Source organism: Acanthisitta chloris, unplaced genomic scaffold (genome assembly GCF_000695815.1).
Source record: "Acanthisitta chloris isolate BGI_N310 unplaced genomic scaffold, ASM69581v1 scaffold14484, whole genome shotgun sequence".
NCBI classification, from domain to species: Eukaryota; Metazoa; Chordata; class Aves; order Passeriformes; family Acanthisittidae; genus Acanthisitta; species Acanthisitta chloris.
Genome location: NW_008667737.1, coordinates 1,277 through 73,365, shown reverse-complemented (window position 1 = coordinate 73,365; position 72,089 = coordinate 1,277). Strand labels below are relative to the sequence as shown.

The 72,089-nt window shown below is 38.9% G+C and overlaps 1 protein-coding gene across 3 annotated transcripts; it reads right to left on the bottom strand.

Annotated features, from left to right (window-relative positions):
* Positions 1–28,466: 28,466 nt before the first annotated feature.
* PMS1 (PMS1 postmeiotic segregation increased 1 (S. cerevisiae)) lies at positions 28,467–71,519 on the bottom strand. 3 transcript variants are annotated; one of them, XM_009072634.1, is made up of 12 exons: positions 71,368–71,519; positions 66,877–67,059; positions 64,863–64,965; positions 63,870–64,033; positions 52,636–52,752; positions 48,904–49,026; positions 46,890–47,033; positions 44,715–45,601; positions 39,195–39,641; positions 38,534–38,664; positions 31,136–31,296; positions 28,467–28,891 (listed from the first exon to the last, which is right to left on the bottom strand). In XM_009072634.1, the coding sequence occupies exons 1-12, from the start codon at positions 71,497–71,499 to the stop codon at positions 28,700–28,702; spliced, it is 2,784 nt and encodes a 927-aa protein (XP_009070882.1). In that variant the 5' UTR covers positions 71,500–71,519; the 3' UTR covers positions 28,467–28,699. The 3 variants fall into 3 exon arrangements, with proteins under 3 accessions (XP_009070882.1, XP_009070884.1, XP_009070883.1); XM_009072636.1 differs by lacking the exon at positions 39,195–39,641; XM_009072635.1 differs by lacking the exon at positions 52,636–52,752 and having other exon boundaries at positions 71,368–71,499.
* Positions 71,520–72,089: the final 570 nt, after the last annotated feature.

The following is a 72,089-nucleotide window of genomic DNA, read 5'->3' as shown; positions in this document are numbered from 1 at the left end:
CTTGACACAGTGATAGTCCTAACACCTTACTTTTATCAGTGTACTTGTGTGATAAACCAGTGGCTTTTACAAAATATTTCAGAAAGCTGTGGTTGTCCTTCTTTACATCTCCCACTGCATTCACACAAGACCTCTGTGACTAGAGCTACAGTAATTGTTACTAACACATGAGCACATATGGCAATCCTCTTTTTCTGCTTTTGAGCAGATCTCAAAACAAGCTATGTCTGTAGTAGGTACAACACAATCTTTGCTATCCACTGTTTGGATTAGACATGGCTAAACTTCAGATCTTTAGCTGAAAAACAACCAAAAATTGGTTCCACAAATTTCTCTTGACTGTGATTAAGAAGGAGCTTAGTTAGAACAAAATGCAATTACTCAGTTTTGGCCATGCAGCCTTCATGAGGTTTTCCCAGATCTGCTCCCACAGACCCTAATTCTGCTTTGGAAACCAATTGTTCCTTGGCAGCGTTGCCATGGATCTCACTCAGAGATTTAGCAACACATTCTCCACCAGTCTCCAGTTCACCCACAGCTTGTTTATACCACAATTGGTAAGTTATCCATGCTAGATCCTGCCCACTGCAATGACAGGAAGGGTGGAATGCTGTGCCACTTGAGATTGAGCTCTTCTAACTGTACCTGATACTGTACTTTCACAATAAAAAGTTAAAGCTTCTTGTAAGGAAAATATGCAGTTATAGACTGGATGGACATATCTGAGCTAACCATAATTTTCTTGATGCAAGAGCAATTGCCAAGATGCAGCAGCAAAGAGATGATGTATGCCTGCAAGTCAGCTGCCCAGGACTGGGCACTTGAGCTTCTCCTGCTAGAGCTGGTGGGGTTGAATCAGCCTGGGCTCATCTAACCCCTCTCCACAAGCCTCACAGTTTATTCTTTCTACTCACCCACAAAGAGACAAAACCATCCCTGCTGTATCAGGCACATATCCAAGGCCTACATGGTTACTGCTTCAGCAGCAAAGAATCTTCACACCCAAATGTGCCATAAGCAGACAAGACCTGACTTCCTTAGTTCTAGAAGCAACACTGACTCACACATGGTTTATTAAGAAAAGTATTTCATTTAAATACTTAAGGACAACTGTATTTGTAGAAGGCTTACATGGAAGAACAAGGCTCTCTTCTGACAGGAGAAGCAGCAAGAGGAAGAACTGCTATAAACACCCCCTTTGCCATTCAGCAGCTGCTTGTGTGGCTGATTGGAGGCACAGCTTTGGTTCCTGTGATCCAAGGATCCTCATGAGGGTGAGGGCTGCTGGGAAGAGGTGAGATCTACCTGACAAAGTAGCCAAGAGCATCTTTGCCAGCAAGCTTGCAAAACAGTGAGTGGAGTCTTAACTAGGTTATTTGAGGGCTGGAGTCCAAGCCCCTAGTGAGCATGGAAAGAGGGGAAGTAAGCCTGAGCAAGCTGCAAGTCCCTCAGGTCCATCTCCAGTGCCTAAACACCATGTCATACATAGGGCAAAGCATGCAGAAGCCATTAAGATTCTCCAGGCATTTACATCATCAGTGTGAGCCATTGGGATCACACTGATGTCCTCCAAAAAGTCCAAACCCGTATCAGTGCTTAAACCAAAGCATAACTTCATTAATCCTTGTTTTCCTAAAAAAATCTTGTGAAATTATAGCAAAAATCATGGTTGTGTGGGTTGAACATGGAAATCAGAATCAGGCACCTTGAATCACAAATGTTTTCAATTATTACTGCAGTGATGACAGAAAATTAAGTTAATATTCATAAAGTCATGTGGAAAAAAAGTATAATCAATTAATGAGTTAACCAATCTCCATCTTGCAGCTAAAGTTATTGTTTCTCCAAAATCAGGCACATACTGTCTCAAACAGGATGAGCTTTTGGAGAATAATACCCATAACTTGGTAACTTTTCCTCTGGGACTCAAGAAGGTGACATAGTGATGGATCAGCATCTTTTAAAATCTTCTGACATTAATATTCTCTTTGTACTGTAAATTACAGCAAAGAGGTATTAATATTTTCCAAAAGACACCCCTGAAAATAACTTTTCCAGCCCAGATCTTGAGTAAATTGAAACCAGACATTTCAGAGTTAAATCTAGCACACAGGTGCCACTCAAAAGCATCTACATATCTTTGTCAGGATCTACAACTGCTTAAGTCTTGTTATCCCTGACACCAAACCTGTCCTACAAAGGTACAGATACACAATACAAAATTCTTTTGGTCTTTATTTCCTTTTACTTAACTGTATTTTACTGCTGGCTTGGTTAGGTTTTGTGGGTTTGTGTATTTGATTTTTCTTTTGTGTGTGTGTTTGCATTTTTGTTTGTTTGCTTGTTTTTCAGATATGGGGAAGCCTTCTAAATTCTGTACTTCTTTTCTCTTGTATGAATTCATTCTCTAGCTATGGGATAACTCTCCTGATAAAGTACAACTACCTAACGTGGATAAAGAATTGTATATTACTTGGGGTAATGAGAGAATGGTATAGTCTCATTCTCCAGGTAGGAGGAGGAATATTATTTTCATCCTTTGTTCCAGTTAACTTTTAAGTCTTCTCTCACCATTCATTGGTGGTGCAGATCATGAGACTCCTAAATCTGTGAGCTGTGTGGGATTCAGACAATAAAGTTTTGTAATTTTTTTGTTGTAAAAAAAAGTTTGAAGCCCTTCCAGTAAAATTTTTGAAGTCCAACTACATTCTTTAATGATTTTTCAAAATTAAAAAAAAACCCAGCACCTTCAACTTTTCCACTAATGCTTGAATAAGTTGAAGAATTGTTTGCTTTATTATTTAAAAAAAAATCTCACAGATTCTCTCGGGTTTTTTTTTCCTCTCTGCCCAGATGGTCATATTTAAGCAAACAGTAAAAAAAAAAAAGAATAAAACCCCCTTGGACTCCATAACAAAATCCTGGACTGGAATCTGAATTTCATGAGCATTATTTCATAACTGAGACAAAAGCCTTCAATTCCAGATTTCAGTTGTGCTAAAATACTCAACTAATCTTTATTCTATACACGTGGAAAGAATGTAAGAGAATATTACCACTGTGGTGGTTTGCTTTAGCACACTACAGAGATTACTACCAATAGAGGTATTTCATCCCAGGAATTTTGCTGCGAATACTAGGAAAGCTATATGAGCACATGGATGTAAACACACAGACATTCATTTGACCATATTCTGAAACCAGGGGTCTAGATTTCTGGTTTGGGTTCTTTGTGTATGTGTTCTTACCCACTTTTTCCTTTGGCTGTACTTGTTAACAAGTTTCACTCTCACTGTTAGGAAGACAGTGGAATTTGGCTGCTCAAAGTCAAATATTTAGTTGGACATTTTCAATGCTTTTTTATATTTCACATATTTGTCATTAAAGGACAATCTGACCATTCATAACCCTTTAGGTGAGGAAGTGGCTTTAACATAAAGCTTTGACTTCAGCTTTATGCCATAGTCTCATTCCTGCAGGCTATAATTCATAGTAAATTAGACTCAAGAGTACAAAGTTCTGACAGTTTTACTCCTGTGTTGTTCAATGCACTAAGTGACCCTATCATGAGGCTGCTGACCTAGCGCCCGTGGGAAGCACAGCAGATTTTTCTCAGCTAATGCATGGCCTCACTCAGCAGTGCAGCACAACAAACCCACGTTCCTGTTACCATAATGAGTGCTACACAAAGAAATGAGACACACCTTACCAGCTGAAAGAAATATTGTAAGAAAGTTATCACCATTTACATTTGTCCCTCACAACTCACATTTGAACTTAAGCTGTCATATAGCACAATGATTACTCCTTAATGAAAACCATAATTAACTGCATATTTCAAGGATATATTTTTCATATCATTGTGAGCATGAGCTCTGACTGCCACAGACTGGGACACACATGCACTGTAACAAAGGGATACCCTGTTATCTTCTGTGCTACTGCTCAGAAACTCCAGACTGTTGCCAGATACTAAGAGAAGACTTCATGGTTTGTCCTAATAATAGCTGAACCACATTAAGTACCGTACAAAGACAGAGAAATATCATTTAAAAGAAATCACAGAGGATTTAACAACTTTAATGTCTTTATCAGTAGTTAATCTAACAACCTCCCCATTGCAAACAAAATGTATTAGATACATAGATTTTTATTCATATATAGAATACTTGTAAATTAAAAAGTCCTCCCTCTCTAGATGTGTATTGTACACACAAACATGCATCACCATCACAGGATGGCACTAATGAAAACAATGAAAACCTGAAGTGTAAAAGAGTTTCTGTATCCAGCTGAAGATTTCACAATGAAATTATGATAATCCTATACTCATGGTACAGTGACTGAAAGATTTTTCTATTCCTCTGTTCAGGACACCTTGCATGAAATGCTGACATCTGGAAAAGTACCTCTGGCTGTGGTAACTGTTCTTTCTTAACCCCACCAGTAAAGTTATTAAATTTGAAGCAGCAACCTTTGTGTTACTGTAATTCACACTTTGATTCCATGCTGACTTCTAAAACAAAACTATGCAAAATTCTACCTTCAAGATTAAATCATAAAACCACTTGAAATTATCATGACCATAGGATGGTGAAAGGTATGTTAGAAGCTAATACATGCTCCACACTTGATCTTTTGGGGGTGACACTAGGGCGACACAAGCAGCCTCTCCCTGCAGCTTCTGGTAACACACTCAGTGTTTCCCTGAGACAACATGTGATGTCTGCAACATCCATTCTCTGTCTCTGCACTGCTGAGGGGAGGAGGTAGAGAACATCGACAGGGAAGTTGTGTCTAGGAAGAAGAGAGGGCTGGGGGAAGGTATTTTTAGGATTTGTTTTTCTTCTCATTTTCCTACTCTGATTTGATTGGTAAAAAATCAAACTCAATTGCTCAAGTCCAGTCTGTTTTGCCTGTGGTGGTAATGGGTGAGTGATTGTTCCTTATCCTCCTGTGGACCCACAAGCCTTTTGTTGTGTTTTCTCTCCCCTGTGCAGCTGAGCAGGGGAGTGACAGAGAGGCTTTGGTGGGCACCTGGCCTCCAGCCAGGGTCAACTCAAAACAAATTAGCAATATATCTAAATAATACCAGAACATTTTGAAAACTCTAGAGAAACAAAAATTAAATCATTTTTCCTAACTCCTAACATGTACTTAGAGGATATTTAAGATTTGTGAGCTTTGGCTAACCCTTGACTAAATCCTTGACTAAATTAGGCTCCCTACTGAATGCACACTCTCCTATAGCAGAATGCCTTTGAGGGAAGAAAAAAAATCTCTACTGAATGAGAGACTTAGAATATCTTAAGCATTTCAGTGAGGATACACCAATAATGGAAATACAGTGTTTGCTTTGGAAAGTACTATTCCAGAAGGTGAACCGACTCCAAAAGGAGTAGGAAACTGCAATACCCTAAAACCAATTTTTTTTTCCTCCTCCCTCCACCATCAATATAGTTTACAACAGCCCATCTATGTTGTAGGGCCAATGTACCAGTGTGCAATGGGGAAGTCCAATTGCAAACAAGTAATCTGAACTAAATCACAACAGGGTCAAGCCCAATACTGTACCTTGCAGCGATACTTCTACTCCAAGCATACCAGTGCAAAGATTTCCCCAGGATTTTCACTGTCTCCAAACACACCTTTGTGATCTGGATCAAAAGCTGCCAGGGGGTTTTATCTGAGACTTCACCTCACCTCCAAAGAATGCTTTTGACACCTAATTTCATAGCGTATAGTTGCCAAACATTTTACTATCTGTCCTTTATACTGAAGCTCTTTGTCACCAGGTGATCATCATTCTATATTCTACTGGAAATTCAATTTTCGTCCCTAGAGCTAAAAAAATATCAGGTGATAAAAAACCAACCCATTGCTTCAAGAACACTCTTGCCAGTGGCCTACTAATAGCAGAGACTTAGTGCTGCTCATCAAGAAGACAAATGCAAACACTTCAGAGTAACACATTACCAAAGATCTTTTCCAGAAGCTGCATGTAGACACTTGTTTTTAGGACAAAATGCACCTGAATTCTAGAATAATTACTCCCCTCATATGTAACATACCGAAGAAAGGGAAAAATATGCAGAAAACATGAATCATTCCTTGATGGGACAAGCATGGATAACACATCACCATCCCCATGACTTACACAAAGAGCAGGCATGCAACACAAGGTATGGTTTGGTATGGTTTCCAGCTTCTCAGCCTTCCTCCAGGACCTTCATGCAGTTTTTGGTAGTTCTTGCCGTTCCATAAAGACACCTACAATTTGTTTTCTGTTGAGTATCAACAGACACTCAGTGATCTGCTGCTTTTAGCTTTTCTTAATATAATACCTACTGTGGTTGCAGAAATTATTTGAATAGGGTTAACTTGGAAGAAGTTTGCATGGTTTTATCACCACACCCTGTGCATTAAGGAAGAAGTATCAGTAAAAAAACCCTAATAAATCATTAGTTTTTAAATTACCAACCAAAGGAGCAGTCTCCCAAAATAAAATCACTTGAAATAATTCAAGTTTGCTATGTAAGCACAAAACTTAAGTAGAAACAATTTTGCCTCATCTTGCCAGAAGATTGTTGAAAAAAAAGATGTAGAGGAGCAGGAAGCAGAAATTTTTATGATCCTTCAGGCATCCATGTGTCCTTCTGAATCCTATTCCTGTAGTGGGAAGCCTTCCTAGTGAGAGGAGACACCTGCTTTGCTGTAGCACACAGTTCCCCTATGGGCTATGAATAATCTGAGACATTTCAGCCATGTTTTTCATCCTTCTGAATCCAATGGTAATCCCATTTAAAACACAGAATGGATTTTCTAAGGTAATAAATTATAGGTTATTAACTAAAGATTTTTGGACAAATTTGTCTTTACAAAATGAACCAGAGCTAAATACTTGGGTAACTGGTCAGTTGTATTTTGGCAGCCTGCTTTCTCACTATTGACATTATCCTATGCAAGCCAAAACACAACTCAAACAGGGCAAGATAATATAGTGAGTTCTAAAGATGATGTTTACATTTGATACATTCACATTGTTGTATGTTGAACCAAACACCTAGAAACAGATAGGAAATGAAAAACATTTGTGGAAAGCTATAATACATTATATATTTAGCACTTGTACATTCATCTATTTCCCGAGTACAAAAGAAGACTAGAAGAAATATTTGTTATTAAGAACCCCTCCTTACGTAGACTTTTAAAACAAATGGTCTGTTTAAGTTTGTTTATGCTATACTGAATTTAAAATAATAATACTCAGTTAGCCAGTGATGTTTTTGCTTTCTTCCCCTCCTGGCCCCAATAATGTTTTTGCTTTCTTGCTCTCCCTCTGGCCTCAGGAATATTACCACCTTTGCTGTGCAGGTTTTTATAAGACTGAGATGCTAGATGCCTAAAAATAATTGCTCTGAATATAAGGCGGTCCAGCAGAAAAACAAGTCAACATTATGATTGCATCAAAACTGAACACCTATAACACCTATAGCATGAACATAGTGAAGCCAAGAAATGCAGTTTGAAAACAAATTATTGCTAATTTTCTAATTAGTATTGGTCTAGCCACTGTCATTAACTGTCCTAGATTAGGGACAGCAGCTCTGCTGCAAGTTTATGCAGCATCTTCACCAGAGTTCTAGTGCTGTAACAGTAATACTGGAATACAATCATGAGCTGCTATCAGACTGCCCTGGTGAGTGATCCACTTTCAAACACCACTTGGCACATGAGAGAGCAGCAGCAGTGACAAAATTCAAAGGTAAGGCCTTTTATAGTTGCAGCTCAGAGTCTTAAGTAAGCCAGGTTAAAAAAATTACCTGAAAACTCTGTCAGCAGCTCAGAGCTGTTCTGAATGGTTTCCACATGCATACATTTATTTACCAACCAAAAATAATCCAGTTTTGTAAATCTTTTTGCAAAGTCTATTTAATGAGTTTATTTTAGTATTATTTTACATGGCTATGCTCATTTCAGCAGCACAGAATGGATAATGAAAATCATTCACTATCATTGCCTTTCCAGCTGTGGCTCTAGTTGAAATACTAAGCTATCACGTAACAGTGGCAGCTCTCCAGGCAAGGGGGAAAAAAGTGGTTTGCACCTGTTTACAAATGTATTTAGTCATTATTCATCAATACCTTGACTCTGCATCTGATCAAACACATTGATGCATTCACTCCCTTTCCTTTATGCCTGCTTCAATGCCCTCTTACAGTTTTCAGTCTTCACTTTGTAAATGACAGGAAATCCCAAAGGCACTTGCCATTTTTCTTTCCTGCATCAGTGTGGTGGGTTGACCCTGGCTAGACACTAAGTGCCCACCAAAGCTGCTCCGTCACTCCTCTACTTAAGTGAACAGGGGAGAGAAAAAACAGTGAAAGGTTCATGGGTTAGGATAAGGACAGGGAGAGATCAGTTGCCCATTACTGTCATGGGCGCAATGGCCCAGTCTTGGGGAAATGAGGTTAATTTGTTACCAACCAAATTAGAGTAGGATAATGAGAAATAAACGCAAATCTTAACATCTTTCCCCTCAGCCCTCCCTTCTTCCCAAGGCTCAACTTCAACATGCTGCCTCACCATGGGCTGCAGGGGAATCTCTGCTCTGGCACCTGGAGCACCTCCTCCTCCTCCTTCACTGACCTGCTGTCTGCAGAGTTGTTTTTCTCACTCCTTTTCTCTGGCTGCAATTGTGCAGGCTTTTTCCCCCCGTTCTCAAATATGTTATCCCAGAGGTGCTGCCACCACTGCTGATGGGTACAGCCTCAGCCAGCAGCAGGTCCATCTTGGCTTTGTTGGACATCAGGGAAGCTCCCAGCAGCTTCTCACAGAAGCAACCACTGCAGTGCCCCTGCTACCAAAGCCTTGCTACACAAACCCAATCTTCTGTGATTTAAAGAAATCCTTATTTGTGTCCACTCAACATTTCCTTGAAGACACTTGAAGCCACCTCTCTGCTGCCCTACACCAAACATACATAAGCAAAATTCTCTTAGATGCCACTCTCCAACAGAAACCTCATCACTGAACATTGTCTTTTGCTACTGATCTTACTCCTCAGCTTCAGCAACTTACACAAGTATCCTTCCAAGTACAGGTGTGGAGGCAAAGGACAATTTTCAGTTCTGCAAATACTGACCAATCCCTCTTCTCATTTTTAGGATTAGAATTGCTCTAGGAGTTTGAATCTGGCTTTTTTTTTCATAATTACACACCTTGTGAATTGAAATCAAAAGCACAAACCAAACAGGATGACAATATTTAGCTACTTTAGAGCCATAACATGATGTAAGGAACTACTGGAAAAATTTTAAATTGATATAGTTCCTTTGCTAAACTTTGTCTAAGATACTGACATCACTGCTAAAACCAAAAAATATGGGAGGTTATTTGAGGAGCAAATAGGACCATAAGGAAAATGTATGAATTTCACCACATCATTTCACCATTCGGATTAATGCCAGCCACTACTTCTCAGCTATGGTCAAGCTACTTTCCCTTAATTTGGTTGATTGATTGGTTGTTTTGTTTTTAACAAGACTGATGTTCTTTAGACTTCAGAAGTTTTAATCTCTATTTCTTCAGCTAACTGGGATGACAGGGGATGGGAGACAGAAGAGGGAAATATAGACTAATTTAGTTTGAAGGTATATACATGTTTCAGCACAAATGCAATTTATTCCCTTAACAATTGCCCACACAAACTCTCATCTATGGAATTCAAAAGCATTTTACATTAAACTTCAGACAGAAAAGCATTATTTGAAGACTGAGGAGAGCAAACTACTAATCCTTTCTACATTTCTGAATCAATGGGTAAATAAATTAATGCATAAATCTAACTCTAAACAGCAACACCCAAAAAACCCCAAGGAACTGCTGTGGGTTCCTAGGGAAGCAGCATGGACTGCCTGAGCCTCAGGGAACAGGACTTTAGCATGTTCCTTGTTATTTGATAGCTAGTCTTAATATAGTTAGAAGAGTCTGAATCAGATGAAGACTGACTTTATCAAGACAGGATGAGTAAAACCTATTACTTTTATGGAGCAGGCACAAAGACATGGAGGATATGAAAAAGTTCTAGGAAACAATGAAAACAACCCATTTTTCTATACATCAAACCACAAAAATCTTTTCACATAGTGAGTACAAAATTTAGCATGGTTCAGAATAACACATGGGCTTGGAGAGGGAAAATAGAGGATAAATCATGAAAGTCTGAAACTACCTTTTACAGAAACTCGAGAATATGCCTAAATCTTACTGCAACATAGGATACGAGGTATTTTCCACAAGATCCTTTCTGTATCATCTCTTCCAGCTGCAGCAATGGCCATACAGAAGGCTTTACCAATTTAAAATTCCCAGTCCTGGGGAGGTGGTTTCTCAGTGTGGGTCCAATGGCACAACAGACACATGAGGCTCCTTAGAAGCTGCCAGACTCTGATGGAGCTGTGGCTTCCCAGAGGGCAGGCATCAGGGACACAGGATGCTGTGCTGTCAAAGCGTCTGGAAAGGACATGGACAGCAGGGACTCTGTCCTACACCTACACTGATCAGAAGGGGAAAAAAAACACCAAACCACGCTGAATAGAAGATGAGAAGATGTTCAGGGAACATTTCCTTTAGATGCTCTATGGGACAGAGCCAAAAGAGCTAGCAGTGCTAAAAAGGGACCTGGTGCCAGAACAGCCCATGAAGGCAAGAACCAGACCATTAAGGACATGATCAGACCTGAGGGCAAGGCAGCCCATAATATTCTTTCCAGGCTGGAACAGGAAATACTGCAAAAGTGGTTTGGAGGAGGAGATGATGTGGTTGATACTACCTTAGTTCTTCAGGGCAGTCACAGGGCAGGTGGTGGCAGCGTAGTTTGGAATAATCACATCCTACATCTGTAGGACTCACCCCAAAACTGCATTAGCACATGTACTAACATAAGAAATTTCATATTTCCAGAATGAAGCATGCATTACTGTACATTATATCTACAGGTTCACTGTGTATTTTTTACTTATTTCAAATTGTTCAAGAGCATCACAACATACTCTTTTGTCTCACAGACTTTCCACACTGCCTTGAAGCCACATGTAAGCTGGAAGCCCAAGCAGATGCAAGGAACAGGGTGGTATTATCCTTTAAGTACACACCTTGACCACAAACCACTCTTGAGTTTTGGGAACAAAACAGAGAGCAGAGAACACTTCAGCAACCAAGTGATTTACCACATATTTATAACCTATAGCAAAATGAACATTGAGGCACCTAAGAGGTGCAAGTAGAGAATAAATTCCACATTACTGATGCTTTTTAAAAGAAAATTAAGGAAAAAATTAAGGAAAAACATAGATCACTGTGTTATCAGTTAAGGAAAAAAAGTACTTAGAAGGCAGAAGAGTGCTAGAACAATTTTTGAACCAGATAACAAAACAGTATGCAAATTTTACTTGGCATCACTAAGTCTGTGGTAAGTCCTGAGAAGTGTCATTTCCCTCCAAGACAAGACTAAGGATCAGAATTTTAAGGTAACCTACACAAGTAATTTAAACAAGAGAACATTTTGAGGAAATCACATATGCAGCTCATCATCTTTATAAACAATCAAAAGGAAGAAAACAACCAGCCAAATCCAACAGTACTTAGTAGTATGACAATTTAATAGGGAAACAGTAGGAGATAATCCTGAATGCAACTTTCCAGTATCTCAAGGGCCTACAAGGAAGCTGGTGAAGGACTGTGTTAGGAACAATAGTGATAGAACAAGGATTAATGGGTATAAATTGAAAGAGGGGAAATTTAGATGGGATGTTGGGAAGGAATTCTTGGCTGGGAGGGTGGTGAGACACTGGCACAGGTTGCCCAGGGAGGCTGTGGATGCCCCAACCCTGGCAGTGTTCAAAGTCAAGCTGGATAAAGCCTTGAGCAACCTGCTCTGGTGGGAGGTGTCCCTGCCCAGGGCAGGGGCTTGGGACTGGATGGCCTCTAAGGAGCATTCCAACCCCTTAATATACTGTGAAACTATGAACGGCAACATCTCCATATTAGGAATTTTCTTTAGAGAATTTTATGAGCCCAGTAGCTCTGCCAAGACTAACAGGGAAGATGGGAAAACATAACAGAGTTACAGGTGTCTAGTTTAGCACCTGGGCACATACAAGACATATGGCTGTAGCTTACACCCCTGCACAGGTCATATGCTTCATTTGATGTCACAGATTGGCTCCAGGCTGGTAAAGAGGGGGGAAAACCTCCCAAATGTGTTCTGCTGTACATTGGTCAGCACAAGAGGCAGAAGAGCCACTGGGGAGAGAGGGGGACTGCAGGATGGGCTGTGCAGGAAGCCTCGGCCAAGTTGCTGCTCCCAGTTCTGCCCATGAGGGCATGGCCCATGGCTGCTGCTTTCCCTCAGTGGAAAGTTAACACAACAGACTGGGAAGAAACAGGAAGGTTTTGCATTATGCTGTTATTTGCCATGCCAGCACCAGCCAACACAGATTAGTCGGTGTCCAAATTCATGAGCACGCACTGCAGAGCCAGCTTCCCAGTTGTTCACCATTTATCTACTCCTCATCTCTTCCTAAGAGAGTGTTAACTGTTTCAAGCCTTAAGCAAGTCACCCTCAGATTATTTCTCTCAATTTCAGTTCAAGTGAGTATTCCTGGTATGGCTGCTTTCCCCAGGAGCAAAAGGGAATTTCTGTTTAAATACCCACCTGTCCCCACAAGCAAGTTAACATCATACTGGTTAAAAAAAATGGGATTTAGAGTTGTTATTAAAGACAACTTCCCATAACGATGATGACTTTTTGGAGAAGGTACAGATACTACTACAGTTTCACTGCAGTGACTTGCAATAATAATCTGTTCTTCTGGGTAGACTACACAATCTTCTAAATATGAGGAGATTTGGACTCTGAGAAAAACCTCTTCAATGCTTTTTTTGAAATTTCTAAAGTATGCTTCCCACAAAGACTAGGACGCTAGTACTGAAAATTATTTGCCAGAAGAAAAGTTTAATGAACTGAATTTTGGTCATATTTTAGAATATTTAACCATCAGCCTATTAATCCCATATAACCACAGAAGGAAATTTTTCAGTTTGTAGGAGTAAAGAGACAGGTTGAGAAACCAGAAAATGGTACCAAGAGGGGAAAAAAAGAAAAGAAACAGGTAGGAAACTGTGTGAAGTAGGAAATAAACCTTTTTCTTTCAACCTTATATGTGAAACCTTCTACTGAGTCCTATAAAATTGAATTTATAGGGCAACAAAAAGGCACTTCTAATAAAAGTTCATTAGTGCAGAGAGTCCTGTGATGGAAAGAAGCTATAGTGGAGAGTTTAAAAAGAACACTCAGAGAGTTGTGGGTAACAAAAAGAAAGAGCAAGAGACGGTAAGAAAGTTATGAATGAGGAGAAGAAAAGAGCATATTCCTCCTTTCCAGAGGGAGAGGATGCAATAAGCAGGAGCAGCAAACAGAAAGTAAAGGAGAGAAATTGCTGGAGAAGAATAAAGTCTGATAGCTTTGAGGGAAGAAAGCACAAACAGCAGAAACTAATTGCTGAAAGAATAGAAAAACAGGATTAAAAAGAATTCAAACTATAGACTAATTGAACATTTTTGGGGTTATATTAATTTCTGAAACATTTAAAAATATGAATATTTTAATATTTTATTGGTATATTAAATGTTAATTTGAAATTATATTAATTTTTGCATTAATTTCTGGAAAAGAAAATTATTTATTTGATACTTAAATTAATGGAAAACAGATACTTAAAAAGTTACACCACTGTGTGAGGCAAGCAAAAAATATACAGAACAAGAAGAGCTAGAAAGATCACAGATGCACAAAATTATGGTGTATGCATCTCTACAATATCTAGCTATGAATCATCTTCCATTTAAACAAAGCCTTTGCTGCCTTATTCCATCAGATTACCTTTACCTGAAAATCTCATTCAATAAAATTAATGCTCTTCTGGTACTAAAATACATGGATTTTTTTCTGCATAAAAGTTTCCAGGAATTTGTGTCTCATCTTGGCAAGAGAACCTAGTACAAAATGCTCAAACAAATAAAATAATTTAAACACTTCAGGATGCTTAGAAGATAAACTTGCCTGTGACAGTTGATGGCAAGAGAGAGTACACAGCTCTTGTGCCTGTCAGGAGACTATCAGTGCGAGCAAAGCTATACATACTTATTTACATTGAAGCTAATTAAAAATAACAAATTTCCTCCTGTAATAGATTTACAAAACTAAATGTGTTTTTAAAGTGCATTGGTGATAGTAACTGCAAATGACCATAAGAGAAATGCCTCAGAGCACAGCTGTATTTTATGCAAATATTTACTATCACACATTGCAATTAAAGCACATTCTTAAAGGTTACGGTAATAAAACTATACAAATGGCTTGTTTCAATTCCAAATGCAAACTGTTTTTAAGTAAGAACATCTGAGTTGCTCATAGGCAAAAGAACTAAATTTCTTATTCCAAGTTAAAATCCATTAAACCACACAAAATGGGATTAGAGGTATAACTCGTTAGTATCTCGCTACATAGTTAGTCTAGGCTCCTTTCTAAGCAACAAGCAGTAGAGCATGTTGAACTAAATTTGGTGTCAAATATAGAAATTTATTCCACCTTTCATCACAGGTCAGAGAGAAAGATATCTTATGTTTGTGATAGTGTAGCTTTTCATTGAAACACAATGCACACTGAAACACACCTTGCAAGGACATTTTAAGCTTCAGGTTTTCAAACTTACTGTATCATAGTAGACATAAATATTCAAAGTTTTTCTTAATGCAAATAAGAGGGTTTTCAGTTGGTTTATTGGTTGCTTTCACTTTTTGAACCTTCCTCAGAAGCACCAGCAAATTACTGGCTGATGCAGAGGTGATGATGCTTGGAGAGCTGCACTGACTCAGAAGGCAACACAAAGATCCCCTCAGGAGCTCAGGTAAGTGCATCACGTTCACTTGTGTAGGGTCATATATTGATTTTTCCCCATCTGGGACTGGAAATACATTTCTTGTGATATTGGACAAGTCACCTGCAAAAATCTTCAACTTCCCCAGCAGAATGGGGAGTGGCTCACATGCTTAGACCACCTTGAGTGAACTCACTTAATTAGTGAGAACATTATGGCACAGATCAACAGTGATCCGTTGTTCCCACCTGTAGCCTATCGGCTGATGTTCTAGGAGAGAAATATCTAACACAAACAACTGTTTAGGCTTGGCCTGATACCAAGTGAAATGTTATGGCCTGTCATACACAACAGCCTCATGAAATAGGAGTTCAGCTCGGTCAGGCTAGCGTCTGTAAAAGACACTACCTAGTACAATTAGGCATAGTATGAGACACTCCATGAGTGAAGAGAGAAACTAGTGCTAAACTAAACAGAAAGATGTCCCCCAGCATTGTTTTATCCTATTTGCATTGCAGATACATTACAAGCAAACCCCATACTTAGAGAAGGCTGTATTTGAAGTCTCTGTATATTTGGCACATACATTCCCTACTATCTTGTTAAACATTGAATACAAACTATGTATCTGTCTGCTCATAGGCAACATTTAAATTTACATGAGTCTATTTACAATTAGAATGTAGTATCTTTAGTCAAAATTATAATGTCTTTATAATAAAAGGCATTTCTAATAGAAAAATGGTAGAAAAATAATAACTTTTAGAATATGAGTGTTTAGTTGCTGCTCTTAAGGTTACAACAGAATGCCTAAACAGGAGGAATGTTATATATACATATACACACTTCAATTTATACTTCAATTGAGGTAAAAAAATCACATTAGTCTTATTATATAGGTCATATTCTTCCTATTTGGTAATGAACCTTTTAGAAAAGCTTCCTAATTTTTAGTTTGATCTGTTACTTCTATCTAACAAAAAAGCCCTGGGAAGAAGTTCAATCAGGAACAAGAACAGTTGTTGATACTGTCTCATTCCAGGTCTGTGGCACACAGTTCACATGCATTCAGGGCTCAGATTCATTTTAAACAGCATTTTTTAAAAATTAAGCATCATAAATTACATTTCATCCAAAAGGCTCTTAAAATGCTTTATAGACTACACCCAGATCAGTCCATCAGTCACCAAAAGCAAGTACCTCTGGGATGAAATGCAACAACTGTTCCATGGTGCACAGCAGAGGAAAGGAAGTGAGGAATACCAGCACATCGAATTGCAATTGCAGGGGGAATTTAGGTAGGAAGAATGTAATTCCCCTCTTTGGAGCCAAGCCAGACCACGGGGGTTAACATCTTATAAAGAGCCCTGTGAGAATTTTAACAACCCCTAGTGCTCAGAACCTTTAATTTATATTAGCCCTGAGGAGCAAGGCTGACTGCTCCGCTCCACTGGGTTTGTGTGCCACTGCAGGGAGTGGGGAAAAGCAACGGCTGGTTGTCCCCAGCTTCCACCCAACCTCTAAGCAGATTAGTACTACTTAGTCTGCAACATCTGATGAAAATGCAGCCGAAGGCAACATGATTGAAAGCTGCACGAAATCAGAGCAATTCTGACTGATCTTTCAAAAGCCAGAGACGAAGAAAACATTTCTTACTCCAGTGAGTGCTAAGTCCTCATACAGGAAGCCTTTATAGTAATATAAATACTATAAAGATACATAGGAAGAAAGCATCGAAAATACCTATTCCTTCTCCAACACTGTCCTCTGAGGAAGAGCAGAAAACTAAAGCACGTGCATAGATCAGTTAGTTTCATATATGAAGTCAGCAGTTGTCACCAATTACTCTTACTAATATATCTCATCTTACTAGATACAGGCATATACATTTCAATTATTTTTGCTTTAGTAAAAAAAAATTGGAGGCAACAATGAAAATAAGATGACCAGGTAAAAGAAATATAAGCATGCAGCTCATCTTACTTTTTTTTCCACTGTCACCTTTAAGCAATTTAAAATAAAATAAATAAAAAAGTAGACTCGCTTCCAAGTTTCCTTCCTCCAAAATACAGTATCAAGTGAGGCTATAATGGAGCACAGCTTTTCACTCCCACTGAACCAAGAGTATTTGGAGCAAATTCCAAGAGACTGGCAAATACTCTTTGAAATTGTTTACATTATGCATCCATACCCCATAGAAGTGTCTTATTTCTTAAGCTAGGTTACACATAATTTAGAGCCACTTAACTTTTTTATCATGGTCTAATACTACAGATATTGCTACTTCATTGTTTTTTAATTCCTGACTGTCCACAGGGGTGCATTTCATTTGCCTTTGCCTAATTTTTTTTTTGCACATCAGACATGCATAATAATAAAATAAAATTGTTGCATTCTACATTATTTTCTCTTAAAGATCCTTATTTGTTCTGTCTTATAACCAGAAATTGTGAAAGAATAAAAAAGGAAAGGCTTCTCTAAATCAAGCAAAGTAGAGCATTTTGAATTGTAAACACTCCTTTGGCCACAGAAGAGATGCTGTATATCATATGGACAACACTACTGCTGCAGGAACTTTGTGATTTATGCTAATGAGAAAAGCCACCTTGACCAGCAGAAAACAAAGGACAGAATAGTTCAGTGCTGCTGCAGATTTCAAACATTAGGTTTAAGTTTCATAGGAAGTACAGAAGACCAGTGGTTACAGGAATCTCTCAATGCTGGTACCTATCTGGGAGTCCTCACTAGAGAGATGTCAGTCAGAGGCACAAATCATGAGTGATTTGTATCACACAGTTTTATCCCAGGACTTGCCAGCTCTTCTGCATGCTCATACAAATTGCTTTCAAGTTATTTGTGCCTCGCCTTGAATATAGAAAATGCTCTACAAGAAAGTGCTATGCAGGTCAAGACAAAATACAGAACACCCTATGCAAACAACTCCAGGTTGGATTTAGGAGGAGTTCCAATTAGGGTCCTGTGTAGAAGACAGTCAAGTGTTCCTATGAACATGAAATGCATCATTAAAATAAAACTAATTAGAAAATGCAGCAAAACTCACTCTGGCTGAAGGAGCTTAAACTGCAGAATTATCCATGCTATTGTAACACAAGTAAAATGTTTTACAAACAACAACAATAAAATAGAGCACTTGTGTGATTTGCAGGGTCAGCACTGTTAATTTATAGCAAGACCATGGTGCACTGAGTGCCCTTTTTGTATTTCTCTATCACACAGATGCAGCACACTGTGTCACATATGCCCCATAATTAAACATGGACAACTTCATGTTGTTGCTTGTTATGACCTATTAACAAAAAAAACCCCAAAAAACCCAGCAGTTCTTGGGTTTAATACAAGGTGGGGAAAAACAAGGAGTGTATTTTACCCCATTGGTTAAGGCAAACAAAAGTGGCCATGTATCTTAACACCTGGGAAAAGTCAGGGCATGCACAGCTGGCCGCGAGCTGGTCACACATTCCTGAGGTTACAATTACGGCCAGTGTTCTCAACCAGGCTCACTCACTGACAAGCAGATGCAGATGGCCAAAATGCTTATGTATGGAAATAGCTTTACTCGGCAAAAATCTTAGAAAAATAACATGTCAATAGGAACACTTGTGTATGTAGATATTGCACTTTCTCAGTGATGTTTTCTGTGGTTAGCCCTCAGGCCATGTCACAGAAACCAAAAACAGGAAAACTTTTGTGTTGCACATCATATATATCATTTGCTACCAGCATATTGTTTTTGCCACAAGTAGAGTCTCAATGTAGTAAAAGTGTGGAAACACTATCAGGATGTTTGGTTCTGCTCTCAGATTTGCCACAGCCAGCCACATGGCCAGTCCTCTTTTCAGTACACCAGTTTAACAGGAGGACAAAAGGGCATCAAGGACTCGTTTGTGTATACAACTTCATATTGCTGACACTTGGATGAACAGCTATGAGCGCTGTAAAGTATGATTTTACAACCTCTAAGTAACATAGAATCACAGAATTTAAGGGTGAGAATGGACCTTACAGATCATCTAGTCCCAACCCCCCCTGCCCTGGGCAGGGACATCTCCCCACTAGACCTGGTTGCTCAAGGCCTCACCCAGCCTGGCCTTGAACACTGCCAGGGTTGGGGCAGCCACCATGTCCCTGGGCAACATGTTCCAATGTCTCACCACCCTCATGCTAAAAACCTTTTTTCTAATATGTAACCTAAACTTCCCCTCCTTCAATTTGATCATTGCAGTTCCTAACACAGAGTCCCTCTCCAGCTCTTTGTAGGCCCTTCAGATATTGAAAAGCTGCTCTGAGGTCTCCATGCAGTTTTGTTTTCTCCCATCTGAACACCCCCAACTCCCTCAGCCTGTCTTCATAGGGAAGATGCTCCAGTCCTCTTATCACCTTTGTGGCCTCCTCTAGACTTGCTCCAACAGTTCCATGTCCTTCTGATGTTGAGGACACCAGAACTGCATGCAGTATTCCAGGTGATGTCACGAGTGCAGAGTAGAGGGGGAGAATCACCTCTTTTGACCTGCTGGCCACACTCCTTTTGATGCAGCCCAGGACTCGATTGGCTCTCTGGGCTGTAAGCACACATTGCTGGCTCATTGTGAGTTTCTCATCCACTGTCACTCCCAAGTCTTTCTCTTCACTGCTGGTTTCAACTACTTCCCACCCAACCTGTAGCTGTGCCTGGGATTGCCATGGCCCAGATGTAGGACCTTGCACTTCATTTTGTTGAACTTCATGAGGTTTGCATTGTTCCACCTCTCAAGCCTGTCAAGGTCCCTCTGGATGGCACATCCCTTCCCTCCAGCTGTGACTGCCCCACACAGCTTGGTGTCATCAGTGAACTTGCTGAGGGTGCACTCAATGCACTGTCCATGTCACTGATAGATGTTGAACAGTATCAGTCCCAGCACTGACCCTGAGGGACACCAGTCGTCACTGGCCTCCACGTGGACAATGAGCTGCTGACCACAACTCTCTGCATGCAAGAGAGTGAACATGAGATAAAAAAAATGTACTTATGTTTTCTCTCTTCAGTATTGACATTTTAAAACAATACAGCTACATGGAAACTTCTAGGCTCACTGAAACCATCAGAATTTGAACATGGTAAATACTGAAAAATTACCTGGTTAAATACAAGAATAGAAAATTTAGCTTTTAGTTATTTGCAAAACACACTATCACATTATCAGATAGCATTTTTTGTGATGCTGAAATTATGGACACAATATACATGGAATTACAACAGTTATTACTGTGTTAACATACAGGAGGAAAAAGATATTTAAGTGCAACATCTGTTATGCTTTTAATCAATAGTTTTCAAGCTCCTGAGTGTTTGGCAAAACCTATACCAGAAATGATTTCATAAAAATTATCAGATTTCACACCAAACATGGCCAGAGCCAGTGGTCAGGGCAGCAATAACACTGAAATTTGAACTAGGCCACTGATGCCTATTTGCACCACTAAGTATAAACTTTAGCCTAAGAACTGCTATCTTTTCCAAAGCAGAATATTTAGAAATTGCATCAAGGTGTGATTATAAACATCCTAATTGCAAAATTTTTCCAACTAAAAACACAGCAGAAGAACAAATATACAAGAGTATTGCTTGTGCCTGCTATTCCCAGAGCAAGAGCCCTGTGACTGTGATTATTACAGGTCAACAGATGAACATCTTGATGCACTTGATCAGCAAGTCTAAAAGGTCACTATGGTTTTAATTTACTATTTGCTATAAAACTCAGATCTTTAACTAACTTTGCAAACGTTTCTCAGATATCACACATACCTTGAAGTCAACAAATCACAGGTTAGATTACAGATCACTCAGTGTAAATGTCTATCAATATTTTGTCCCAAAAGAACTGAAAGTAGAGAAGACCTGTCCAGAGCTTCTGGCTGTCCATTTTATTGAGCCTTACACTGCCCTCCTTGTGACAGCACAATCTGCCTCTATGAAGATAAGGGAATTTTGCCAGAGCAAAGAGTGCAGGAACAGACCTATTGCACATATAACTCTCTTAAACTATTAACATTTATACACAACACTTAAACTCAGTATTCTAAAGGTTTGTAGATAAAATAATAAATGTGATAGCCAATTTTGTAGGTTCCCACTTGTGAAAATGTCAGTCTCTTTCAAGAGAGTTACTTGTGAGGTAAATCTGAATCTGCATGTTCCCTTCTGTATATTGAGCTTTTCAAAGATTATTTTATTCAGCTTCTAACTACCAGCACAAATGCTGATTCTAAATATATCTGCTGAACTCTAAATGACTTCTGTTTATAGAAATAGGACATAACAACCTATTAAATCTTCCTTACAACAAACTGCTATGCCAAAATACTTGCTCCAGATTTCTGAGCTACAGTTAAAAGATTTAAGACTGGCAACCAGAAGAAAACAGGTAAGATGGTTGCTGCAATATATTTTATCATTTAAGCCTTTCCTTAGAAGGATTTTAGTCTTATTACATATTACATCTACACAGGTTTAAAATAAATTGAAACCTTCATTACTTATGTAATTAAAGAACTCAGCACACCACTTTGTTGCTATACAGCACCTAAATAAACTCAGAAGAAACAGGACAAAACAACAACGAAAAGCTGTGTAACTTCTGATGTCTTGGAGTGAGACCACGTCAAAAATTACACAGTCCTGAGGACTCCACAAGAAGTTTGCAATTAGCCAAGAATAAAACCCATTAACCATTGGGTTCATTCTCATCACAGTAAAATTACAACAGTGTAAGCTGAACCGTAGAGTTTGAGGTTTTTCCTCCCTGTAAACTCTGCATCCAGCTCAAGGCCAATTGAGCTGTTTCTTCAGTTTCCATAACCTACAAGTGGCTGGTGCACTATTAAACATTTTCAGGTTCCAGAGTGAAGCTCCCTAAGAGTATAAAAAACTTAATCTAAAAGGCTAGTACCCATTTTATTGCTGTTATAATTGATGCATAATCACAGTTACTTATTTGCAGACACACACCAAAACTGAAATTTCAAAGCCACATTTTCTAAAGTAGTTGGCAGCTCAAAGGTCATTGTAAATAAAGCATAGAAGGTACAGCTCTCCTAAACAGCAATGGGATCTTTGGCAAGCAGTTTTGGAAAAGGGCATTTTGAAGCTGAATGTTAAGCTTTAAGGAAATGTTCTGCAACAGAGGAATTTACCTTGTAGGAGAAGTAACTGTATGAATTTCTCTGATGAGGGAACAGTTTACTGCAGTTTCACTTTTCTTAGTAACTATTAATAGGTTCCTGTTCTAAATTACACACACCTAAGGTGTCAGGGAACGTCAAGAATGTTAACTGCCTAAGTAACAGTCAAACTGTGCCTGCTTAAGCGAAGAACAGAAATCCAACAGCACATTCCTTTGAAATAATCTATTCACTACTAGTCCGTTTTGGCTGAGTCTGACAAGAATCACACCTAGATTTGTTCCTCACAGCTGAAACTATTTGCCTTTCGACTGCTTTATATGAAAAACTTATTTCAAGACATTTCCTTTCCATTCTCTTGAAGTGAGATGACAGGACTCTCTTAAAGCTACTTAATGAACATATTGGGGAAATAAATTCTCTCACCTTTCATCAGGAACATCTTTCATTTATCTAACATAAGCAGTACCAGGCTAACAAGAACAAAGAGAAACATAACCTCTTTATTGTTTCGTATCATTTTAGATAGTTTTACCTGACCAAGCATCTTTAAAATCCTCCCAAATCAGGTTGCCTGACATTAGAATCAAGACAGACTCTTAGGCCTACTAATGCAGCTTTATTACTGCAATGACCTGACAAGCAAATCCTCACATATAAATGCTTTAGAAAGCATTCCTCTGTCAAATGCTTGCCCCTTGTGAGCACTGTAATTTATCAGGCATTTCAAGTGCTGAAGCAAAAAGCATCAGTGCTCCAAAACATCTAAAAAACGTAATGATTCAATTAATGCTGAGTTACTCCATGCATGAATGAACAATTCGACCTGGGCTTGAATGCAGTGTTTTAATAATGCAGCTGCCATATCCATTGGTCTCTACATTTCCTGAAAATCAATCTGCCAAACAAGCTATACAGTATTAATCTTCTGCGCTTCCGTCCTTGGAGTGTGAGTTAGTAATGCTCCAGGATCACACGTTATCCCACTGAAAAGCTGCATGGTTTAGGACATTTACACATACTGTAATTCTAAAATTAAGATAGACATACTTTTCTATTGAAAAACTACTACTGCCACCTCTGAGCATCTGAGTTTCTAGGAAACTTCAGATCAGTTTAGGCACTAATTTTTAAATATTTTGTAATACTTGTTTTGGGGGTTTTGCCTATTGTATCTGCAGGTTTGAGAGATTTTTTTCAAGAAGCTGTCAGACTCATAGCTGGTCTTTATTTCAAAACCTTGGTAGCACAACACATTTGTTATAAGAAAATAAATGAACTAAAACTATTTTCACAGAAACCAACAAAATTCTGTGCACTAAACCTCTCCTGTACCACCTGATCAATACTTGCAGTACTTGACCTCACTGAGCATGTTCTGGCAAGGCTTCACCTATAACAGCAATCAACTTCATATGGGGTTCATAGGAAATGCATGTTAGCCTGGCCCCCAAGAGCAATTTTTTTCTCCCCTCATGAATATTGTTTCATTTCAGGACTTAATTACAAATACAGAAATAACCTTTGAGCAAAACCGAAGTCAGGGTTGCTTTGACTAAGTAATCCAATGAAATCATCAATAAAAATACTGATGTGCAAAAGGCCTTAGCCAGTGCTGATAAAAAACTACAATAACTTTGGATAAACTTTTACAGCTTCAGATAAAAAATTGATTAAAAAAATAAGTAAGTCTTGTTTAACTGCAGATGACAGCAACATCACAGTTAATATTTAATCACGATATTGTGAGAATGTTCAGTAGTGGAAGACAGGATTAACATATTGCTTTAAAACATTCCATTACTTTCTGCATCTGTTTACTGACAATAAAAGAAACAGCTGTTCTAAATGTAACATTAACAGGTGTAAACCATGCATTGGAGATTTTAAAACAATAATTCTCCTCCATTTCCTCCTCAGCTATTCTGCAGTGACATAGCAAACACTCCTGCTATTAGTTTACACAATTAACCCGTAATTGTTGAACCTCTCCCCATGCCCCCAAAACGTATACATGTGGAGTTAGCTTCCCTCTCCTTTTGGGCAAAAGGCTCTGTTCTTCTGCACTGCACATCCTGAACTAATGCACCAGATGTGTCCCATAAAACGGTTGGTCACACTATTCAGCAGCTTTTCTTTAGCAACTGTTCTATATCAAATTTACTGTAAAAAAGCACTGTAATTATGAAGTAACACTGTATCAAATTCACAAGCCTAATATCTCACTGTGTTCAGTTCAACTATGAATGATAATTGAGCTTGAAATTGTATATTTACTTTAAATAAGTCCTGCAAATCATCTGCAACAATGTGTGCTTAATTTGAAGCCATTAACAAAAGATTTAACATTTCCACATTTATACTCTCCATAATTTCAGATATGATACTCCATACTTACGGTGGGGGGAATAAAAGCAAGTTCTGGTAGCCTTCTATTTGCAAAATTAAGTTTCTTATAATTGCTATAATTCTTATAAATGCTGAGTACGTAAGAAACAAAACTCCCCAGAACCCTGCAAAATTGTTATTGCAGCCAAAAAATACGCTCAGTTTGTTTAACAAAAGAAACTAAACCCCACTACCAAACCAAAACCTGACCTGCTTCATAGAAGATAAACTCAGAAGACTAAATATAATTCTTTCAAAAACCTAAAGAGTTGCTTGTTGATGCTTAGTTTCCTAAAAGCAATACCAGTATGTCTGTAGGAGAAAAAAATAATGAAACCCTTGAGAACAAGGAATGTGTGCTTGTATAACTAAACAGAGTGTTGCTTGGGAGTACTGTTTCTATTCCCAGGTATTTAAAATACACCTGATAAGAATATGGAAATGGAGAAGAATCCATTTTAACAAAACCCAGATTACATCATACAGATTTTAGTGTTGCCAACAACTGCTAAGTGTTCCTGAAGTAAGTGTTGCTCTGGTTTTGCTATTATTCTCCAAACTAGTACTATACATACTCAAGGGGGAAAAAACCCAAATATACTCCAAATCCCTTCACACACACACTTCTTAACTAAGAGGAAACAGAAACTTCATTAAGATTCCTGCTACATTCAGAAAAGAACCACATAAAAGGTGCTCCCTCCATTCCATGTTTATACCCATATTTATATGCAAGAAAAATTAGTTCCTTTTTTCAATGAGATTTTCCTGTATTTATAAAGAAAACTGATGTTCAATGGTTTTCCATTAAAATAACATGCAACTTCTCAGAATTCGGGCAAGGTGAACACCTGAGCTGCAAACACCACCGGAGCTGAACCTGCCCGTACAAACGATGCTCTGAAAAACGCACAGCTATGTACAACCAAAAGGTTCGATAAGGAGAGCATTAGGAGATCCTGGAAAGTTCCCAGTTCTCCCCCGCAGGAGCCTGGTACCCGCACCGAGCAGCGCAAACAGGCACACCGCGAGAGGCACCTAACAGCAGCACCCTGCCCCGCTGGCCACTCGAAGGAAGGACTGATGCTCGTCCATGGTCGGGCCCAGCCCTGCCAGCCCCTGGGTTTAGTGAGAATTGTACAAAGCCGAAGTGCCAGCAGAGGGCAGCGAAATACGGCAAGTGCCCGAGGTGCCCCAGCCTGGCCATTCGCGGGGACAGCGCCGCGGCAGCCACTCCATCCGCTACTGGCACACGCACCCACCACCGCCTGCCCTGCTGCCTTTCCCTCTGACGTTAGGAGTCGAGAGCAACAATAACCAAGTCCACTCAGCATTGCAGAGTTTAGGTTTTCTTCTTTGACAGAGCCCAGGCAGCTGGCACTGACTGACTGCAGGGCCAGGCAGTGCTCCCCAGAGAGCCTCCTGGGGTTCACCCCTAACCAAACAGCCCAGCAGCACCCTGTGCTAGTGCAGTGGAAGGAAGATGACGTGTCTTCCTTTTGGAGAATTGTTACCTCAGGCAACACCCTATGACTTCTTTTAAGATTGTAAACCTAGAACTGAGGTATTTGTACGGTTTAAACAAGGAACATAAAATGGATGCATCACTAGAGGCATCAGTGAGAGCATCTCTGGAAACACAAAACAGCATTTCTTTCTGTCCACACTGGATAAAGCAAGGAGAGACACACTCTACCTGAAGCCTTCTCCCATCAGCACAGGATGAGAGTAACTCACAATACCACAAGTACTGTGGTGAGACACCCAGACATACAGCTCCAAAGCCATGCTACAGCACTCACTGGTGGCACCCAGCCACACCACAATCCACCAGTATTCCACAAGAACAGAAAACAAACTGTATGTACACATACACAAGGAAGAAATCCACACCAGCTCTCTGAGGTGAAGGACAGCAAACATAGCCAGGAAAGGAGGAAGTAGGGAAGACCCAGCTCCCAATTGCCTAACCTGCTGCACCTGCAGTCACTGAAAAACCTGATGCTAATTTGCTTTCATAGCAACTAACCCCCCCACTGTGGCACCTGTGAATACCCATTAACCAATCACTTTTTGTCCTCAATACCTATTACAACTTGTCCTCTGCAATGCTACTAGTATATGAAAGCATTTGAGGTAGATCTTAGTGTTATCAAAGATACTAACAGTTGCTTCAGTATAATTAGGATACAGGTATCTTACCTCTTGGATAAGACCTAGCAATTATTAATCTCATTAAATACTACACATTATATTCCCCACTGACTCAAATGGGTACACATATTAAGTTCCAACAAACTTAGTCTGGAGATAAATTTCTGCTGTCCAGCTTGCCTTTGGCTTTTCTCATGTTAATGGCTACTCTCTAAACTCTCACAGTTTGTATCCCAACAAGAATAAAAATAAACAAACTATAACCTTCTGCATCCACTGCAAGGCTGGGATCCTGTTTCCCCATCAGCGCCAAGAGTCACGTCTCCTTCCTCTGTCTCCATCCACCTTCTCACTTCGATTCTAAAAATTCACATCTTCTGCACTGAGTGACATTTACAGCCAACAAGTGTCCAGTTTGCCAGTGATATTCTCATCTTGTGCCTTGCTCACAATTAAACTCGGAAAGATATCCTGCTTGTGCCCTCTGATTATCCTTGTTCTTTATGCAAAGGATAAACTTACTTTAATGGCATAAAGACATAATCATAAAAACACAGAATAGTTTGAGTTGGACCTTTTAAAGGTTACCTAATTCAACCCCTCTGCAGTAAGCAGGGACATCTTCAACTAGATCAGATTGCTCAGAGCCCCATCCAACCTGACCTTGAATATTTCAAGGGATGAGGCATCTACTACCTCTCTGGGCAGCCTGTTCCAGCATTTTACCACCCTCATTGTAACAGACTTCTTTCTTATGTCTAATCTAAACCGACCCTCCTTCATTTTATAAACCATTACCCCTTGTCCATTGCAACAGGCCCTGTTAAAAAGATTATTACTTTTCAGGTTAGAATTTACATGTTGCCTTCTATTATGACCATCATATCTGTGATGTGATTTCTTAGCTTAGTTCACCAGTTCAGCACTGTTTGACACAGAGCAACAGATTAGTGATTTACACTTTCAGACTGCCTCTTCGCTTGTCTGATCCACAAACTACCTTACACTTGGGCCTTTCAGCAACCTGCAACCACTTACCTAGCAGCCACAGAAACACTACAGAGCCAGATCTTACTACATTTTCATAACAACTGAACAGCTGGGGATGGACAGGGATTTTCAGGTGAGCTTTCTTGAAACTTAAAACATACTCTTCCAGAGACACTCTGCACAGAAGGCATAAGAAATAGCTTTGTGGAAGTAGGCTACTACTTCAAACAGACAAGTAAACACTGTGTTCTGGTCGAAGGAGAATGAACCAGTTTACCACAACCAGTATACAGCAGACTATGCTCTAGTTATGCCACATTCTACCTGAGTGAGGAGAGTTTATGCTTCCCACCCCAAACAGTTTGTGTATAGCACTGCAGCAACACACACCCATGGGCATCTGATTTCAGTGCTAATATGTGCTCCTGTGATCCTTTCAGCTTTCAAGTCATTGGCCAGTTTTTGTTGATCTAAAGTTTTTTAAGTGCACTATACTTTTAAGAATCACACTTTTGTAACTACATCATTTTTGGAGACTGGACAATAGTACTTCAATACTCATTTACATGAGCTTAAATTTCCAATTAGAAATATATCACCATAAAAGTCTAACTGTAATAACTGCATATGGCAATGCCATATTTAAATACTTACAGCTATCTGGCATTCCTTTGAAAATTACCATCTGATGTCCTTAGGACAGTCAATTTTGCCATGCTCTGTTGAAAGCAACTTCTAACCACTTCACAGCTAAGTAATTTTGACATACTGGTATTTCCTAAACCTGCAGCAGTAAGAAAAGGATGAAACCAGTTGAGAACATTTCTTTAATAAATTCTTTTTAAAAATAGTGAATAGTTGTTTGTCTACAATATTTATTTCCAGCTTTCAAACAGTATTTGAATTTAAATAAAAAAAGCCGCTAGGAAGTGAACATATGACAATGAGATGCCATTATACAAAAGCTTTGCACAAAACATACTGAAATTACAGAGTCATGATAAAAATTAAGCAATAGAAGTATGACCGCAAACAAAATGTTCCATTTACTGAATAATTTCTGTGGAGTTGTGCTTGTCAGCCTCTGGAATATCTGTTAAGTGATGAAAAAAAGGACGACCATGAACACAGCCTTTAGTTTCCTTTCCAAGCTGTTGCTTCATCCTGTAAATTGTGTTTTGTACATCTTCTTTTGACAAATGTAAGGGCAGCTGCCGAGATAAACGTACTGCTTCTCCCTGTGGGAAGGGAAAACAACAACAAAACCCCACTAGTTTTAAAGTATCACTTTTTAGCACATCAACCTGGGGCTAGCAGAAAGCAGGAATTAAGTACTCACTGTTTAAAGGTCATTCTTTACTGCTGATAAATATTCCAAATCCTAGAAACCTAAATGCATCTCTAAACATATCTTACTGGTCAGTTCAGGACATTTCTACAATGGAGTCATGCACAGCCAGTCTCCTGGTCAGGTCTGCACTCTTGTTCTTTTAGGGTCCCCTTTTGCAAGATTCTTTGTGTTGGCACCAGCATCAGCTGATCATGCTTACCAGTTCACAAGACACCTTTACACCACAAACTTTGAAACTAACATAAATTAAGTCCGTCAGCCGAACAGAGTTTGAAAAATACTATAGTGAAACCTTAGATTAATGTTACATTTACTCTTGTCTGTTGCATACAGTTATCTCACAATACTAGAAAGCAGAAGGGCCTGCCAAAACACCACCCTCAAAGAACTAAGCAACTTCAAAAAGAAGTTGTCAGGTTTCTTGTTTCCTCCTTCAAGATGAGCCTTCCTGCCATTGCCTTCTCTTCTGTCATGTTGCCTGGACAGACATGGATGTGGCAGATAATATCCTCTCATACTGTACAGCCCTGAAGCAGCATTCATAATGATTTCATCGGAATCTTCTCATTTTGAGATTTTCTCCCACATTTCCAAGTGGGAAAAAGATCACTGTGGACTATTCTGTACCTCAGAAAGATGCTTCTTGAACCATTACCCTATTCTTTCTTCTGCATCTACCAAATGACAGAAAAAGCTGCAGACATGCTGCCTGCTCAAACGTGAAATGTATTATTAAAGTTGAAATTCTGACATGACAGCATTCCCAGAATGGTCAAAAAACTCTGCACTGATTTTTATACTTGTTTTAGTTTTTTTACAAACTATTCCTGTCTCAACACTTATCATTTATTTAAGCTTCTTTCATGAATACATGACAGTGGTTTAATAGTGCATAACAGAATCACTTGCTGCAAAGGCAGCTCATTGCCCCCACATGACAGGGAAAGATTTGTAGAACAAATGTTTAAAAGATAAAACACATATTCTGTGTAAATGCATTTTGAAGTAGCCCAATTCATGAAAGCTGTTATGAATGCTTAAGTAATAAACTTTATGTATATTTTGGTAACTGTTCTCAAGGAAGATCTTAAAAATTTGGATTAAGGAGCATTAGCAAAACAGTTAGACAAGAAGCAATAGATAACTGCTACTGTTAGTTCCTCCAGATTTCACTGGTACCACATCTATGAGTTGTCTCTGAAACTTTACAGCCATTACTGTCTCTGGATAGATGATCTTATTTATTTGCATATCAAATATTAGCAAGAGTCACCCCAGTTCCCACTGTTGCATAATAACTTCTAGAAGAGAACAGATTACAGATTCTGTTAATCAAGTACTGTATTTCTGGCAACTAACAGTGCTGGTTGTCTGTGAAGAAGACATGGTTTCCCCTCTGTTGGTGCACTACAGAACCTGATTACACCGAACAGAGTGGGCTTAGGAGACTGTTGGTTGTCAGTATGTGCTTTTGTTAACCACAGAAGTTATTCATGTTAACTAAATACAAACATTTGCAGAGGCTTACTGCATGTGAGACTTCATTTTTTTGCTTCAGTGTCTTAATTCCAGTGACAGCTTGCTTTTCTGGCAGAAGTAATATCCACTTATCTGTCTCTGCCCTTTGAATGAATCATAGGAAACTTTTTCTCTAGTGGTGCACTTTCCAATATATTTCACAATATACATCTCATTGAGGTTTACATGAGAATTAGGCTTCAGTTAACACCTACTCTTCATAAGCTATTACCCTAAATCATTTTATAAATTCTTCATAGATTTGTTTATATAGGAGCTAATTTTTGATGACTTGTTTTGTATTCAGCTGCCTTCTAGACTTTGTAAAGCAATTCTAACATGGAGAAATGCCTTTCTAGTCTGAAAGCTGCCTGTACAGAAGAAACACTTGGTGAACATCAGCTTTCAGCATGGATTAAATCTCACTGGAGGACTGGTTTTGGCAATGCACAACCCATAAACCTCAGAGAGGATATGACATTCTCCTTTTCAAAACTAACTTATGTTTAGAACACAACAACATGAAGTCAAAAGAAAGCTGAAGAAAGGTTTTCAAGCTGTTTAAGGAATTGCTGTAAGTTTGTCTGCCTGATATTTAAAACTTCTGTCTTACCTCCAAGTAATTTATCACTTTGAGAGGCCTACATTCATAGACTTCCTTTGCATTTCCATTAACCACTGCATTCAGAATTTCTTTCAAGTCAGAAATACCATAATATGGCAGACAATTTGCCATTCCTTCTATTTCCAGATGACTTTCTGTAACTGAAATACCTGAAAACACAAGAACAAAACAGTAATCTATGCACTGCTTTAATTTTTATTCCGGAGCAATTCAGAGAAAATTCAACTCATATAAAGGCACTTATTAAATTAGCCCCTCAAATTCAAGACAATTAGGAAACTATTTTTGGAATTAAAGCATTTATTTGTACAACGTTTCATTATGATGATGTGTACTTCTTCACATCAAAAATGTCTCAGTTCACTTGAATTCAAATCCTAGCTAGTACTGCTTAATGCCTAAAACATTTTGCAGCATTCCCAGCCTTGAGCACAGCTTTCATTAAAGCTTCTGTGACTTTTAATTAAACATACATGAAAATAAAGTAGAAGCTAGCAATAAATTACAATTTAGTGTGAAAAAAATTAAAGCAGAGTGTTGGCACTATTTCCTATGTGATCAGTTTCAACATCTGTAGAGTTCAAATGTTATGACAACAAATTCAGCTTCTAATGAAAAAAACCCCAGTATTTTCTCCCACCACAGGTAAGGAAAAACCCAAACCCATAAAACTAAAGGCTCTATGACTGACTTCATACCATCATTCATGTGATATCACTGCTGCACTAAGTATCACTCTGAGTAAGAATGCTGAATAAAACATTTCAACAGCCTTCCTAACAAAGTATCTATTCAAGCTTTGAGGTCTACAAGATTTCACTTCTTATTCGCATTACTTGCAAAGAAAAAGTAATAAAGTTGCTCCCTAAAAGCTACCTTTTCTTCCACTCCTACTCAGAAGCAAGTTCTCTGCTTCTCATGAAGTCCTTCAGACTACTTTCATTCATGTTGGGTGCACGTACACCTCAAGCCAACCTGCACAGCTACCTTCCCTTTTCCTCCACTAATAATTACAGAATTTCACAAAGAGAGCATGGAAAAATATGATTCATCATGAAAATAAACCCACTCTTGTGTAATGGCTCCAGGCAGGATAAATTACATTCAGCTTGAGTCACAAATGGTTGTTGCAAAGTCAAGGAGCTGGAGACAAATAGATTGCTCCAACGCGGATTAAACTAACAAACTGTGATAAGGGATCATTCCTGTTCCTAATCTAAACAACAATGTGAAATATTGAGAGAAAATATATGATGTGACAAAAGTCACCACAAGGTACTTTCATTAGGCAGCAGAATAAGGGTGTCATCCATGCCCAGACACTGTTTGACAGTCATTAAATAGGAGCATGGATGAAGAGGAAGACTCTGCAGGTTGAAACCTTTTCTAAATATGGGTTTGTCATGAGATAAAGAATATAATAAAGTCTCTTTTTCACCTCCTTCAGCTATTTTCATTTTTGTCCCAATTTTGCTTTAATGAAAGATTTGAGGAACCATTCCAGACCATTTAATTATGCTGATTTCTCTCTAAAATTAGAACTCAGTCTATTTGAGTAATTCAATAATTACCTCTGTATATGATACCAAAGACAGGACACAAAATTTTGTTCAGTTTCAAGTGTTTAGATTTTCAGTTTGAAAACTTCTAGTTCTAGTGCTTCCTTTCAAAAAGTTATGACAATAAGGTTCTGGATTTGCAAAACATTTCCTACACATACACTTCAGTTTCACCAACAGTCATTGTTCCATCTGCAGATTCTGACAATCAGATTTGACTTCACCATTCTGCTCATTAATCTGGAAGTCAAAGAGGGCTTTAAAGAGTTTAACATAAAACCAAACAGTACAAACTAAGGGAAGTTTTCTTCTTCGGTATTTCTGTTTGTGTGCCATTCTGTTGTTCTGCTTACATTCTTTACACTGCACAATAGCCCACTGCATGCTGATTAACAAGTATTTATCTTCATGTCTTTGCAGGAACTATGAGATTGGCAACATGTGATGATAGAAGCAGATGTCCAAGCCTCAGTGTACTTGTAAATTTTTGACAAAATATACATTGAGATTTTTGAGTATTCAAACAGCAGTCTTCAAGCAGTTTCCATGGTAGTTTCTATGAAATACTTTGCAACTTCCAAGGAAAATATTTCCATGAACAAATAAACTATATTTCAAACATCTGAAAATGTGGGTTTCTCATTGCTACAAATTTCCCATTTCTCTTTCCAAACAAAGCATTAACAATCATCTTTGGATAATTCCTTATGGATGGCCAGGAAAAACTGTTCCCTTCCAGCTGTCACCTTGATCAGGTGACACTATAAGACTTGCAGTCTATGGTCAAAACCAAACTGAAATTAAGTAGCGGCATGATTTTCCACTGGTGGGTAACAAGAGCTGAGGCAGCTTGTATTACAAAGAATGATGGGTTATTTACCTATTACTGCTCTTTGAGGCCTTATAAGCACATTCTTTGTATATGCATATGTTGGTTAGGTGAAGACAATTTTAACCTAAAAGGCAATTCTAACCTAAATGCCTGCCTTGGAGCAAGGCCCAAGGCCCATCATTGTTACAGATCCAGGTAAGGCGTGTTCCTTGCCTCAGTTCCTTTCCAGACAAGAATCTACATCTCTCTCTATGACTTTGACAAAGGCAAACAGAGAGGTGTGCAGTGACAAAAACATCTTAAGAACTGGACAGAAAGGAATCCATCTTTGTTCTTGAGACGCTTCTCCACACGTAGGGGTCACTGCGAGCAAACAAATGCCTGGCAGATCCCAGAACACTGAGTATTATGTAATTTTCTTATTAAGTAAATGCAAACACACTGCTCTCCCAAAGGTAGCATCACTTGAAGTCTCAGTAAAGCCAGAACATGAGGGGGTGGGAGGGCAGTGGAAGACAGACTGGAACTCATCATCACAGCTTTGCAAATTACAACAACTGGCACATTCCACAAAGAAAGCATTGATTTTGCCTAATTGGTATACTTACAGCAAGAAGCCTTTTCTAGGCTATTTCACAACATGTTTTTCACTGTCAGCTATCCAGAGAAACATCTAGTTGAAAACTCCCTAGATTGCCAAGCAATTAATGCAAAGAGAAACAGCGAGATGATACAAAAGATCTTAGTCTACCAAAAACATGAAGATGGGGCACTTCCTAAAATCTAGGATATTGGAACAACTTTACCTGTAGTCATACAGAATCTCTGACCAATATGGAGGAAAGGAAAACTACCCTTCTCTCTTATAACAAGAACACATTGAAAGGACAGACTGTCCTCAAATGAAACAACAGGCAAGTAAGGCCTGAAGCTCCCACAGTGCTGTAAAAGTAAGCATCTAAACACTGCATTTGTGCAAAAGGAAAACACTGCCCCAAGTTCAAACAGTTTTCCCTCCAAAAATGACAGAACCAGAACAAAACTCCATGTTGAACTGAGCTCTTGTTAGGAAGAAACCAGATAATCAGACCTTTCAAAAACCTACTAGGAGCAGTGCACCCGGTGCCACATGCTGCCGTGGGGTTCAGAGCAAGGTATGTCCATGCCAGGTCTGTGAGAAGGACTCCTGGTAAATTATTAGACTAACTAAAGCCCAGAACCACCTCACTAGCTAAAATGTCTTGGCCATTAAAGAGTATAGCTGGATTTCTACAAATTATGAGCATTGCGAGGGAGTAAGATTCCATTTCTGAGTATTAATCCCAAGACCTGCCAAATCTGGAGCAAGATTAATGAATTACTATTTTTTCATCCTATGACTGACATTGCCCCTTACAGACAAGTCATCCAAATAAGGAAAAATCAATACTACATGGATGGGGGTTTTTTCAAGTAAGAAACTTTCAGAATGGAAATCTTTATAAAAAGTCCCTGTGCGTCTCAAGTTGCCAAAAGGTAGGAATGTGAACTGCAAAGAAGCATCTTTTACAAAGATCAGTTGAGATGCAAGCCCAATGCAACATGGAATTATCAGTCATCTTCCAAATGAAGGCAGCTGTTCAGATTTTCTTGTTATTAAATAAACAGTTCTGTGAAACACCTGAACAGTGAAAGAAAATAAGGAATAAATCTATGGTCCTATATTTAAGTCATTATACTTATGAAGGAGACTGCCCTGGTGAGGTGCACTATACCAAAGCAAGAGATCCAGTGTTCCAAATTAGTATCTGCATATTATGAGTAGACTTCATATATGGTAATGGGAAACAATACTCTGGGTCCTTCCCTTCTTTGGCAGAATGTGTGTGGAGATTTAAATAAATAATCAGTACAACCTACTAGACTGACAGTTCTCTTCAGAGACAACCATGGGTCAAGGAAAGCCTCTTCTGTGACTAAAACTGCCAAACATCAGATTGAAACAGTTAAGTTTCCTTTGTTCTTGTTTCTGAAGGTATCTTACAGCTACTGATGGCACCACAGACTTACATGGATCAATAAAAAGACTTGTGATTTTGTAAGAAGAAATTACCAGAAATACCACTTTCACATTCAAATTCAAAGCTAAAGAAATAGAACCTTTGCCTGTGACATCAAAGAGGATCTCTCTGTCAGGAAAAAGGAAACTTTCTCCTACAGAAGATAAAACTCTTCACCCAGGAAGAGCATATATACACTTATCTATAAGGATAGTGAAGAATGTTTTATGAGAAAAACCTGCTCTCTCAGAATTGAGAAATCCTACAGAACACTCAGGTCTAAGTGGGACAAATCACTCCTAGTCTGCAGGCCACTTTCTGTAAAGATTATCCAACAAGAATCTATGCATTAAAGAACCTTAAACTGTATACTGAAATTCCCAGAGAGGGACACGTAAGTAGTGTTAAACGTTAATACCTGTGTTTCCAAAAATGAGCTTTAATAAGCTTTGAAGAAGATAGCAGCTCATTTGTAGAAGACAGTGTATTTCAGGGACCAGTTTAAGGAAAAAAAGGAAAAGGAGGGACTGATGAAGTATTAAGTAAAAATCCTTTGGTCAGTTAGAAAAAAGCTGGGAGAAATTCCATTTGTTTGCTGGTATTTCTACCTTCATCTGCAGTGGTATGGTCTTACAATAAAAGAGCCTGTAACTACTCTAATGTCATCAGCAGAAGCTTATAAATATGACTGACAAGACTCAGATGTTACTAATGTTTCACTCAAGTAGTGAAAACAGAAGACTGGGACAAAGATCTGAATTGGATTCCCATTCTTCACTGGGCTATCCATATGGTACTGCTCAAGTCCATGACCACAGTGCATCAACCTGTATAGTGCATACAAAGCACTTTTACTTCCACCAAAAGAGGACAGTTTCCTCACAAGATTTCATTTCCTTAAATTTACATCTTAGCAACACAGGATTGGAAGACAATTACTACTTTCCCAGTTACCATGTCGAGTTCCTTGCTACTACAGTGTACAGTTCTGCTCTTAAACTAATCAACCTGTCTTAAAAGTAGTTTCCTATTTGGGCTGTTTTTGGGTGAGATTGTCAATTTTCTTCACAGTAGGTAGTGTGAGGATGTGCTGGAAACAATGTTGGTAATACAGGGATGGCTTCTTACTGCTGAGCAGTGCTTACAGTGTCAAAGCCTGTTCTGCTCCTCATCTTGTTTTGCTTTGCTTGCACATGTGACTGTTGCTTTACCTGTTAAACTGTCTTTATCTCAACCCACAACTCTGCTCACTTTTACCTTTCCAGTTCTCTCCCCTGTCCCACTGTGGGAAGAGAGAGTGAGTGGCTGTGTGGGGTTAAACCATGCCACATCTTCAGTACCCCAAGATCAGTCATCAACTCTTCTCTGCTGTTGCCTGCAAATTGCTGTCAAATTTTCACGTTCAATTTATTCATGTCCAGTTTACATTCTTTACATTTATAGCAAACTTACAGTATCAGAAAGTAAAAAAACCCAAATAAGCAAAAATGCTAAGTCACAATCCCTTTTTCCCCGTATTTGTCTAGAGACATATCATAGACCTCCTCAGCTTTAGATCTCCTAGACTGAATAAACCATGTAAGAGCAGACCCTTACAATATACACTTTATATCCCTAATCATTCACTCTAATGATGAATAAATAATCATTACCATGAACACCTCTTCTACAAAGGTTTTGTTATTTATGTAGAAACTGAGTCAGTCAGAAAGAGGTTTCCTTGGTTTTGCTGTGCAGGATACAGTAAGGAAAACAGCTTAGGCTCTGTTCTTCCCAAGATCCAGCCTCTGAGTGAAGAAGTTGGTCTCCATCCCTTTTTTGTACCTACCCTTAAAAGATCCCATATGTTACAGTACATCTGTCATCACTGTACATATGTAGGGATCTGTAACACATGAAGCTATAGCATTTCTAACAGCTCTTATGGTGACTCTTTTCTCCAAGCTGTCAGCTAGGTACTACCCCCAATGACATTCACTCTTCTTGGAATTCTAGAGAAAACTGTGATCTGCAGGAAAGACACTGGGTGGGTTGCCCCTGGGATTCCAACAGCATCACTATAGATCATTCCGTCAGAAAAATGAATAAACATTTGAGCTCTCTTGCTAAGGCAAAAGGATCTTATATGAAATACATTTATTCTGTGTCAGTGTAGTGGCATTGAAAAGTTTGCTGCCTCAAAAAAAGTTCAGGTTGAACTCTATCACAAGGTGTGGTGATGCTGTGAGCCTCTCTATGGTGGCCACTTTGGGCTCTGTGTTACAACTCCAGTATGAAAATACATCATGAACCAGATCCAGCTCCTTATTAGACCTCCTCAGCTGCTCAACAGCAGAGGAGTAGTCAGCTAAAGCAAATACTGGCAGAAGCTTCTGCAAGCAACACCGTGGGAGAAGGTGCCAGGACCTTCTAGTTCTGGCTGGTCCTTCTGGAACAGCTCCCCAGGGCAGTGGTCACGGCCCCAAGCCTGACAGAGTTCAAGAAGAGTTACTCTTGGGCACATGCTGTGATTGTTGGGGATGTCCCATGGAAAGCCAAGAGCTGGACTTGATGACCCTCACAGGCACCTTCCAACTCTGAATATTCTGTGATTCTGTGACTAAGGAATTCTCACTGGTTTAATCTAAATTCTGTCAGAATGGCAATTAAGGATATGGACATCCAGCATTTTGAGAGAAGAGAAAATAAAGGTGAGGAAAACATGGATTTCAGAGCATTCTTTGAAATATTATTAAGGTTTTCTGTTCAATTATCAGTTTCAATTACTCCGTGTTCTATGTAGAAGATCACATTCTTTGCCAAGGAATAAAATCATCAGTGCTAAAGAAAGCAGGATGTTAGTGCTTTAAAAGATAAGGTGATGGAGAATAACATGATCTACATTAGCAATCATTTACATCATTAAATCAGAATAAACAAGCCCCAATAGAACTAAAAGATTTTAAACCCATCATACCTTCTATGACTTTTATCTGGAATCCATTTGCTATAAGTCTTGGATCTGACAAATAACCTGATCCATGGGAACTCGGGAAATTCTTCTGCATTTTACACAGAGCAGCCATATACTGAGATCCACCAAGAAGACTGGAAAAAAAAATCCCCAAAGTGTTATAAACCCCAAATCCTTAATGTGAAAATTAAAATTGTGCAAAAAACCCACAGAAAAAAATGTAGTAAGTGATAAAGTGTGCTCAAGACTTTTAAAAGTATTTTAAAAAAGCAATTTGCTTAAGGAACTAGTCACATATCTTAATGAGTGACCAAGCTTAGGCATATAGTAATTATAATTCATCAGCCATTCCCTAATCCTTTGGGCAAAGTCAGTGAAGTTATGAAAATGTGGAGCATTTAGTTTTCTTCTACAGGAAGAAATTTGTCTTTGTTGCACTACCAATGAAACTGGTCAAAAATCAGACTTAGTTCAACTGGAATAGATCGGGTATGCTCAGTACTTTGAGACAAAAGTATACAACACAAAAAATCTGTTCTTACAGATAAAGGAGATGCACAAACAATCACAGAGTTAGCAAACAGGGCCTTGCCAGAGTTTACTGTAAATAATTATCAAATGATGCTTCAAATAACACACACATTTTTGCTCAAATGTACTATACCTGTCTGATAGCACAATTGGCTTGTCCAGTTTCTCTACTGGAAGCTTATGGTTCATCAGTAATCTTTTACATAGCAGGGCTTCTTCCAATCTGTATGGATTCAGCAACTTGAGTTCTTTATCAGTAGCAAATATCCAGACATCAGGAAAACTCTGACGACGGATGAGGAAGAGCTCATGTTCATCTGACGCACTTTTCTCCTGTCTCTGAAGGTGATGTCTACAGCAACTCAGAGAGAAAGGCACTCTCACAGTTTTCACAGGCTGTTCAAGTTTCCCCTTCTTTTCCATCTGATTATGAAATATCTTGTCAAGTTTCTGCTGGTCAGTTGCAGAACTCTGGGGCTTGGGTTTGTGTTTTTCTGCCTGCTTTGTCGGTTGATGCACATTAGCTTTCTTGACCTGTCTGTTGTACCGCTCCAGGTCTTTAGTAGCTTTTACTTCATAACTTAAAAGAGAAAACAAACCAGCAGTATATTCAGATAAAAAGCTCTGAACTCCAACTCCTACCATACTAAACCAGAAGGCAATGTAACCATTTCAACAGCCAAGAACAACGTCCAATGGTCACTCAAGTGACCATACCAATATCCTTTCCTGACAGGGACGGTAAGGTATCAGGGACTGTGCCTGTATTACATTACACTTTGAAGCCAAGTTGGAAATTTTCCTTCATCATGACAGCCAGAAAAACCTGAATTACTGAATGGGGAGGAGTAGACTGTATCATACAAAGATCTTACAGCAAGTTGCTTTTCACCTCAGCCCCGTTTAACTCTAATTTGCAATCAGATATGTAGTTTTGGAAGGAGTTTTGTGTCACAGGCACATCCAGCTCAATTCACAAAGTCATTTAAACTTCTAGAGCTCTGTGGACTTCAAGGGGAGTCCATGCAGCTAGGCAGGGGTACAGAGCTTGAATAATTTCACAAGCCTCAAGTTTCATTTCATAAAAGCATATTTGATTTCAAATAGCCTAAAATTAGCCATGTAAAGCATAAGAAAACAGAATCTATACACTTATCACAGAATTCTGTAACTAATGAACTTAAAGATAAAAGACCTCAACAACAAACTACTCCTAAATGCTGCATAAAGGACTAAAACATTACTATATAAATCTAAACCTCTAAATCTCTACAACCCAAATGGATTCTTAATGAGTTTATAAATGTCAGGGAGATAGCTAACCTTTTCTAGATGCCAGGTTTATGCTTGTCTACTGCACATTAATCTTACTTTTCTGAAAGCAAAAGGTGTGGTTTGCTGAACTCCCTCTTATTGACCTTATTTGATATCATGAATTCTAGAAGGTAATTCAAACCAACCTGATCTTCAGTTTAAAAAGAAAAGTGATACTATCATATGTAAGTATTGGAAATAAGTATTTTTGCTGGTCATATTTATTTATTGCTACTAGCTGAAACAGTTTGATTCAATTATGTGTATGCATGCTGGAAAATTAAGGTCAACAAAAGGGTCACCATTTGCAATTAATTATGATGTGCTAGCATTCACATATGGAACCAATATTTAGTTAACTAAAAAAGTCAGCCTAAATAGTTTCTTGCAATAAATCATGTCCTAGAAAATATGGAGCAAACATTAAGATAAAAAACATCTGCTCCTTTTAAAATGAATGGATGAAATCACTTGAACAGCACTTTTTTTTAAATCCCAAATACATTAATAGCTTTGACCAGATCAATAAATACTTTGTTTAGAACAGACCCAACTGTAACACAGAAGAATACTGAAGTGCAAGAGGACTGACTTTTTCAGTGATACACTGATAATCCAAGAGGAAAGCACTTCCAAACAAACTCTAACTTGCCTGTCATTTCAGGCTATTCAGAAAAATTCTAGCCTAACAAACTTTGACTATGAGTCTTGCAAATTCATACACATCACTGTCTGTGATTTGCTCAGAATCAAAGAAAACTGCAGGATTACAAACTACAAGGGAACACCTTTGCCTTTTGAAAAATTTTCCCACAGAGGCACATGTCATCAACAAGTGCTACAAGAACAGCTTCTTCTCTGCTTTGTGAATGAAGCCTGCAAATTCAGGATCCATTTCTGGAGCTACAAAACCCAAAGCCAAGGAAATGTGTAAAACTGGGTGTAAGGGCGAAGTGGAAGCCTATAATGAAGCCTAATTTCAAAGGCAGCTTTGGTTTAACTAGAAAAATGGAACCACAATATAGTCTTTTCCCTTTGCATCTTCAAATGAAATATTTAGCATATAACAAATCCTTTTTAATATAAAATCTCTCAGCCCTTACAAAACAAATAATCTAAATTTGAGTATTTGAAGCAAACTCTGACTGAAATGACCACTTGTATCCACAATAGACAGGCTTCACATTCTGAATGCAAAACACCTCAGCCTCTCCACACAAGGAAGCCAAACCAACTGAATCTTATCACCACAAGTAAGCATTACGCTCTGCTTCTGCCATCCCTTGCTTTGTGAAGGGGAATATTTAAAAAAAGCTTTTAATTGCCCCTATCAGCTTCTCAGTTTGCTCCTGACATGCCTAGGTTTCAGGTGACTAGCACTGTTTGCAATTTTAAGTGGATAATATGGACCTGCTTTTTTGACTGAAGAGTTGCTGGGGACAAGCAACAGTATGGAAGGACCAATACCAATTATTAATACCATTATTCATGATCCCTATCTGGCAGTATGTGAATGAAGCTGGCTAGAGGTATGATAGATGGCCGATGACCAGACAGTACCACCTAATGACTTCCATGGAAAGAAAAGAGAACATGTTAACTAGAAGGTTAAACTGCAGTAAACCAGAATGTTTCTGGTATCAGAAAAAGAAAAGAAAAAGAACAAAGACTTAACACACACACACACACACACACACACACACACACCAGCCATGAGCAAGTTTACAATTGGAAAGTTCATCAGGCACTAAAAGCTACCACACCTGAACTAGTTACTTTTACCCACTAATAACTGTCTATGTGCACATCCTTATCTGTCAACAGATAGCAAAGACCATTACCTGAAGTAATGTTTCCCCCAAGGTACAAATACAGACACAAAGAATTACTGTAGAGTGCTGACAAGATGATTTGTTAGTCCCATGATAATGTAAGCATAGCTTTGAACCTTTCCTATACCTTGAGGATAACTACTGTCACTGTTATCACACTTGGAGGGATTTCTCCCTGTCTTACCTGAGCCTGACATCCGAGAAACTTTAAGGCCAGAAACATATGCAAGCTGTATTGAGTAAGAGCAGAGTGCAAGAAATTAAATCCTGGCTGTGCAAAGCAGGGGGATATGCAATGCTGCCAACATAGACATGCATGGAAGGTTTCCTTTTCTATTATAACCTAAAGACCATAACAGTTCACATTCCGGTTGTGTAATAAATGCTGGCTTGTTTTGAAAAGGCCATCCTGTGTCACTACAAGACATCTGTTGCCTGTACTACTCCCAAAGGGATTTAAATTAATTTAGAGCCGCTGGAGGGGCCACAGAGATGCTGAAACCATGCACACCCAGTGTAAAAGGCATGACTTTATCACAGAAGGATGGAGGACTAGAGCCCAGGAAACATGGTGGTGTGCCAGCAGGGATGCATGACCTTGGAGGTATCATGTGCTCAGTAGAGCTGTGGCACTTTGGCTGCCCTGATGATACACATTTGTTGTTACCTCTAGGTGGCCCAATTTATCCAGAGTACCTGGCAGGCTGCTTTGTGGGAAAAGATGCCTGTGTATCTCTTCCTATTTATTATTCTTTGAGGCAATTTTAAGAGATTAAAAGTGAAAGCTATACCAAAGCTGACACGTATGGATACAACTAGTGGTAAATGTATCACTTGCTTCAACATTCATGGGATTCAATCCTACATATAAGGAAAATTTCATTACCAGAGAGGTCTCCTTCCTGAACTAATGCAGAGTTAATCTGTAGGCACACTCTTTAACATAACAGTTGTACCAGGAAAGCAACCATGAAATCTCAAAAGCTAAGGCAGAGCAAATTAAAATTTTCTGAAACAGCTGGCATAACCTTTTGTTTCATTTCATTAAAAGCATGAATATAATTGGAGTAGATTTCTACTATTACATTAATATTTCTGCTTATGTAGAGATGGACAAAACACTTTCACGTATGGTTTTGTGATCATGGCATGCTGCTTGCTTACTCAGCTTTAAATTAGGAAAATTGAAAGTAGATTAAAAAATTAACTCTGATATAGCTGGTATTCAGAACAATGCAAGTGTTTTCAGAGTCAAGGAAAAAGATATGTAACAGTAATTCAACAGGTATAGCTTCTCTTCCTTAACATGCTCCTAATTGAATCTCTCATTGGTGTTAACATGAGACTGTTCTAGCTAGTATAATTTCCTTTTTAATGGTCTTTCTTAATGTCCTTCTCCTTGTTCCCATAACATTAAGGAAACATATTTTCACACTACTTTCAATGAGTTTGTTCTTCAGAACCAAGTTTTCACCTCCCAAACTTTCTGATATAAATAACAATATGCACTCAAATCATTACATGCAAAACTACTGAAAAGCAACTTCTGTTCTCCCTCATTTGTGAGATGTCCTACAGTGTTCTACATTTTATAAAATTACAAAGATGTGAAAGGTTCTGTGTGGGTTTTGGTGGTTTTTTTAAACTGTCTTAAAATGTCTCATATCTGTTATTAATTAATCTTTTACCGCAATGTAAGCTCCACATAGAGGACAACATGTACCTAATATTTTAACTAATCCAACTTCCACCCAACTTAGCCTAAAATATTTCCCTTTCATGCAGATGGGTTTCAAAAACTCAGTGACAATTCATTGTAGAAAAATATGGAGTTTAACTATTCAGAGTGTAATCTAAGAAGAGACTTGGTTTTGTTTGAAAGAGATTAAAATTTAAACTGTACTATACTCCCTGAACCAGCACTGGAAGCAGATGTTTAGGGGATTAAATAATTCCTTGTGTCATCTGATTGGGTTTTACAAACACAATTCTGAGGTTGCCTGAGTTGGAATACGAACTAAATTTAGAGGAAATGAGTTACCAAATGTTGGAGTACTAAAGATCCTAAAAAAGAATTCTCACTTTATAGCAATGAAAAAGAACTGTTTGTGGGAAAAACTCTGAAGGAACTATACAGTACCCCATCCATCACCATGTTGGTTTCCAAGGACAGTGCATGAGGAGTGACAGGAGAAAGGCAGCCCTTAGAACACAGAAGTGTGCCGGATTCAAACACTTTCTTGCCTGTTATCTCTATTCAGCAAAACTGTCTCTACCTAACTGCTGCATGGCACAGGGTCAAAAGCAGTAATTCAAATCAGCACTGCACGACTGCACACAGCAAAAGATGACAAATCACAATACTGATGCTGATCCTAAAAAGCCAGAAATCTTTTTCTGTTCTATTTTTTCATAAATAACTGGAAAGTTACAATTCTTTTAATTCAGTACAAGTGACTCATTGGTAGCTACCAGATTTAGCAGCAAGTTGCAGCCTGAAAACTTACTTCTTTTTTTCCTCTTCATTCAAATTTTTCCACTGCTCTTCAATTTCCAGCAGGATGTCCTCCATGCTGGCCTTTGGATTATCATCTATCAATTTTGGACGACATTCTTGAGTGAAAAATTCAAGTGCAGACTTTGGTTTCTTTATTATTCTACTATTAATTAAATCATAAGCTGTCACATGACCGAATTTATCACTTATCACATTTCTTTTCTTTAGGCTTTGATTTAGTATTTGTGCATCAGTGCTTTGTTCACCACTGTATTCATTTTGCTTATTAATTGTTCCTCCAACTTCTGGAATCAAAATCTTAACAGGTTCCAGCTTGTCTCCTAGGCGGTCTTGAAGTCCATTTCCCATACTCCAGCTATCAGCAGAGATTTCAGGTAAGTCTTTAGGGACTAAAGATTCCCCATTTTTATTTGTTTTGTCAATATTATCAGAACTCAAATGATGCTCATTGGCTTTTTTAGACTTGGGGTCCACAGCAACACCATTACTTTGAATATCAGTCATATTCTGTCCATTCTGTTCCTTCTCACACAATAAATTTAAGGAGCTGTCTGGAAAGGCATCACTCTTAGAAACCTCTCTTTTGTCCAGGATATTATCACCACAATACGTCTGATGATTTAAGCAGATCTCTGTGTTTTTTCCTGCTTGACAGTTTTGCACATCATTGCTGACTGAAAGGAATGAAGTATGAGCATGTAGCTTATTGTTTCCAGATGGTCCCATTTCATTAACAATCACATCTGTTTGTCCTGTTCTCTGACCAAACATGTCTTCTGAGGTAACATCTGGTTTATTACTTTCACCAGGGACTGTAGCAGGTAGTGGCCCATAGAGGGATTTCAACACATTTTCAACTGCAAGTAAGACAGATTCCTGAGGGAAAAACAAGAAACAAAACAGGAAATACATGCAAACAAGTGCATCTGAAAATGTAACTGGCAGATACCAAGACTACAGAGCAATATGCAAAGTGATTTTATCCAGAGTATCTTTCAGACAAACCTGGATGAATTATTCTATTTCAGACGTTCGCACGTGCTCAAGAAGACTCTGAGCTGGACACTAGCCTCAAATATTTTGCTTCGTTAGTTTACACTGATAACACAAAACCAATTAAATGTTTTCTTCATGGTGTGATTCTCAGGGATGTCCTGTGCAGGGCCAAGAGCTGCAATCAATAGATCTCATGGGTCCCTTTCAACTCTGAATATTCTGTGATTTATAACAGGGTACTAACTGCTTAAACCAGCATCAGGTAAAGCTATTCCTACCTAATACGAAGTTAAAAGCTTATAGTCAAAACAGGTGCACCAGCAACATCCCATTTCATGTAAGCTTGTTTGCATAGGTGCTTTTCTGGTATGTTTCCAAGATACCTTTGTACCAAATGAAGGAAATGAATAAAAACCAAACCCCAAACCCCTACAGAATAGAAGTAAATTTTTAAAAAGCAAAAAACCCCAACTTTTTTCTAATGCCAAAGGAAAACTAGATCCAATGTGAGAATGTGGTGTTAATTTTCACACAAGTGACACTTAACAGGCAGTACACTTACAAGATTAACAGAGGCAAATACAAACACTTTTGATCAAGAGGGTTAACATACTGGTGTGACTATCCACATTCACCTTGACTAAGCACATTAATAACCACCTTATTACCAATGTAGTCTTCTTAATCTCTGTGGTTAACTGATGCTGTCAATAATCTCTGCACGTGATGGCAAAATAGTGCTTTGATGAGAAAACAGCTCCCCTCCTGCCCACTCCCACCTCAATGTATGTGGTGCTTAAATAGTGATTACTAAGTTTAATTATGAAGTTAAGCATGAGAGCTCTGTGGGGATGTGTCATAATTCCATTTAGCTTCTCCCACTATAAAGCCATCTGAAAACAAAGTGGCACGTGCACGTATCTGACAGCATAAACATCCTAGAAATTAACAGGGAAATTAATTTGGAATAATCCTCCACTTAGCCTGTTCAATACTTTTCAATCAAGAGTCCTGTGACAAAGGCAGGCTATCATGTAACTAAAAAAAAATAAAAATTAAAAGCAGTTGCACAGTTTGCCTTCAAACGTTCCTGTAGTCTCCAAAGCCCTTATTATGCTTATATAAGTAAAATGTTGACAACTCAAAACCAGATTGAAACCTCAGTTACCTTATGATGCAGCAAAACTTGAGTTTTATCAGGTGTTACATTCACATCCACAGCAGAGGCAGGAACAGTAATGTTCAAAAAGAAAACAGGATATAAACGAGTAGAGTCCTTCTGTGTCACCAGGCTGTAGTATTGTCGAATTATCTACAGATTGATTTAATAAAGAGAGGACAGTAAAGGCAAGAAAACAGACACACAGGCACAGAAACTAAATTTGACATTATAAAAGCATAACTGGTTTGTTGTTTTTGTTGTGGTTTTTTTAAGTTAAAGGAGTTCTAAAAAGGTCCCTGTGGGTATACATGCATGGCAGAATAATCACCAGAAGGGCAGTTACTGGTTTCAATGTCTTCACAGCTAAATGTAAAGATAGATAAAGAAATAAAAGAAACAATACCAAGACACTAATGGCAGCTATACTTAGACCTTCCAAATGAACATCTTGATTGCAATTGGAAGAAAAGGTATGGTATGCCCAAACTGGACTGCAACTCCCATGCTTAATTCCTCAATCAAAACATATAGTTTTAGTTGTTTTTAAAGAAAATCTAGTTATACACCATGCAACTACACTGCTGTCTCTGATCAGTCCAACTAAAGCCTGAGAAAGCAGCACTTGAACCACAGACCTGTCCTTTTCCAGACCAAGATTAATTTGTTCCTTTTATTAACCCAATTCTAAATTTACAGCTTTTCTCAAACTCTGCTTGTCCTTACTATTTTCTCTCTAATCCTCCTGAAAATTCCTATAAAAGACTACAGAATTATTCGGTTGTTGCAGAATTTTGGTGCTCTTAAGGATCAAATAAAGAACCTTGCATTTCCCTCTAGTATCATGATCCTTCCTTCAACAGACATACATACATACTGGAGAAAAGAATATGTTTACAAGCCCCCAAAAATTGAAAGTGTAAAAAATGAAGAGCCACTGCAGATTAAATTTTTCATTTTTAAATATTGTTGAAGTAAAATTAAACTTATTTAAATATTTTGAAGTTATTGTAACCTTAATATTCTCACAGTCTGTCCTCAGCTGGCACAGAACTGTCGTAGTAGAAGGTCCACCAGCACTTCTTCCCCATACAGAGCATGGAGGTAAAAGTTATGTATAGCTTGTTTTCCATGCAGGGCAATGTATTTTTACTCTGTATGGCAGTATGCTGAATCCCACCCTGGATCCAGACTTCCATGCTCTGGTTAAAAAACAATCTCTGTCACAGGATTCAAGCTCAGCTTCGAACTCTCAGAAAAACCAACTAGGCACATCAAATACTGCATGGAGATGGATTAGCCTTATTTGGTATTTAACATACCAACACAAGTTCAGGGTTTACATCTACAAAGCTTTGCCTGACAACTGAAAACAACTTCATTGTCTCCATTCTAGAGCCTACACATACGCTTTGGCTTGAACGTGATTTTCTCTCCTGGCAAGGGCAAGGATTGGGACAGCAAGGCTGTTCCAAGAGCAGTGCTGCAAGGTTCATTAGTGACAGAAACCCAAGAGTATCAAATTCTGCCTACACAATGCTTAGCTGTAGCCAATGCTGCTGCACTATCACTTTCATTTCTATCCAATGCATGCACAAATTTAAAGGGAAAGTATGTATATTTTTGTGACAAGCCCAAAGCAAAACTTAATTTACAGAAGAATTCTCTTACTAGAGACTGCATAAAGTTCCCTTATGGGAAACTGCAGAGGTGATTTCTGCAGACAAATAGAAAGAAAGCATCAATTATCCTGGTCTCTTGCATGGACCATCTGAAATGACTGGTTTTTAAACAGCCATAAACGTGACCTCCAGTTCTGTGGTGGTGACCGCTGCAAATGGAGCAGAACTGAGGCAGCAGCAGCGCCAGACTTGTGGAAGGGGTTTGTGCTGTAAATGCTACTATCTTCACCTGTAACATCTTAATTATTTTCTGGGAGAAGAAGGTTGTAGATTTCATAGGTGTCTCTGCTGTCAAAGAAATCCCATTTCTATTCCTTGAATTGAAATATAGAGGAAGTTACCTTCAATATTTCCTTCTCAACAATTGGACGATTATTTATAAAAATGAAACTCCTTTCTGAACTTGAAAGGCTTGTCAAGGAACTGTCTGACTCAGCTTTTGGGAGAAATCCAGAAAGACTTATCTGCAATGATAAAACAAATACAATGCAAAAGTCTTTTAGAGAACCAAGAAAGGTTTTTATAGAGGTGAGACATTAAAATGAAATTGTGCAGGAGTCCAAGTCACTCAATTGCACACACTGCTGCTTCAAAGTTACACTACAACAAAATAAAAGCACTCAAAGAAAAAAAAGGTTGTGAAAGGTAAGTTTGTATCTATTTTCTTTGATTATTTTATTGAGGTATTTCCCATTTGGACTGCCTCAGCCCTCACAGCTGAGGGCTGTGGAGCACCAGGCCAGACAGCTTGAGGCTTGTTACCTGTAGGGTTGCCAACATAACCTCTGCACAAGCCAAAGGCACACACTGCTGCCCAACCTGGCCAAGGCAGCAGTGAACTACCCCTACAGGGAAAGCCCAAAACACACAATCCCTCCCTTTCTACATGCAGGGCACCTTAAATAGCCTGTCATAGGGCATTTATTCAGGGCACCTAAATTTACCTACGCCACCTGTATCCAAATCATCTGACTCTCAAGAGTGCTGAGCACCCACGATTCACAGGCTGCAGCAGAACCTGTGAGCACACAACACTGCCAAGGAGCCTTGGAAAGAGCACATGATTTGTGTACCTAACATGAACTCCAAGTTTTAAGATTTCTTTCTGCTCAGATTCTTTAATAGGGTTTTTATAGGTCAAAATAAGGCCAATGACTTGTGCAGCCTTGTCCTATCAGCTCCCTCTCTCCCCCATCAAGCAACTTTGATACTGTTGGATGGATTTCAATTCAAGCTGATAAAGAAGGAGAAATCCCAAAGATACTAGATTTCCCCCATTCCCTGGATAACTGACAGCTGTTTGGAGAGGACAGCCTCAAGATAATGACCTTATTAAGGCAAAGGCAGCAACTTTTCAAAAGCCAGGAACCATCAGCATTCCAGAATTGACATGCTGACCAGCTCACATACTGCCCCACTGCCACCTGCCCGCTTTAATAGGTGAAGGAATATGGGGGCACCTTGAGGATGGAGATTTTGGAGATAGGGGAAGGTCTGGAGAATGTTCTAGTAGCAGGGTGGATCACTGAGCACAAAAATGAGCCCTCGTTAGCTCTGCTTTTGGCAGAACCCCTTGTATTTACTAAAATCCAAATTATCATGCATTTGAAATGGAATGTAAAATCCCTGGGATTTGGCCTATCCTTCCCATTCACCTACGTCATGCCAGCTATCTGCTCATATGCTCCCTTATTCCCTCTTGACCTTGTAACAAGCATTCTGTGCTAAAGCTGGCGTGTTCTGGTCAGCAACGTTGCACAGAACCAAACACCACTGGTCAAGTTAAAGAGGTGTCAAATATCTGTTGGATGATTATCAGAAAACAACATGAAGCACTTCTAGATTTTATTCTGCAGTTTTAGCACATCCTCCCTGAATGTTCCTCCTCTTCTCTTCGAGCTCCTTTTCTAATTCACAGATATTTGTACAAGTCTTTCACCTCAAACAGTACTTTTAAATACAGAAAACATTAAACCAAAGCTGAAAGTCTCTAAATAGCTCATTTCAGAAGTTGCCAGACTTAGAAGTTGCTGACTGCTACTACTATTTAAAGCCATGTAGACTATCAGTATGCTCATTAAAAGTTATCCACAATTTATAAAACTAATCTTATTAGAATTTTCATATATGAAAGTACAAAAAAATTCCAGAGACTGGAAGATATTACAGAATCTTTGATTTCAGATTAGATCAGCTGGTTTCAAAATTAGTAAGTTAATAAAAACCCCAACTTACATATGTATTTAAATATATGTGTGATGAGTGGACAGCAGAATGTCTTTCCTTAATACTTAACTTTTTCTCAGCTGCACATATATCTGCTAAACTTAACCTCTACAGAAAGAGAAGAGACTAGGAAAATATCCTGTATTAAAGTTTTCAGCCCAAATAAATCTATCCATTTACAAGCCTGGGGACGTGCAAAGCCTTGATACTGTTTTGCACATGTAAAAAGTTGTGTCAATTCTTTATTTTCTTAGTTGTCTTCTTCTTTTACAAGTAGCTCCTGATGCTTCAGAGTCAATTTGCAATGTGTTCTTGTTTCATTCAGGGCTCCTAATGGAGATGTTTTAAAGAAGGCCAGTCTTTAAGACCCCTGGATCACTTGTTAGAGAAGTTTTAACTCTGCAGTAAGGTACAGCAAGATTAGTTTTGTCTTCAGAGTAGACTTTGCAGCACAGGAGTATAAAGCTACACAATGAACAATCAGGAATTAAAAGAATTAAAAAGTTACTCTCTGGTCTGTGTACCGAGTGAGGCAGGGATCTAACGGGAAGGAAAAAAGCAGTATATGCCTTGTCCATAAATACCTATCTCAATACCTGCACACAAGGGTTGCACAGGCCACTTAATTCTGTCATTCCAGAGTGTTTGGCAGCTTGATTTAGAAATATCCATGGTTAGTGAATGTTGATTTGTGCGTGGGCATTGTGCATGGATCACTTATACACCTATAAATGATGCACGTGGTATTTTACACACTATTTAGAGACAGAGGGAGAGATGGAATGTTCCCCAACTTCTATTCAAGGAATATGGATGCCTCATGATATAGTAGAGAAGTAATGTGAGAACCTGAGTGCCTCCTTCAAGCTACTCCTTTCGAAATACCCCGATGTCTTCCCTTTGGAGTCCCCTGCACTTGGCCTGTGGGGCACATCCAAGCTACATTCAGGTAAGCACAGCTCTGGATGTTCTGTTCACACACAAGCAATTAAAGCTTTGTAAACTACAAGAAGTGACTTTGCTTTTCTCTGCATGTATACTACAAGCATTGTGACAAACACACGACTTAAGTCTGAATAACCATGATGAATGCAGCCTTGGTTAGTTGTGTTTATTAGCCATTGTGACTTTACAGTGATTCATCTCATCTATGTGACTGGTCAAGATTTATTACTACAAGATACAGGAAAATGCCACTTACAAGGTTCTATAGTAGCAAGACTCCTCCTTATAAAAACGACTCCAACAAAAATGGAAGCAGAGTAAAAATAGACAAAGGAGAACACCATGGGGAATTCCCTCATTTTCAACAGGGTCAAAGGAAGCTAAGTACACTGAATTTTTTGAAAACTAGCAAATTTCCCTGAAATACGTCTTTGGAGGAAATTCTGCATAACTTGCCTTCTAAGTATGTGTTTCTTTTGCTGCTCAGGTGCCCCTCACTGAAATCGAGGGGAGAGTCTTTAGAGTACAAGGCTAAGAGGCCATGAAGATGAGAACGATCTAAATGCTGAGATATTAATCAGAGCACAACCTGCCTGTGGGCCAGGAATCCCAACTCAGACAGCTCTGAGCAATCAGCAATTCTGCATTTGTCATCACAACTGTTTTTACTGCCATTTGATCAGTGCCACATGAGTCCTGACGAGATGATTCTTGGAGTGGATTTTCAATCACCAAACCAATTAATTTTATGGAGAGGACAGTAATAGAATCAAATGCAGTAATCACATGTCAGTCTGGAGATGCATCCTCTTTTTCAAAGTCTCCTTCTTTCTGAATATTGATTTAGCTCTCTTCATTTGACAGGCTTTAAGTGAATTTAGGAGAAGGAAGTTTAAACTCACCTCAGGATATTCAGAGTAGTGTTGAAAAGGTACCATACTGCCCATAACGGCTGTTCCCAGAACTGACATACAGGCCATTTTGTGATCTGACACCCTGGTCTTCTGCCAAATAACTGCCTGAAACAAATGGCACAGAGTCAAATTTTTGACATTATATTTGTTGAACTCAAGTCATGTCTATGAACATATATCTGCAACTGCACACACACTGTATATGTAACATTCTGTACTTTGACCCTCCTAAAATCACAACTTCCAATGTTAACGGACTCGATATGGTGCTTTTTGGCATGTCCTCTCATATTGTATTACACATTCAGACTCACAGCAATTAGTAAATTAAGCAAAGCTTGCATTTACGGGTGTTAAGTGGCTGGACTTTTGCACCTGAAGCAATTGTTAAAAACAAATCAATACAAGTATTACTTCTCTTATATAGCAGTAGGCTTTGTGTTTTTACTGAGCACATAAATCGAGGGTTTATGCTGTGTGGTTGACACAGTGGTCAACACTTGAAGGTGGGCACAGCAATGCTTATGTTACTCATACTAAGAGACAGGCCTTTCTGCTAGAGATCAGGCTATCAGCTCTCCACTCACAGCCCTCACCAAGTCTATGACATGCTATTAAGAAAGGAAAGCAGTTTAGTTATATATATTATATATGTACCTAAGGAAAGCAGGTATTTTTCTAAAAAAAACTTTTAAAAAGTTACAAGTATGAAGGAATATCTGCTCTATTAGCTACATATCTTGCAATATTATTGCAAAGACTTAATAAATACAGTAAGGCGATATGAACTGTAAATTGCATCAGAAGTCACCTGTCAAGTCCACTTATGCATACAGAATGTATTAGCTATTTGGGAGGTGAAAATTTGTCTCTCACTAATGAGAAGTCCTATACCAGTCAGTCATGTATTTAACTCAATCTGCTGATTTTTATTTCTGTGTATCAACAATAATATTTTTTTTTCTTAGGTGGCTTTCTTTCTGCTTCTAGGCAACTGAGACTGCTACATTCAGATCCACTTTGTTTCTGTCACTGTTAGCTGCCTGAGTGTATTTCAATGTGCAACCTTCAAATACAAAAGAAAATAAAATGCAGCAAGTTGCATTTCAAATCAGATGTTACAATGCTGTTAAAATTTATGTTTTCAGTGGGTGCTAAGTGTCCAGTGAATTCAAAATGAGTTCACAGTATTCTGGTACAGGATGTTAAGCGAAAGCATGGTGAGAGAGCAAAAAATACACATGCACCCATCTCAAGAAATGCAATACATAGCCCTAAAATTCCACCTGTCCAGTGGGATATTTGCTGGCCTTCAGGGGTGAATTCCACAGAAGAACACAGTGCTCCTGTAAAATGATATTCCCTTCCTACAGGACAGGTGGAATTGTAAAGCTTTGAGACTGTTGAGCCATAACTATTTCCCAAATCTCTAATTTTCCATTTTCCATGTGCAGCATGTGTGAAGTGTGGCTTCCTAGTCCTGCCTGAATCTAATTCAGCTCCTACACATGAGCCTGACAGCCCTTTGCATATGCTGGACCACAGCTCAGGCAACCTGCAGCGAGCGTGAACCCCTCAAACATAAAGGCCAATTTACGTCAGGGAGGGCAGCGAATAGAAAAAGGGGAGAAGCAGAAACAAGCAAGCAGAGCCACTGTCTGGGTGTCCACAGCTCTGGCAGGGAGTCCCCACCGTGCTTCAGCAGCAGGCAGAGGCAAAGGACAGCCCGGGGCTGCCCAAAGCATGCTGCCTCAGCTTCTCTCCTCTCCACCTGCTCTAAGACTCCTCAAAGACATGTTGGAGTGATGAAAGAATCTGTCCTCTTCTTTAGAGCTACTCTTATAAAACATATCCTGTACTGCTTCTATTTTAAAGTTGATTACTTAAAATGGAAACACAAAGTGCCAAGCAATTTTTTTCTTTACTGGATATATTTTAAATTAAATGCATGTGACCAAACTGAGAAAGACACTTGTTACATGACTAATATAAACATCATGCTGTTTATTTTAGGTTATGCTAGTGTGATGCTGCAGGTACAGATATAAATCTTAGCTGCTGATTAATGCAAGGTTATTACATTGCTTGACCTGCTGAATGGTTGATATTCAGAACTGTGGAAAGAGGTGGTTTGAAGAAAGCTGTGGAAAATGAGACCTTACTAAATGCAAGCTTGCCAAAAGCAGATACTGCGATAAGTTCAAACTAGATTTCTAACTAGTCACATGTTTACTGAATATTAATACTCAGTACTACCAACAAAATTTTAGGAAATAGTTACTGTTATAGGTTAAAATAAAGCCTACATACTACTGAGGCCAGGCAACTCAATTTCTATACTATATAAACACGGAATCGAGTGTATATTAATTTTTAGCCCTGACAGCACATTATGAAGCAACGACATAGGAAGAGCTGGTAATTTAAAGAAAATTATTTTTCTAGACTCTTCAGATGTATCAACAGCTTAAAAAAATTCACAGAGAAACAATGCCTGTTCCACTTCATTTATTTCAGAAAGTGCCTGGTTCCATAAGGCTCCTGCAACACCCTATTTTTTTAACCTTGCTTATACCCTTTAGCTAAAAATACAACCCACACACACCCCCCATATTTTTTTCTAGGTCATATAAAGCTGGTGTCTAGGATGAGCCAAGGAAGAATCTGACTCTAGTCAGTATGATGACGCTGCAGAAACAGCCTACTCAAAGATATATTATTACATATGGCCCATCTTAGGTTTTGCTAGAGCTAGCCAAATATATCCCACCCCTCTCCTTGCTTCATTGAAGGGGATTACATGGTCTAGAAATTACAAAATGTCACAGTGCATATAAAATCTATTGCACATATACAGGAGGTAAGTACGTGTGTGTGTCTGTATTTCCCCGCCCCATCCAGCCCTAGGACATACACATACTTTCGTGAAGGATAACAATGTCCATTCCAACCCATATGAGTCTATCACTCTAAGCACACATGGAGTAGGCATCCAGTATTTCAGGATACATACATATAGTGCAGAAGGTTTCCTTGAAATATGTGTAAGGAGTGGAGAAAGAGTACACAGCCTCTTCCGACTGGGGTCCCTGGTATATGGCACTCAGTAGAATAAAAAGCTGCTCAATATTTGTTTTCTCAAAGACACTAAGGAAGAACAGAGGTAAAAATGCAGCTGCACCACATAACCTTCATATTTTCGAACTTCTACCAGCAGCTACAATGATTTGCAATCACAGACAAAAGGAAAGTCTTAATTAGAGCTGGGGACTGGATGCTGTTTCCAACTGTGGCTACTTCAGCACAATTATGATGCTACAAGTTAAAACAACTCATTCCATTTATCTTATTACCACATAATGGCATTAACTTAAAGTAGACTTTTACAACCCAGAAACCACCTATTTTCTTCATTTGTTTTGTGATAGTCATTCACCCTGTAGTAAAGTTTGAGGGTGTAAGAGTCTAACTGAACAAGCACTGTACATGGACTGCAGGTTGGTAACACAACTTGAGTTAGCTCTTTGGAAGAGAACTGTATTTCACAGTCTCTCTAGTTTTATTTTACTGCAGATAGCTAACTCCTTTGGCCAGGACATTCCTTAGCCTTCTTGAATCAAAACCTAATAACTTATCTGGCTCCAACTGAAGACATCACTGCCTACCTGTTAAGAGAGTATACAAACAGGAACAAAGCCAGGCAGCAGTATCTACAGTTTGAATTGAGCCCAAGGGAAACAAAAAGCTATCACTTTGTACAGTATCTATAACCTCTTTTGCTTAAGATGCATAACTACCTAGCTCCAATGGCTGGCATGTTCTCTGCAGTAAAAGAAAGCCTGCCAGCTAAGATCAAGAACAGATCAAGATAAAGTCTGAACCACAGTCATTAAAATTCCAGCCTTGAGCTACATCATAACTGGTGTCTTGTCTTAAAACCAATGGTAAATTATCCTACTAAAAGAGAGCCCTTAGAAAATCTTCCTTGAAAACAGAAATCACAGCAGTTTTTCTTTAGTTTACAGAAAAATCATGCACCTAATCATAATTATTTTCCCCACATATTTTATACTTGCCCCTAAGTAATCATTTGTCCCCTCAGTTGTTGGCTGGACAACTATCAGTGGAGATCTGCAGCAGAGAAACTCAAGGCCCCATTTTCCCCTCATGAGATACAGCTGACATACCTGTCTATCCCATGAGCATCAGATATTAGGGCTATCAATGGGATTTGTTGAAAGACAGCCATGTTCCACAGCACTGCTCATCCCACAAATTGCAGCGTATTCCCTGCTCATATTTCCATTTCGTGATACGAGAGCACCCTCCCAATGAAAAGGCTTTCTTGAGCATGACACAGTGGAGAAATGCTTGGATTTGAGAGCTGGGAGGTAAGTTAGGTGAGGAGCTAACAGAGGACTCAAAGATACTCATCTGGTAACACCTGTCTTCAGAGCCTTTCAAGAATTACAAAGACTATTAAGAGCTGTAAGTTTTTAACTGTTTTAACCACGCATGTTCAGCTGTGGGTGTCCAGAGAACCTGATCTCCTTCTATGACCAGGTAACCCTTCTAGTGGATGATGGAAAGGCTGTGAATGTAGCCTATGTAGACTTCAGTAAAGCCCTGGACACTGCCTTCCATAGCATTCCCCTGGAAAAGCTGGCAGTCCATGGCTTGGATAGGTGCACTCTTTGCAGACAGTTTTTTACTGTCTGAATGGCCAAGCCCAGAGAGTGGTGGTGGGTAGAGTTAAATTCAGCTAGTATTCAGTCACCAGTGGTGTTCCCCAGGGCTCAGTCCTGTTTAATATCTTTATCAATGACCTGGATGAGGGGATCGAAGGCACCTTCAATCAGTTTGCAGGGGGCACGAAACTGGGTGCGAGTGTCGATCTGCTGGAGGCCAGGAAGGCTCTGCAGAGGGATCTGGACAGGCTGGATCCATGAGCTGAGGCCAATTGTGTGAGGTTCAACAAGGTGAAGTGCTGGGTCCTACACTTGGGTCAGAACAACCCCACGCAGTGCTGCAGGATGAGGGAGAAGTAGTTATTAAAGTGCCAGTGGAAAAGGACCTGGGGTGCTGGTTGACAAGTGCCAGTAGTGTGCCCAGGTGGTCATGAAGGCCCATGGCACTCTGGCTTCTATCAGATATGGTATGGCCAGCAGGACCAGAGAAGTGACTGTCCCTCTGGACTCGGTACTGGTGAGGGCACACCTCAAGTGCTGTGTCCAGTTCTGGGTCCCTCACTGCATGAGAGATTTTGAAGTGCTGAAGCAAGTCCAGAATAAAGCAATGGAGCTGATGGAACCTGGAGAACAAGAGTGATGAAGAACGGCAGAGGGAGCTGGGGGTGGTTAGCCTGGAAAAGAGGAGGTTCAGTAGTGACTTTATCACTCTCTACAACTACCTGAAAGGAGTCTGTAACAAGGTGGGGGTCAGTTTCTTCACCCAAGAAGCTAGAGACAGGACAAGGGGAAATGGCCTCAAGTTGCACCAGGGGAGGTTCAGGCTGGATATTAGGAAAAATATTTTCACTGAAAGAGCAGTTAATGATTGGAACAGGCTGCACAAGGAAGTGGTGAAGTCATCATCCCTGGAAGTCTTCAAAAACCGAGCAGATGTGGTACTTCACAATATGGTTTAATGGGCATGACAGGATTTGGTCAAAGGTTGGACTTGATACCCTTTGTAGGTCTTTTCCAGCCTCAATGATTGTATGAAAAGGTTCTTCCCCCAGAGAGTGTCTGGCCATTGAATAGCTCCCCAGTGGTCACAGCTCCAAGCCTGACAGAGCTCAAGGAGCATTTGGACAATGCTCTCAGGCATATGGTGGAATTCTTGGGGATGTCCTGTGCAAAGCCAAGAGCTGGACTCAATGATCCTTGTGGGTCCCTTCCAAGTCAGGATACTTTATGAAATTCCACTTCCATAGCAGAAGGAAAAAAAATAAAACCTCCTAAACAATTAAGCTACTGTCAAAAAACAGTTTCCAATCCAAAATTGTCATTCAGAGGATCTACAATGTCACAGTGAATTATATTTAAACAAAGGGAGGTTTAAAAGCTTTTTTTAAAATAGTAGTTAACAAAAATAACATCTCTGTGACAAACTACATTGCCAAGGAAGAGGGAAAATTGCCAGGTGGCTTTGGAAACATCCTTTTTTTGCTAACCCTTTTTTAAGCATACAAAGTGAGTACACAAGCCTTGCAAGACCTAAAAGCACATCTCAGATTCTGAAGCACACACTGCATTTGTGAAACAGTAATTGTTTTGAGATTTCAGACATATACTCTGCTGTCATTTGAAAAAAAGTGATGGATAAGAAACTGGAAACCTCAAGGAATTAGTAATAGGATATAAAGCATTTCACCTCTAGGTCACCAGTTCAAATTCAACCAGGTTGGTAGTGACCAAAAGTAGTTACCATCTGGCAGCTGTTCTCTGGCTGATGTAAATTGAGTTGAGGGTCTCAGCGCATTTCCTAGTGGACAGGTGTCCTCAGCACAAAAAACCACCATAATTAACTCTCTGTTTGGCTTTCTCAGCAAAGCCACTGAACAACAAATGTAAGCAAAGACTGAGCTATACTTCAGGTCAGCATGAAAGCACGTTGAGTGCAGAGCACTGCAGATTCTTAATCATAATCCCCCTTCATATTTTAAGACACACAGATTATGGAGGGACTTAATTTATCATCATTACATTAAACAGAATAGCTTTTTCAACTCAAGACAGAGCTTGAGTTGAGTTTCCATTTCTACTCAATGCAGATTTCTTTCCAACATGCAGCTACAGCAGAGTTTGGAAGCACAATGAATGAATGCAAAGTATAATGACATTATTAAAAATGCTAAATTTACCCTTTCCTCTGCCTCAAAAAACCCACACATTACTGAGGACACAGACACAGAAAAAACAACTGGGTTTGGATTATTTGATAAAAACTGTTGATTAAGATCATGCAGCTTTGGAAATAAGAGAATACTTACTGAAAAGGGGAGGAAAAAAAAAAAAAGGATGGCATCCTTTAGGTCAGCACCACCATCAAAGGAGGTTCAGGGAAGAAAGAATACCACCCACAGTTGCTACAGTAATTTTTTAATGGGCCTTGCTCCACAAGTTCTGACTCTTGACTCTCAAGAAACAAACAAGACAGTTCCAGGCAGAACTGTGTGTGACCAAGACTTCAAAATGCTATGCATGAAAAACACTGAGGAAAAAAATACTCCCTTATGCAGAGTTTTCCTCAACAGGAACTGGAAAATCTACTGAGCCTACTTACGGCCCATCTGTGATAGGCACCATCTAAACCAATTTTTGCCAATTCTTTTGGCTCTGTTTAATCTGAAATTATTAAAACAGGTATAATTACTGGGTGTCCTCTCTCATTTTGGTGTTTGCAGAATAAAGGCAACTAAACCAAATTAAAGCATTCCATATCACCAGACTTAAAACACAGAAAGGCATTGCTTGAACATCAGTGGTTTGCAGAGACTAAGCCAAGGGCTATTGGTGTTAAACAGAGGAGAGTGTGAAAACTGTAGTTCCAGGCAAGAGCCCTGGAAGCACTAAAAGCTGTGCTTTACCACCAGGGCCAGAGGTCACAGGTGGCTAGAACGTGGCATTTCTGGCTGAAGGGTTTGGTGAGGTTTAAGCAGTGGCTGACCATGAAATGTTCTTAGCATGCCTTAAGATAACATTAACTTTAAATAAACTTGCTGAATACTCATGTAAATTATTTCCATTTGGCTGTCTCATTATTCAATATGCTTTCAAGGAACATGGTGATGAAAGAAGAAAAATACCTCTTTCTAACATAACCATACTGGCAAGAGGATCAACATTATCAGTATTCAAAGAATGTCTTGGCAGGATAAACCTAAATAAAAAGAAGCAGCACTAGCTAATCCAAGTTGTCAAAATAGCAATAGGACTTCAAGAGTTGATCTGCAAAGTGATTCATTATTTATTGCTAATGCAAACAAAACATTCTGAGCAGAAAGAACAATTAGGTATTTCCTATCTCAAATCCTATCAGAAATCCACTGATGGAGAGTACACAACAAATGAACCCTAAGAGGACCGAGCAAAGAATATCTTTTTCTTTCTTACTAAAAAACAACCCAAAGGCTGGAAGAGCACTGCTAGATTTCTTTTTAGTTAAGAACCATGCTTAATGGCAATATTTTTCAAACTAACACAGACATGAAACGTAGCAGAAAAAGAAAAATTTCTAGGTATTTCATTCAGAAGCATAAGACACACACCTTTAAAAAAATACCAAACTGAAAAACCACAACATGGAGATAAAACCATACATACATTCAACAGCTCAAAGAGAAGCCTAACCTGTCGAGACAAGTTTCTGCTAGAATCAATTAGACAACCATTTTCAGATGCCTAACCTCTGATGCTGCTATGACAGTTTCAGCCTCATTACACTCTTCCTCAGTAAAGCTAAGGCTGTGTTTTCACACACAGAATGGTTTGGGTTGGAAGGAACCCTAAAGATCACCTAGTTCCTTTGCTCTCACCATGGGCAGGGACACCTTTCACTAGACCAAGTTGCTCCAAGCCCCATCCAACCTTCCATTCTCCTTTAATCTCTTATAAAACACAGGACTATAAAAACTTGAGGGGTGACTGGTTTTGGTTTATTGGTGTGACTTTTTTTAAGTACCGTTTTTGTAATTTATTGAGAAGATCTCTTTGAAATACACTTTCATTTACACTTTTTTTCACTTGTACCCTTTCAAGTCTTTCAACCCACCTTTCCTTGTCTTCTTCTGTGATAGCTCATCCCTGCTATCTTCTTTCTCTTTTAAGCCTCGGAACCTGATCATACTCCCAACGTGTATCTTCTTCCATTGCACCAGAAGGTATTGGCTCAGCCTCAAGAATTCAAGGTTCTAGGAACTCCTCTGAATAACTGCATATACAATTTGTCTTAATATATAATCTATGAGCTACATGAAAACTAAAGCCATTCTAAGAAGCTGATTCTTTTTCCTGGCACTTTTCTAACAAAAATTTAATGGACAGCACACACAAAAATCACCAACAACCCTATTTAGCAGAGCATTATTGTAGCATAGATATGCTGTAGTGTCAGTATAGAAAAAACACCTTCTGATCTGAATTAATAGTTGTAATGACAATAATACTCAGTATCTAAAGGAAAAATAAGCAAAGAATATTCCTGTACTGTGATAAGGTAAAATGAAAGCATATTGACCTACTGCAAGTTGCTATCCAGTGGAATTCCAGAATTTCAAACTTCTTAAAAGATATGATGCAATAAGTAACTTTTGATTTTCTGCAGCTAATTTTCAGACTCTTTTAAAGCATCCACACATGCACAGAGACAGACTACACTTGCCAACTTCTTAAGCCTTTCATTTTCCCAGCTTAGCAGTAGCTACTGAGCGACCTCTTGTGATGAAATGTTTGAGCACTTTCTCACTTATTTTCCTTTTGTTTCTAAATAAATTAAATGAACAAAAGGCTGGCAGTGCAAAACAGTTGATAGAGAGCACCATCTCGGCCATTGCAGCAAATGATGCTGCCTGCAGGTAGCTTTTGCACCATTGCAGCAAATGATGCTGCCTGCAGCAGCTGATTCATTTTACTTATTCAAATTAGGTATTGAAGACTGGACCTCTGAAGCTAATAGCGTAAGTAGTCAAAAACAACTCTCTAGTGCAATGGCAACTATCACTCTCCACACCATTTTCCCAGTAAGTATTGTGAAAAAGACATGTGATCACCTTCTTGCACATTACTGCTGCTGTATTAAAATAAGCAGAGAAAAAGCCCAAGAAATTCAATAGTCTAATCAAAGGGATGAAATCAAATTACCATAAAAATATCATTTGCAACTTGTCAGAGAGGGCAAAACCAAACCACCAATAAAAGGCAGAATTAGTTTTATTAACCAACATTTAAAACAGATACTGTGAATCACTGCTAGATAGGTCAAGTAGCTCAACACAATCTTAGAAGCAGATCCTCACCCCCCTGCCCCGAGATCTCTGGTTTCTAAGTCTCAGTACTCCCAGTGAAATAAGACTGAGAGTAGCTACACTTTCTCAGCTTTGAAATACTCATTCTGTAGCAGGCCAAAAGGCTGTCCTTCGTTTTTCAGAGGAACTATGAAAACAGTTCTGATATTTAGAAATAAATACATTAATATAATCAGAGCATGTTAACTCCAAGAAAGGAAGGGCAATCTGTTAGCATTTCAGGAGAGCATATTTATTATTTATTATTCCCACTGAAAAGGAACTGAAGTGTGAATATTTGATTGATAGAGTAACTGACCCAAACTGCCCAACGAACAGGCCAAATACTAACATGATTTCAGAACAGAAACAGACTTGCTGAGGGATCTGACCACGAGATGTCACTCTCTGCTTCGTGGCAACTTGGAAATTCATTAGCACAGCTTTCCCCTCTGAGGTGTAAGACACGGTACAGCCAAAGAAATCTGCTGTGTTAAATCTGGGACAGGTAAAGGCAAACTGCTCAGCGTGGCATTTCCGTGGCTGCGTGCGTCATTTCTGTAGCTGTGCTGTAGAATTACCATTCAGTGTGCTGTGAAGACAAAGTAGGCTCTGAATTTGTTCCCCAAGCCTAAACAAAGAACAACTAGCTCAACCAAAGCCTGTTGTTGTAATATACATTACTCTTCTTACACCAGTGCAGCCAGTTAGTTTGAGTTTTTAGGCTTTTAAAATAAAATCATCATTTTATATTGAGCTCTTATGACTCACCATTCAGCACACTACCTGTATGAGCTAGAGTGTCTACCCAGGTAGAGAGCCTAAACATGGAAGCTGTGCAAGTTGTTTCAGTTGGCTAAGGTTAACACTTGATCTGGCCCTGTGGTCTAGTAAGGTCTCGCTGCTTTGTTTACAAAACACCACCACCATCTTTACAAACCACTAGCATTCAAAACAACTTTTATACTTCATATATCTAACCAGGCACCTGTTAGAGCAAACCAAAAAGATCTTAGCCTGAGTTTTAAAAGTTTAAGATCAAAATCTATAGCCATTATAAATGCACATTTATGAAAGGAAGAAAGAAGTGGAGGTCCAAAACAAACCTATGATGAAAGAAAATTCTTAGGAATGAAAGATTTTGTATAAGTATTAGATGAACTGCATAAATTCATGAGAAACTGATCCTTAATATACCTGATAAACTCATTATTACCTTATTATGTGTTAATGTTAGCCTCAGATCGGGTTTGATGATACCATATGCTGTCAGTAGATCTTGGACTTTTTTGAGTTCTTCCTTACATTTTCTATTTGTTGAGTAAAACTGCTTTCTTACAGGAAGATTCTTAAATAACTTTAGGACGGTCACTGTAGTACCTGCAAGCAGGTGACAAAAAATAAACATAAATTATACTGAAAAAAACCCACTGACTGGATACTGAGGAAATTACATTTTTACTTGGAGACCCATCTGTGTGCTGCTGCACATGAAATGGCCCTGAGTAACACTAAATTAGGATAAATTAGCATAAGAAACATACCAAATTAGCAGTCATCCTCCCCCAAAAAGACTTCAAGAGCTGTGATTCCCTTTATTCAGAGTTGTGATTGCAACATATTGACAATAGTGAGAATCAGCACTAATAAAACTGAAGACCCTTCTGGCGCCTATTAATTTAGCTTTCATTGGCAAAATGATTAACAGACTAGAATCTAATCACACATATCTGGAGGCAAAGGAATGCTGTGCTTCATTAAGGGCCTTCACAAGTATTTGCCTATGCCTGGTCCTACAGCCATGCTGCTTCCAGCAACTCCTTTGTACAGCAGCAGGACAACTCCTACTCCTTTAAGCAAGGATTTTGCTGCGTATAAACTTCATTTTGGTCCTGAACAAATCTTTCATATGGACCTGGAGCACTGAATTTTTATAGCTTTTATTTCCACTGTCAGCCTGAAGAAGTGAGTCAGAGAAGGAGAAACTAGTTATAATTACTATCTAGAACAACTTTCAAGGCATATCATTTCTTACAATATGACAACACACTCTCAGCTGACAGACATAAGGCAAGAAATGTTTACAGCTGCAAAGATTTCATACTTGGCCTTCAAGTATACAACAGGTATTTCGACATCAGATAGAGCCTCAGAGAAACACAAAATACTTCTGCCACAGTGCAACACCAGAACAATGATATCCTCCTACCTTGCCCAAGATGAGAAGGCTTTCTAGAAGTCACATGCCCCTTGCTATCCAAAGCATACTGAGTGCTGAAATCATCATCAGCTGTCTTTGTTGTGATCAAAACCTGAAAAGAGTGATTTTAAAACCAACTGTGTTAATCAGGGATAGACAAAGTTCAGAATGAGCTTAGATAAGCTTTGCTACCACTCTGCCCATTGCAGTACTTTAGTCACCATAATTACACTTAATTAATTTATAGAACTTTTCTTCTGCAGGTGTTTCTTGCAGGCACAGAAACATTTTGCATTACTATCCATGTTTCTATCCATTTAACTAAAAGCATTTCTATCACATTAATACATGAAGCATAACAATCCCTGCTACCTACAACACATACTGCTCTAGCTTCTGTTCTAGCACAGGTTAAATAAACTGACAGTTTTGTCTTGTTATCCTGTGAGAAGTTACATTTATGTGAGATTCCACAAACTTAACTACACTCAAACAGACAGTCTATTATCTTTCCACACCCAAACACATCTGGCAATCAGTCATGGCATGTTTTGTAAGCTATGAAGGTAATACACAGATTGCTTCAGCAAGAGCAGTTGTAAACCAGAGTTCAGGTATCAACATTTTGAACAACAGAACCACTGCACTTTAACCACCTGAAAGACAAAGTTTATCACACACACGGAACTTCAGGTATTTTGGTTTGGTTTACTGTCTCATGAATCATTCAGTTCAGCCATGCCTCTGGAGAGAAAAACCAGTAATTGATTAATTGCAAATGATAATATTACAGACCTACTTAAGGGCCAATAGTAGAATACCTCTAAACTGAAACTTCAGGGGGCAGTTTGGTTAGGCACAATGCAGTTAATGCCAGGAGTGTTTAATTGACATAATTACTGATACAAGGATTGAAGCAATACTTGTTAAAGTAGTTAATACACTCAGGCTACCTCCCATCTCTTATGAAACGTACCATAGAGCTGACTAGAAGCTCTGAACAGATGGCATTCTGCCCTGACAACTCATTAGAAGGAACCAGTGATTGAGGAATGGCACCATCTATCAAAACACCTACAAAACCCCAACCCACTCCTGCTTAGCGTGATGTGAACGTAGCCCAAGTTAGCACACGGTCAAGCCCTAACAACATCTCTTCCTGACCTCAACAATTCATGGTTCTGATCAGACACAGATATCAGTATCTTCTTGCAGGATCTAATCCTTGCCAGACTTCTAGAATCCAAAACTTGACCTTGGTGCAACTTGAATACAGAAAGGCAGAGCAAAACAGACCCGGCAGATGCTGTGCCTGAACACTTTCCAGAGGGGTTTGAACAATTTATTTACTTTCAGGCCATAAGTTAAATGGTAAATATCAGCATGCTGCCAGTCCTCTTCATACAAACATGGACCAGACTCAGGCCAGGCAGCAGGTTCCTGCTTACTCACAGGGACAAAGTTTGTGCAATTGCAGTCACATACATGTCAAAGAACAATATGGGGCCCAGCAAGATCCCATGACTGTCAATCACCCAGATAACAAGACAGAAATTGTTACTGGAATGATAGCTATGTAGGCCATCAGTTCCCTGAAATTATTTCTCCTGGCCACCATCTGCTGCTCGTCATTTTAATTTACCCTAATCCAAGTAGTAAACTCAGCCATACTCTGACATTACATTCCCTGACAGAAAAGAAAGTACAACACAATCTGTCTCTGACCTGTTCTGACTGAGGAGAATAAACAGAGCACTGCTGGGACCATTGTGTCAGAAAGGCAGGACTGACAAGAAATTCACATGAAGTGGCTTCTGGGGCTGTAGGAAAACACAGCATACACAAGCCAAATGGTTTGGAAAGCATATCCCTGGCAGGCTGCTGGATCATTGAAAGTCTTTGCACTGGTATAAACCTTTCACAAACACACACACACAGACCCAAAAAAAAAACAAACCAAAAACCCCAACCAACCAAAGAAATCATACCTCAAAGACTAGACGCATTTATAGCAACTGCTCACCTCTGATATGCTGCAAATGGCTCCCAGAGCTTCCCCACGGAAACCATACGTTGTCAATCTTTCCAGGTCCTCAGAAGAGCTTATTTTGGAAGTGTAGTGTTTAACTGCCATAACTGGAACATCATCAACCTTGATTCCACTGCCATTGTCTCTTACTTCTATTTTGTCAAACCCATAATTCTCCTAGAAAACAACAAAATACAATGGAGCACTAAAACAACCAAATTAATTGAGACCCAAGTTTGTTACAGTTTCTAGTCATCCACACAGGACTCAGGTTTGTTTATCTGGAGGAACTGAGCAACCATTAAATGTTTCTGTTTAAGGAAAATAAAGAAAAACGCAACGTTAGGATAACAGTGATGTTTTCTCCAATTAAATAATGCCATTCGTACTCTGTGATTTGGGAACAACAAGCTAATATAAATACAAAAAAATTAAAACAGAAATTAAGTAAATTTTTTAACTATGATGAAATTTGCAAAACCTAAGTTCAAAAAGAGACCTATAGCTGGAAAGTTAAATACTTTTTCACCTCTCTTATCTACTTGGTATCAATTCTTTTGCAATCACCCAAATGCAGCCCTGTATCCACTGACATCAGTGGGCCCTCACTTAGAACTATTTTCAATTTCAGTCTTGATTTATGCAATTTCACTGCTCTAGCAGTTTTGCAGGTTCTGTGTTGTGTCCCAATATAAAGAATCTGAAATTCTAACGACAGGCAAGGCACAAATGGTGATAGTAATGAGAAAGCTTGTAAAGAGACACAGAACTTTACAGCAAGAAGTACAGAATCCTAGAGGCTGTTTTAAAAACAGCTTTCAAAGAACCAAAGTTCAATCTCTGTGATTTACCTTCACATATATGCAATACATATTTTACAGAATTTCAATTTAAATATGTCATTTTGGCAAGCACCAGCACAAATAGGGTAAAACTCTGAAAACCCAGATATTTATGACAGCTAAATGAAAGAGGGAATTCAGGTTCTAGAACATCCCAAACAGCTGCAGCAAAGAAATGCTTCCTTCCAGCTACATTATAATCTGCACATGTGAATGGCACCCAAAAGAACCACAAGCCAGGAGGAGAAAGTAATTAGAGCTGCAGGCTCATGAACTGAACTTCTTTTACATCTGGCTCTTGGAAGATTATGATGCAACATACAGAAACATGTGCTGTACTGTGTAATACATGTAAGTGACCTTAAAACTGCTTTTGCTTAGAAAGAATATCTTGAATGAGTGACTTCCACCACTGATGCTGGACAGAGCATATGATGTTGATCTCTGAAAGCTGATAAAACAGAAGAAACTTTGTTGTCCCATCTGGGCCTATACTGAAAAGAGTTATGAAAAAATATAATGTACTCCCAGGGTTATTTCTTGAAGTAAAAAATGATGCAATTAAAACAAAAGGAAGGTATCTAAAGATATTATCTGTATATACAGATAATTTGCTTCAGGAAACATCAAAAGCCTCTGAAGTAGGCACGGAAACGTATGTATTTAATTAGCTGATAAACAATAGAAAGGCAGGCACATTTTACTTTGCATTTTAATGAATGGTGCAAAAGCTGTTTTCAGGTGAAACAACAGTGCTTTTGCTAATATTTGAGTCAACCTCCTACTGGGAAGCAAAACAGAACGTAAGCAATACATCTCAACTGAACAGAAAAACACATTAGGAGATAGAAGCAGGAAACTTTCTACTCTGCTGCTGGTGAAGGTTTTGAGAATTTTACAATTAACTCCTATTTTACATTCTAATTTTTACTTCCAGACCACCTACCTGCTTAGGAAAAGTGAAATTTAGCTTGAATCAGAATGCTACATGAATGATTCTCTATTTCTACTTGCATGCATTTTATGTAAATATTATGGATCAGATGTGCAGTGGAAATTCACTGAGCTAAATTTCCTATGAGAAGCTTCTAAGGATTAAAGCTCCCACTTCATGCACTGGGGGAAAAATGGTGCAGAAACAAGTGTCTGCCTTTTACAACAGCCATTTCATATAACAGCAGCAAACCTGTAGCTAAGAGTTGTCTTCACAAACCCCTGCTTGGTTCCAACTACTAGCACAGGCACCTGCTTATCCTCTCTATTAATTAAAATATGAAGGTCTCAGACTATGCAGGTTATTCTCCTAAATTCCTGTTGTTAGAGGTCAGGCAGGCAACCTGTCAGACTGATGCCCCTGGAGTCTCTCAATCTATATGCAAGCAATTATATTGCTGCATCAGTGGTTTTTAGCATAGATCAACCTAAAGCCAGGACATCAGGTCAAGAATAAAACCATCACTCTCCATATGCTTCATTTACAGCCATGCTAGAGGCACTCAGTCCTTCTGCTAACAACAACGCAAGTCCCACCATGTTCTTATTTCTAAAAGCAACAAAGTGAGGTTCAAATTAATAAAGAGATACCACTCAACACCTTATAGAAAGGCCAGAGTTCAGTTTGTAATCAAATGACTGGCTTTTAATTGTAATTAATATCACACTGTCTCAAACTAGAACATAAGCTGATGCTTTTTCCAGTGTTGTGTGAATGTCAGCTGATGCACAGTGCAAAGATAACATCACCTATTGGAGTTTGGTCAATCAAGAAGGTAACAAGAACAAAACACTAGCCAAAGCTCCCTACTACAGCTGGCAGCTGCCACGGTTTCTACCTGAGAACCATTCCACCTGCAGGTAAACTCCTGTCTGTCTGCCTCCAAAAAAGTCCCTTCAATCTCTGTTCAGGCAAGCTGGGTAACAACTCTGAAAGAATCAACTAGCTTTCCTAATCCATCTGGAAAAGATCAAAACAATGAAAATGCTGCAGTTTCAGGCAAAACCCATCAAGCTGTAAGATGCAATTTCAACACTGCCCTTCTCTGTTATGCTTTTGAACTACTCTGGAATTAATGTGATCATTGACCTCTATTATGTGGTAAAGTTATTTAAATTTTATGCTAAAAAATGCCAGAAAAAAATTCATTTTTTCTACAGTACTACTGTCTAGAGCTGTGCAGTTTTCTCTTCTCCCCTAGCACCCACGGAAGAACAATCTGCAAATCTTGTTTACTCACTGACAAGCTGTGTAAAGCCAGGTAGGACAGTGAAGAACTACAGTGATTTGGATTGGGCTGGACTGACAAAGCATGCAATGGTAGTGCAGATGATTCATGCACTGAAAATTGGTCAAAATACTCTTTTTAATTGAACTGGGACTTCTCACTATGCAAACAGCTGGTTACTGTGCTGTGAAACCCATGCTGATTAGAGGGCTTTCTCCTCCAGCTATCTGCATGACTATATTGACACTCCAGCACAACAGACAAGGTTTTTCCTAACTATTTTTGAAGGCTCCAAAACCTCCTGTTGATTTATTGCGTTACAAATAGCTCACAGGATCTGGTTCTGATACCCTTACCCCCACAACTGTGCACACACTACTCACTTTGGAGTTACCCATGAAGCAAGATACTGGGCAGTATAAATATTGAGTAGACAGAGGTCATGACAGACCATAGGGAAAGCAGAGTATCTCCAGCTCACTTAAGGCAGTAACAAGAATGTTCCTCGGCATCTCCGGGAAACCATTCTCATATGGAAAAGACAGGAGACTCAGAAAAGATAGCAGAGACATGGACAAAGAAGCAAGCAGAAAGTGAATTGCCCTCCTAATTAAGAGCATTTCTCTAATGTTTAATTCAAAAATATCTTATACATTCACTGTTATTTGCAGCAAAGGAAATTGGATGTAGTTTTGGATACATCCATTTATACAGGCTGTAACAACACTTCTTTCTTACTAAGCAGGAAACAGTGCTTCTACCCAGCTGTTGACAAAACACTACAAAACCAGAAATACAACAGCAAGAGAAGCTGATCAATTAGACATTTTACCCATTTTGGGGAAAAAAAAGCTCAAATTCTTTGTTTTAAGTATTATTTTCTTCTGCCAGAAACTATCCTTGAATGACATACCAACTTGTTTTAACAGCTTACAAAAATAAAGTGTTAGAAGTATCCAGAGTTCACCATGGGGTGACCATGTGGTACTTTATATCACAAAACCATCTAACATGCCCACCAACCTTTTCTACTGTTTCCATTTTCACCATCCTGACCATATTTTCTAATGAGCATTACATATGTCGGTCTAGCAATAAACTTTAGTCCAACATGTTTTTAAAAAAGTAACTACTCAGAAAAAGTAAATTTTAAGTAGGAAACGGGGCATTAAGGAAGTTAAGAGTTTTTTCCCCCCCAAGATACACTTAGAAGGACAACTATGCCTTGCTGTTTCAGCAGGGCCTCAAAAACGTTAATTCAAACAAATTTTGGACCCTTTTTACTTGAGGTAAATATATATACGTATAAATACTATGAATACCTTACTGTTCCCCAAACCACAATAGGCTAAAAAATGCATTTGCAGTGGAACTACTTTCTGTACATCCAATTCTTTGTAAAAGAAAGAAAGAGGAGTTACCAGTTTAATATCAACATTTGTGGCACTGGCATCCAAGGCATTTTCTATCAGCTCCTTCACCACGTTGAGCACTGAAGTGATCACCTGAGAACTTGAAAGGAGACGAATAGTCTCTCCCGGTAGCTGTTTCATAGTGGAGGAAGATTTGGAGAAGCTGCATAGAGAGATAACACAAAAAGAATGTAAAAGGAACACTACAAATACACATTTCTAAGCAATTGTTTCATAGCAACTTTTAAATGTAAAAAAAAAAGCCAGAATGTTATGGCTGAAGAGTAAAATTTCCAAGTTACTGAAGGACTCAGCTTCCTCTGCAGTTGACAGGGGTTGGGAAAATTTTTAATCACTGGAAACACAAAGGGTTATAAGACTCTTGTTGTTATAGAGACACTTTCAGATGAAGAGATTGTAAGCGGATATGTCAATTTTTACATGCTTTTTTTTCACTACTCAAATATGCACAATTAACAAACAACCACAGTTTTTCATGGATATGAGAATGGTGGGGGGAAGAGCATTGCTAGACATCTCTCTGCACCTCAAGAATGGTTCAGACAGGTTGCATTGGGTCAACCCACTACACAGATTTCCCCGCTCCTCTGGGTTACATTATGTAACATTATATACACTGAAAAGCAAACAACCCCAGCAGTCCTGACTTCCCCATCGATCCAGTCCAAGGTATCTGCTGAAGAACACAGACTGCACACTCAGCATCCACC

What these genes read in the sequence shown, in the direction of transcription:
- PMS1 (XM_009072634.1), bottom strand. Translation starts at nt 71,499, where the DNA reads ATGAAACAGCTACCGGGAGAGACTATTCGTCTCCTTTCAAGTTCTCAG. An exon ending in CAAATGTTGATATTAAACTG is followed by an intron (nt 67,060 to 71,367) that starts GTAACTCCTCTT and finishes GTTGTTTTCTAG; the next exon opens with GAGAATTATGGGTTTGACAA. An exon ending in AAGTGATAAATTACTTGGAG is followed by an intron (nt 28,892 to 31,135) that starts GTAAGACAGAAG and finishes CCCTTCCCACAG; the next exon opens with GGAGAAGCAGTACGTTTATC.